Below are 71723 nucleotides of genomic sequence, written 5' to 3'. Positions count from 1 at the left end.
CAACAAGGCCAAGTCTTATGGTCGTGTTCATGCCAACCACGTTGATCTCAACGAAGCTCAAGACCAGCCTGCTACTGTGATGGGTACACTCCTCGTAAATTCAGTACCAGCATCTGTTTTATTTGATACAGGTGCATCGCATTCATTCATGTCAGAAGATTTTGCATACAAGCACGACGTTAAATGTGAGGAGATGAACACCTCGGTATTGGTCAAAACCCCCGTGGGACAGTGTCAAACCTCCCTGGTTGGCATCGACGTCCCCGTGGAAATCGAAGGGCTGGAATTCTATGCCTCTCCCATTATCCTGAAGTCGTCTAACATCGACCTCATTTTGGGGATGGATTGGTTGAAAGCGCATACTGCTTCTATAGTTTGCGCCACTAAGACCGTCCATCTACTTCACCCTTCAGATGAAATAGTTGCTTACCAAGCTCATCTGGTGCAAAATGCCGAGGCCAGGCTCTATGCATTGAATGCCTTGAACGCCGCACCACTCGAGGGCATTGAAAACATTCCCGTCGTGCGTGAATTCCTCGACGTCTTCCCTGAAGAACTTCCAGGGATTCCCCCTGCTAGAGCTGTCGAATTCATCATCGACTTGAAACCAGGCACCACTCCTATAGCCAAGCGACCCTACAAAATGCCGCCGCATGAACTCCTTGAGCTTAAGGAGGAAATCGACAAATCTCTTCGCAAAGGATTCATTCGCCCAAGTTGCTCTCCTTGGGGAGCACCTTCTCTCTTTGTCAAGAAGAAGGATGGGACAAACCGATTAGTTCAAGACTACCGTCCTATAAACCAAGCTACCATTCAGAATAAATACCCTCTTCCTCGGATCAATGATCTATATGATCAACTGGCGGGTTCATCAGTGTTCTCTAAGCTTGACTTGAGGTTGGGTTACCACCAGATCCGTGTTCGCGAAGAGGATATCCCAAAGACTGCCTTCGTGACTCGATATGGTTCATACGAGTACACCGTCATGTCTTTCGGTTTAACCAATGCTCCAGCCACCTTCTCTCGTCTGATGAACTATATATTCATGGATTACCTCGACAAGTTCGTCGTGGTTTATCTGGATGATATCCTGGTATTTTCCAAAAACAAAGAGGAACATGCTGAACATCTTCGTCTTGTGCTGGAAAAGCTACGAGAGCATCAACTATATGCCAAGTTCTCTAAATGTGAATTCTGGCTACCCGAAGTAACCTATCTTGGGCATGTCATCTCTAAGGATGGTATTGCCGTCAACCCTGAACGAGTCCAGGCTATCCTTGATTGGACTCCTCCCAAGAACGTTAAGCAAGTCAGAAGTTTTCTCGGTCTCGCCAGCTATTGCCGTCGATTCGTCGAGAACTTCTCCAAGATCGCCAGGCCTCTGACTAACCTGTTGCATAAGGGCGTCAAGTTCCAATGGACAGACAAATGTCAGGAAAGTTTCCAGGCACTCAAAGACAAGTTGACTTCTGCCCCAGTTCTAGCTCCACCTGATACTAAGAAGGACTTCGTCATTTACTGCGACGCTTCCCGTCAAGGATTAGGCTGTGTCCTAATGCAAGACCGCAAAGTGATTGCTTATGCCTCTCGGCAATTGCGCCCTCACGAAGAGAACTACCCAGTTCACGACCTCGAACTTGCTGCTGTCATTCATGCGCTGAAGCAGTGGCGACATTACCTTCTTGGTAATCGTTGCGAGATCTTCACTGACCACCAAAGTCTGAAGTATCTGTTTACTCAGCCAGACCTGAACCTCCGTCAGCAGAGATGGATGGAGCTTGTTGCAGACTTTGACTTGGGTATTTCCTATACGCCAGGCAAGGCTAATGTAATGGCTGATGCCTTGAGCCGCAAGTCTTACTGCAACCACCTCCAGGTTCACAAAGTTCAGCCCTCCCTTGTTGAAGAATTCAGGAAGCTGAACCTCCATATTGTTCCTCCGGGTGCACTCGCTCCCCCTCCTAAGGAGTTTCGCAAGATGAACCTCCGTGTTGTTCCCCAGGGTTCCCTCAATACCCTGGCCGTCGAACCAGATCTCTTGGACTCCATCAAGAGAATACAGGGATATGACTCTGAAGCCCACAAGATTAAGCGCTACCTTGCAGAAGGAAAGCCCTCATTCTTCACTATTGCTGAAGATGGCACTTTGTACTTCAAGGGCCGCCTAGTGGTGCCATGTGCAGAGAAAAACCTGGATATGACACAGGAAGTTATGAAAGAAGCTCATGATACGCCTCTATGTATCCATCCTGGTAGTACAAAGATGTACCAAGACATCCGTCAGAGATTCTGGTGGTCTAATATGAAGCAAGACATTGCTCGTTATGTTGCTGAGTGTGACGTTTGCCGTCGTATCAAAGCAGAACATCAAAGGCCTGCTGGAACTCTGCAACCTATCTCTATTCCTGAATGGAAATGGGACCATGTTGAGATGGACTTCGTCACTGGATTTCCCAAATCACAGAAAGGTAATGATGCTATTCTTGTCGTCATTGACCGGCTTTCCAAAGTTGCACATTTCCTGGCGGTCAAAGAAACGATCACTGCTAGTCAGCTGGCAACGCTCTATATGTCCAGGATTGTTTCACTCCACGGTATTCCATTGGTTATCAGCTCAGACCGTGGCAGCTTATTCACTTCAAGATTCTGGGCAAGTTTCCAAGAAGCTATGGGAACTCATCTGTCATTCAGTACTGCGTTTCATCCTCAGTCGCAAGGGCAAGTTGAACGCGTCAACCAAGTTCTCGAAGACATGCTTCGAGCTTGTGTTATTTCCTTCGGCAAGAAATGGGAGGAATCTCTCCCGTATGCTGAGTTCTCTTATAATAATAGCTATCAAGCTAGTCTGAAGATGGCCCCCTTCGAAGTGTTATATGGACGAAAGTGCCGAACCCCTCTGAACTGGTCAGAAACTGGGGAACGTCCACTCTTCGGTCCGGATATTATCCAACATGCCGAAGAACAAGTCCGCATTATTCGTGAGAATCTCAAGACTGCTCAGTCACGTCAGAAGAGTCAGTATGACCGTCATCATAAAGACATGGTCTATCAACCTGGCGAAAAGGCCTATCTTCGAGTTACACCAATGAAGGGTGCTCACCGCTTCGGGATCAAGGGCAAGCTAGCTCCTCGCTATATTGGCCCATTCACTATTCTCGAAAGGCGTGGAAAAGTGGCATATCGACTGGAGCTTCCGCCGAACCTTTCTCAGGTTCACGATGTGTTCCACGTCTCACAGCTCCGCCGTTGCTTCAAGGACCCAATCCGAGCAGTGGATCATGAAGTGCTCGAATTGCAGCAGGACCTCTCCTATAAAGAGCATCCGGTCCGCATTCTCGACCAAGCTGAGCGCCGCACCCGTCAGAAGGCTATCAAGTTCCTCAAAGTCCAGTGGTCGCACCATTCTGAAGATGAAGCCACTTGGGAACGCGAGGATCGCCTGCGTGATGAATACCCCGCGTTGTTTCCTTCTACCTCCTAAATCTCGGGACGAGATTTCTTGTAGTGGAGGAGATTTGTAACGCCCGGATAATCATGCTACAGTAATCCCACGCTAATCATGCCACGTCACTTTGGTTACTGTTGTTAACCGTGCGATGATTCAAAACCGTTTCATAATTTAAATTCAATTAATGTCAACAATAAAAGTTTTTCAAAATTTAAAACAAAATGTTCGGGAGGTGCCATATTTTGGATAAGTAAATATGGTGTAATAAACACATTTTTATAAAATGCCTAGATAATTTAAAATAAAATAAAACAGAAAAGAGAAATAAATAAAAGAAATGCAAAACAGAAAACAGAAGAAAAGAAAAGAGAAGCCCCCCCCACTGGGCCAACTGTGGCCCAGCTGGCCAGCCCAACTGGGCAAAGGCCCAGCCGGCCGGCCCACCCCCACTCTCCCCTTATCCACCCCCAGCAAACCCTAGCCCGATCCACCCCCCACTCCCCACCCCCTCTCGCTCTCTCTTCCCCCCACTCCCCCGATCCAATCGGGGCGACGCCGCCCCGACGACCCCGTCGCCCCGCTCGCCCCGCGCCCCACCCCCCGTCGGCCTCGTCCCGACCCCGCCACCTCTCCCCGGCGACCGCGCCGCCCCACTCCTTGACGCCGGCGCCTCGCCTCGTCACCGACCCCGAAGCCGACGGATCGAGCCGCGCCACGCGCCTGGACGCCGTCGCCGGAGCGCTCCCCCGCCGGCCTGCTTCACCACCGTCGCCTGGTCGTCCCCGTCGACCTCCTCAACCCCCGCTGCCCTATCCCTACCGGCCCTGTGAGCACGCACCCCCCCCTCTTCCTCTCCCTGTCCAGAATGCCACGACGCCGTCCTCACCCGCAGCCCCGCCCCCGCGCTCACCACGTCGGCGGCCGCGCGCCAGGCGCCCCTGAACACGCCCATGGCCGCGCCCCCGCGCCCCGTCTCTCCCGCCCACACGCGCACGCACGACCGCGGCCGTTCGCCCGGCGCCCTGCGCCCGTTCCCCTTCGCGCTGCCCGTCGTCCTGCCTCCACCGCCTTGCCGCCGTCGCCCAGCCGCCCCGGTGGCCACGCCCGGGCCAGCGCCCGCACGCCCGCACACTCACGGGGCTCTACCCGCAACGCCCCAACGCCCGTGCGCCCGTTATGCCCTGTTGGGCCTATGACATATGGGCCCCACGCCCAGAACGAAAAAAAAGGAATTAAAAAGAATAATAATATATAAATAATAAATAAAGAAAATAAAATAAAATACAAATACAAATAATTAATTAATTAGTTAATTAACCCTGTTTAGATTAATCTAATTTAATTAATTAGTTTAATTAATAGTTAATTAATTAGTTAATCCTAATTACCCTAATCAGTCTATGACATGTGGGACCCACGTGTCAGATGACTGCTGATGTCAGCATGATGTCATGCTGATGTCATCGCAACACTGTTTCGGATAATGTATATATTAAATAATTAAATAAATTCTAGAAATTAATAAATTCTTTTCAAATCAATATAAAATAAACCGTTGCTCAGATGAAAATACTTTTTACATGAAAGTTGTTCAGAACGACGAGACGAATCCGGATACGCAGCCCGTTCGTCCGCCACACATCCCTAACGTATCAAACTCGCAACTTTCCCCCTCCGTTTCATCTGTCCGAAAATGCGAACATCGGGAATACTTTCCCGGATGTTCCCCCCCTTCGCCGGTACCACCTACTGCCGCGTTAGGGCACACCTAGCACCGCTCATTTTCATATCACGCATCGTCATGCTTATGTTTGCATTGTATTTACTGTTTCTTCCCCCCTCTTCTCTCCGGTAGACTACGAGACCGACGCTGCTGCTGCCCAGTTCGACTACGGAGTTGACGACCCCTCCTACTTGCCAGAGCAACCAGGCAAGCCCCCCCCCCTTGATCACCAGATATCGCCTATTCTTCTCTATACTGCTTGCATTAGAGTAGTGTAGCATGTTACTGCTTTCCGTTAATCCTATCCTGATGCATAGCCTGTCCTTGCTACTACTGTTGTTACCTTTACCTGCAATCCTACATGCTTAGGATAGGATGCTAGTTTTCCATCAGTGGCCCTACATTCTTGTCCGTCTGCTGTGCTATACTATCGGGCCGTGATCACTTGGGCGGTGATCACGGGTATATACTTATATACTATATACATGACACATGTGGTGACTAAAGTCGGGTCGGCTCGTAGGAGTACCCGCAAGTGGATCTTTGTGGCGGAGCGACAGGGCAGGTTGAGACCACCTAGGCGAGAGGTGGACCTGGCCCTGGACGGCGTCCGCAGTTACTTCAAAATAACACGCTTAACGAGTTCTTGGTATTTGATCTGAGTCTGGCCATTTGGTATATATGCACTAACCAGCTACGCGGGAACAGTTATGGGCAGTCGACGTCGTGGTATCAGCCGAAGCTCTTTTTGACGTCAGCGACTGAGTGGCGCACGCCGCATTGGACCGTAAGCTCGCGCTTGTATTAAGGGGGCTAGGTTTGCTTCCGGCCGCGTACGCAACGTGTAGGTGTGCAATGGGCGATGGGCCTAGACCCCTGCGCGCATAGGGTTTAGACCGGCGTGCTGACCTCTCTGTTGAGCCTAGGTGGGGCTGCGACGTGTTGATCTTACGAGGCCGGGCATGACCCAGAAAAGTGTGTCCGGCCTAATGGGATCGAGCGTGTTGGGTTATGTGGTGCACCCCTGCAGGGAAGTTTATCTATTCGAATAGCCGTGTCCCTCGGTAAAAGGACGACCCGGAGTTGTACCTTGACCTTATGACAACTAGAACCGGATACTTAATAAAATACACCCTTCCAAGTGCCAGATACAACCCGGTGATCGCTCTCTAACAGGGCGACGAGGAGGGGATCGCCGGGTAGGATTATGCTATGCGATGTTACTTGGAGGACTTCAATCTACTCTCTTCTACATGCTGCAAGATGGAGATGGCCAGAAGCGTAGTCTTCGACAGGATTAGCTATCCCCCTCTTATTCTGGCATTCTGCAGTTCAGCCCACTGATATGCCCCTTTACACATATACCCATGCATATGTAGTGTAGCTCCTTGCTTGCGAGTACTTTGGATGAGTACTCACGGTTGCCTCTCTCCCTCTTTTCCCCCTTTCCTTTCTACCTGGTTGTCGCAACCAGATGCTGGAGTCCAGGAGCCAGACGCCACCGTCGACGACGACACCTACGGCACTGGAGGTGCCTACTACTACGTGCAGCCCGCTAACGACGACCAGGAGTAGTTAGGAGGATCCCAGGCAGGAGGCCTGCGCCTCCTTCGATCTGTATCCCAGTTTGTGCTAGCCTTCTTAAGGCAAACTTGTTTAACTTATGTCTGTACTCAGATATTGTTGCTTCCGCTGACTCGTCTATGATCGAGCACTTGTATTCGAGCCCTCGAGGCCCCTGGCTTGTATTATGATGCTTGTATGACTTATTTATGTTTTAGAGTTGTGTTGTGATATCTTCCCATGAGTCCCTGATCTTGATCGTACACATTTGCGTGCATGATTAGTGTACGGTCAAATCGGGGGCGTCACAGCGCCCCCTGCCTCGTGGGCCCCCTGTTGGCCCTCCGGTGCCCATCTTCTGCTATATGAAGTCTTTCGTCCGAAGAAAAATCATAAGCAAGCTTTCGGGACGAGACTCCGCCGCCACGAGGCGGAACCAATCTAGGGCTCCGGCAGAGCTGTCCTGCTGGGGACACTTCCCTCCTGGAGGGGGAAATCATCGCCATCATCATCACCAACGCTCCTCTCATCGGGAGAGGGCCAATCTCCATCAACATCTTCACCAGCACCATCTCCTCTCAAACCCTAGTTCATCTCTTGTATCCAATTCTTGTCTCTAAGTCTGGGATTGGTACCTGTAGGTTGCTAGTAGTGTTGATTACTCCTTGTAGTTGATGCTAGTTAGTTTATTTGGTGGAAGATCATATGTTCAGATCCTATATGCATATTAATACTCCTCTGATTATGAACATGAATATGCTTTGTGAGTAGTTACGTTTGTTCCTGAGGACATGGGAGAAGTCTTGCTATTAGTAGTCATGTGAATTTGGTATTCGTTCGATATTTTGATGAGATGTATGTTGTCTCTCCTCTAGTGGTGTTATGTGAACGTCGACTACATGACACTTCACCATTATTTGGGCCTAGAGGAAGGCATTGGGAAGTAATAAGTAGATGATGGGTTGCTAGAGTGACAAAAGCTTAAACCCTAGTTTATGTGTTGCTTCGTAAGGGGCTGATTTGGATCCATATGTTTCATGCTATGGTTAGGTTTACCTTAATACTTCTTTTGTAGTTGCGGATGCTTGCAATAGGGGTTAATCATAAGTGGGATGCTTGTCCAAGTAAGGACAGCACCCAAGCACTGGTCCACCCACATATCAAATTATCAAAGTACCGAACACGAATCATATGAACGTGATGAAAACTAGCTTGACGATAATTCCCATGTGTCCTCGGGAGCGCTTTTCTCTATATAAGAGTTTGTCCAGGCTTGTCCTTTGCCACAAAAAGGATTTTGCCACCTTGCTGCACTTTATTTACTTTCGTTACTTGTTGCTCATTACAAATTATCTTATCACAAAACTATCTGTTACCTACAATTTCAGTGCTTGCAGAGAATACCTTGCTGAAAACCGCTTATCATTTCCTTCTGCTACTCGTTGGGTTCGACACTCTTACTTATCGAAAGGACTATGATAGATCCCCTATACTTGTGGGTCATCAATCTCCAAGAAGATCGAGGAGAACTTGGTATTGAGAATCAAAGAGAGAGAAGAAGCCATCTAGCTAATAACTATGGACCCGAAGGTCTGAGGTAAACTACTCACACATCATCGGAGAGGCTATGGTGTTGATGTACAAGACCTCCGTGATCAATGCCCCCTCCGGCGGAGTGCCGGAAAAGGCCCCAAGATGGGATCTCACGGGTACAGAAGGTTGCGGCGGTGGAAATACGCTTTCGTGTTGCTCCTGGATGTTTTCAGGGTACGTAGGTATATATAGGAGGAAGAAGTAGGTCGGTGGAGCTACGAGGGGCCCACGAGGGTGGGGGCGCGCCTAGGGGGCAGGCGCGCCTCCCTGCCTCGTGGCCTCCTCGCTTCTTTCTTGACGTCCACTCCAAGTCCTCTGGATCACGTTTGTTCCAAAAATAACTCTCCCGAAGGTTTTATTCCGTTTGGACTCCGTTTGATATTCCTTTTCTGCGAAACACTGAAATAGGCAAAAAAACAGCAATCTGGGCTGGGCCTCCGGTTAGTAGGTTAGTCCCAAAAATATAATAAAAGTGTATAGTAAAGCCCATTAAACATCCAAAACAGATAATATAATAGCATGGAACAATCAAAAATTGTAGATACGTTGGAGACGTATCAAGCATCCCCAAGCTTAATTCCTGCTCGTCCTCGAGTAGGTAAATGATAAAAAAACAGAATTTTTGATGTGGAATGCTACCTAGCATATTTCTCAATGTAATTTTATTTATTGTGGCATGAATGTTCATATCTGAAAGATTCAAGATAAAAGTTTAATATTGACATAAAAATAATAATATTTCAAGCATACTAACAAAGCAATCATGTCTTCTCAAAACAACACGGCTAAAGAAAGTTATCCCTACAAAATCATATAGTCTGGCTATGCTCTATCTTCATCACACAAAATATTTAAATCATGCACAACCCCGGTTTCAGCCAAGCAATTGTTTCATACTTTAGTATTTTCAAACTTTTTCAATCTTCACGCAATATATGAGCGTGAGCCATGGACATAGCACTATATGTGGAATAGAATATGGTGGTTGTGGAGAAGAAAAAAAGGAGAAGATAGTCTCACATCAACTAGGCGTATCAACGGGCTATGGAGATGCCCATTAATAGATATCAATGTGAGTGAGTAGGGATTGCCATGCAACGGATGCACTAGAGCTATAAGCTCAACAAAAGAAACTAAGTGGGTGTGCATCCAACTTGCTTGCTCATGAAGACCTAGAGCAATTTGAGGAAGCCCATCATTGGAATATACAAGCCAAGTTCTATAATAAAAATTCCCACTAGTATATGAAAGTGACAAAATAAGAGACTCTCTATCATGAAGATCATGGTGCTACTTTGAAGCACAAGTGTGGTAAAGGGATAGTAACATTGTCCCTTCTCTCTTTTTCTCTCATTTTTTTTCTCTTTTTTTGTATGGCCTTTTTTTATGGCCTCCCCTTTTTTTCGTCCGGAGTCTCATCCCGACTTGTGGGGGAATCATAGTCTCCATCATCCTTTCCTCACTTGGGAGAATGCTCTAATAATGAAGATATCACACTTTTATTTACTAACAACTCAAGAATTACAACTCGATACTTAGAACAAAATATGACTCTATGTGTATGCCTCCGAAGGTGTACCGGGATATGCAATGAATCATGAGTGACATGTATGAAAGAATTATAAAGGTTGCTTTGCCACAAATACGATGTCAACTACATGATCATGCAAAGCAATATGACTATGATGAAGCGTGTCATAATAAATGGAACGGTGGTAAAGTTGCATGCCAATATATCTCGGAATGGCTATGAAAATGCCATAATAGGTAGGTATGGTGGCTGTTTTGAGGAAGGTATATGGTGGGTGTATGATACCGGCGAAAGGTGCGCGGTATTAGAGAGGCTAGCAATATGGTGGAAGGGTGAGAGTGCGTATACTCCATGGACTCAACAGTAGTCATAAAGAACTCACATACTTATTGCAAAAATCTATATGTCACAAAGTACTAAATGCATGCTCCTAGGGGAAGGGTTGGTAGGAGTTAACCATCGCGCGATCCCGACCTCCACACATAAGGAAGACAATCAATAAATAAATCATGCTCCAACTTCATCACATAACGGTTCACCATACATGCATGCTACGGGAATCACAAACTTCAACACAAGTATTTATCAAATTCATAATTACTCAACTAGCATGACTCTAATATTACCATCCTCATATCTCAAAACAATCATCAAGCATCAAACTTCTCATAGTATTCAATGCACTTTATATGATAGTTTTTATTATACCTATCTTGGATGCTCGTCACTTTTAGGACTAAAATTTTAACCAAAGAAAATTACCATGCTGTTCTAAAAGATTCTCAAAATAATTTAAGTTAAGCATGAGAGATCAACAATTTTCTATAGAATAAAACCACCACCATGCTCTAAAAGATATAAGGGAAGCACTAGAGCAAAATTATCTAGCTCAAAAGATATAAGTGAAGCACATAGAGTATTCTAATAAATTCCGATTCATGTGTGTCTCTCTCAAAAGGTGTGTACATCAAGGATGATTGTGGTGAACTAAAAAGCAAAGACTCAAATCATACAAGACGCTCCAAGCAAAACACATATCATGTGGTGAATAAAAATATAGCATCAAGTAAAGTTACCGATGGACGAAGACGAAAGAGGGGATGCCTTCCGGGGCATCCCCAAGCTTAGGATTTTGGTTGTCCTTGAATTTTACCTAGGGGTGCCTTGGGCATCCCCAAGCTTAGGCTCTTGCCACTCCTTATTCCATAATCCATCAAATCTTTACCCAAAAACTTGAAAACTTCACAACACAAAACTCAACAGAAAATCTCATAAGCTCCGTTAGAGAAATAAAACAAACCACCACTTTAAGGTACTGTAATGAACTCATTCTTTATTTATATTGGTGTTAAACCTACTGTATTCCAACTTCTCTATGGTTCATAACCTCCGATACTAGCCATAGATTCATCAAAATAAGCAAACAACACACGAAAAACAGAATATGTCAAAAATAGAACAGTCTGTAGCAATCTGTATCAAACGCAAACTTCTGGAACCTAAAAAATTCTACCAAATTAGGAAGTCCTAGATAATTTGTTTATTAATCTACTTAAAAAATAATCAACTGAAAAGCACGTTTCTGTGAATTATGAAAACTAATCTCGTGCGCGCAAAGTTTCTGTTTTTTACAGCAGGATCAAATAGCTACCACCGTAGGTTATCCTAAAGGTTTTACTTGGCACAAACACTAATTAAAAAACAAAACCACATCTAACCAGAGGCTAGATGAATTTTTATTCAAAAACAGAAAGGAAATATATTGGGCTGTCTCCCAACAAGCGCTTTCGTTTAACACCCCTAGGCTTTGATAATTCTAACGATGCTCACATGAAAGACAAGAATTGAAGAGCATCATGAAACACATGATAAACACATCTAAGTATAACATACTTCCTATGCATAGGCATCTTATAGGCAAACAAATTATCATACCAAGCAAAAACTAGCATATGCAAGGAAGCGGAAAGAAACAATAGCAATCTCAACATAACGAGAGGTAATTTATTATCATGAAAATTTCTACGACCATATTTTCCTCTCTCATAATAATTACAGGTGGGATCATAAGCAAATTCAACAAAATAGCTATCACATAAAATATTTTCAACACGATCCACATGCATGCAAAGTTGACACTCTTCCAAAATAATGGGATTATCATTAACTAAGGTCATGACCTCTCGAAACGCACTTTTATCAAAAAATTGTAAGATTGAACATTCTCCAAATATGTGGGATCTAAAGTCGACACTCTTCCAAACCCACTTTCAATATTAATGCAGATTGGGGCGTTTGATCATTGCAACAAGTACTAGACATAGCAAAACTAGCATCCCCAAGCTTAGGGTTTTGCATATTAATAGCACAATTGACATTAAGAGAATTTATAGTAAAATCATTGCAACCATGCTTTTTATTCAAGGAGCTATCGTGAATCTCTTCATAAATTCCTTCATCACAATTTTCAGATTAACGAAATTCAAGCAAAACTTCATAAAGATAATCTAGTGCACAAAACTCACTAGCAATTGGTTCATCATAATTGGATCTCTTAAAAAGATTAGCAAGCGGATGAGGATCCATAGATCTTGGGTTCTCTGTTTAGCAATAAATAAACAACTATACCAACCAAACGAGCAAACGAGCCAAGTAAGACATCAAAGCAAACGAAAAAGACGAACAGAAGAAGGGCGAATAAAACGGCAAGGGTGAAGTGGGGGAGAGGAAAACGAGAGGCAAATGGAAAATAATGTGATGCGAGGGATAAGAGTTTGTGATGGGTACTTGGTATGTCTTGACTTGTGCGTTGACTCCCCGGCAACGGCGCCAGAAATCCTTCTTGCTACCTCTTGAGCACAGCGTTGGTTTTCCCTTGAAGAGGAAAGGGTGATGCAGCAAAGTAGCGTAAGTATTTCCCTCAGTTTTTGACAACCAATGTATCAATCCAGTAGGAGGCCACACGCCAGTCCCTCGCGCCTACACAAACAAATAAGAACCTTGCAACCAACGCGATAAACGGGTTGTCAATCCCTTCACGGCCACTTGCAAAAGTGAGATCTGATAGAGATAATAAGATAAATATTTTTGGTATTTTCGTTTTATAGATTAGAAACTAAAGATTGCAAAATAAAATAGATTGGAAACTTATATGATGGAAAATAGACCCGGGGGCCATAGGTTTCACTAGTGGCTTCTCTCAAGATAGCATAAGTATTACGGTGGGTGAACAAATTACTGTCGAGCAATTGATAGAAAATTTCATAGTTATGAGAATATCTAGGCATGATCATGTATATAGGCATCACGTCCGCGACAAGTAGACCAAAATGATTCTGCATCTACTACTATTACTCCACACATCGACCGCTATCCAGCATGCATGTAGAGTATTAAGTTAATAAGAACAGAGTAACGCATTAGGCAAGATGACATGATGTAGAGGGATAAACTCAAGCGTATGTATAAACCCCATCTTTTTTATCCTCGATGGCAACAATACAATACGTATCGGTTCCCCTTCTGTCACTGGGATCGAACACCGCAAGATTGAACCCAAAGCTAAGCACTTCTCCCATTGCAAGAAAGATCAATCTAGTAGGCCAAACCAAACTGATAATTCGAAGAGACTTGCAAAGATAAAAAATCATACATAAAAGAATTCAGAGGAGATTCAAATATTGTTCATAGATAATCTTGATCATAAACCCACAATTCATCGGATCTCGACAAACACACCGCAAAAAGAATTACATCGAATAGATCTCCAAGAAGACCGAGGAGAACTTGGTATTGAGAATCAAAGAGATAGAAGAAGCCATCTAGCTAATAACTATGGACCCGAAGGTCTGAGGTAAACTACTCACACATCATCGGAGAGGCTATGGTGTTGATGTAGAAGCCCTCCGTGATCAATGCCCCCTCCGGCGGAGCGCCGGAAAAGGCCCCAAGATGGGATCTCACGGGTACAAAAGGTTGCGACGGTGAAAATAAGGTTCGTGGTGCTCCTGGATGTTTTCGGGGTACGTAGGTATATATATGAGGAACAAGTAGGTCGGTGGAGCTACAAGGGGCCCACGAGGGTGGGGGCACGCCCAGGGGGGCAGGCGCGCCTCCCTGCCTCGTGGCCTCCTCACTTCTTTCTTGACGTCCACTCCAAGTCCTATGGATAACGTTTGTTCCAAAAATAACTCTCCCGAAGGTTTTATTCCGTTTGGACTCCGTTTGATATTCCTTTTCTGCGAAACACTGAAATAGACAAAAAAAACAGCAATCTGGACTGGGCCTCCGGTTAGTAGGTTAGTCCCAAAAATATAATAAAAGTGTATAGTAAAGACCATTAAACATCCAAAATAGATAATATAATAGCATGGAACAATCAAAAATTATAGATACGTTGGAGACGTATCAAACACCTCATGTGCATAGGAGGTGAGCTAGAGCACCACAAAGCGCTCCCCTTGCCGGCCAGAAAAAACAGAGCAGTGTGGAGTGCTCTGCTCCGGCGATGGGGTATATATAGGCAACTCATTGGTCCCGGTTCGTGGCAGGAACCGGGACTAAAGGCCCCCCTTCTGTCCCGGTTCCAGCCACGAACCGGGACCAATGGCTGTGGGCCAGGAGTGAGGACCATTGGTCCCGATTCGTGCATGGAACCGGGACAAATGGGTCCAGACGAACCGGGACAAATGCCCCACGAGGCCCGGCCGGCCCCCTGGGCGCACGAACCGGGACGTATGCCCCACATGGGTCCCGGTTCGTGACTGAACCGGGACTAATGGGCTCGCCAGGCCCCAACCAAAGTCCTATTTTTTACTAGTGTCTTCCTATCCGAGCGTCCATGCATCAGGTTTTCATAGCTAAACTGACTACACAATAAGTAATTGTTCTATAAGGAGAATAAAATGAGGTATTTCACATTCCTACAATTCCCTTTTTTTCACCGGCTCATGTATTTCTATGTGACATGATATGGATTTTGCATAACTCGAAACATGCTAGAGAAATATTTTGCAAGGAATGGGATCCTCTCAGTGCAATGCAGATTAGCATGCATGTTACCTTTCTTTGTTCATCTTCAAGGAGAATTACTTTTTTTGTTCATCTTCAAGGCCAAAATCATATTATTATTTTCATTGTGCTTTCAGGAAAACTGATACTTAGAGCAACTCCAATGGGGCGACCCAAACGGACGGCGATTTCGTCCGCTTTTTGTCCGTTTGGGTCGGCCGCCCGCCCGGCGTCCGCCCTCTTTTAGATTTGGGTCGGCAGCGCGCCCAACGCGTCGACCCATATGTGCCGGCGTGGCCGGCTGGCCGCCCAATATTACACTGATTTGCATTCAAACATATTGTCAAATAACATAGTTTACCGAATAAAATATTATAGTTTTACAAGACGGATACAAATAAAAATGTTTCACATAGTTTTGCAAATGAATAAAAGAAGATACATCTATTGGTTGCCAACATGAGCCCACATATGCTCAACCAAATCATTTTGCAGCTGCACGTGAGTTTCCCAATCACGCATGTCTTCATGAAATTGGGTGAACTGTTCAAACGTTGCCGCTACTCCATGCTCAGGCACAACATTCTCACCCTGAAACTGAAAGCCTTGATCGTACAGACGTTCCGGGCGCTCGTCTTCTACGATCATATTGTGCATGATCACACAAGCAGTCATCACCTCTCATAGTTTCTGCGTGCTCCAGGTATTAGCAGGATACCGAACGATGCCCCATCGAGATTGCAAAACACCAAAGGCACGCTTGACATCCTTCCTAGCACTCTCTTGCTCTTGGGCAAATCTTTTCCTCTTCTCTCCGACAGGGTTGGGTATTGTCTTGACAATAGTGGTCCACTGAGGATAGATACCGTCACCCAGGTAGTATTCTTTGTCGTAGTTGTGTCCCTTGACAGTAAGGTTCACCGGTGGGTTGTTGCCTTCGGCAAGCCTAGCAAACACCGGCGAGCGCTGAAACACGTTGATATCATTGTGTGATCCAGCCATGCCAAAGAAAGTCCAGAGATCTTGAGACGCCACGGCCTCTAGTATGACAGTGCAAGCCCTGACATGTCCCTTATACTGCCCTTGCCAAGCAGAAGGACAGTTCTTCCACTCCCAGTGCATGCAGTCTATGCTTCCAAGCATCCCTGGGAAGCCCCTTCTGGCATTCATCGCCAACAAACAGGTTGTATCTTCAGCTATCGGCTCTCTCAAGTACTCAGGGCCAAACACAGCAATAATAGCCTTGCAAAATTTGTACAGGGACTCTAGGCATGTAGACTCGCTCATACGGACGTACTCGTCAATGAGATCACCGGCACTCCGTATGCAAGCATTCGGATGGCGGCAGTGCATTTCTGATAAGAGGAGAAACCAATCTTGCCGACGGCATCCTCTTTGCACTCGAAATAGTCATCATAGCCGACCACTCCCTCTCTAATACGGTTGAAAACATGCCTACTCATACGGAAACGGCGACGGAATTTTTGATGTTTGAACAACGGGTTTGTTGTATCAAAGTAGTCCTTCCAGAGAAAGAAATGCCCACTCTCTCGGTTGCGATTCAACGCCGGAAGGTGGCCCGGAATGGAGCCACGGAACAACGGCCGTTGGCTGTTTATGTGGTGATGGACCAACACGGCAGCCAATATCTCCTCCTCCTCGTCGGACGACGAATCGTCGGAGTCGCAAAGGAAATTATGGAAGAAGAACTCATTGGCGGAGTCCATTTCGTACCTTGGCAGACTGTCGAACAGCTTGCGGGCGTCGAAGAAGGAGACGTCCGGCGAGGGGAGTCGCGGCGCGCACGGACCAGCTAGCTGCCCTGCCGGCGTCCGACGAGCGTGTCGGTCGGCTTCTTGGTCGCGGGCGGCTGTGCGGTGGGGGGAGCGGCGGTGGAAAGCAGTTTGCTTCCCGGCGGTGGAGGGCGACGGGGGAAGTGGGCGGCGTTGCTGGACGGATGTGAAGGCAGCGGCGGCGGCTGCAGAGTCGCCGGCAAAAATGGGCGGATGTGGAGGCGGCGGCGGCGACGACGAAGGAGGCGGGCGAGGTTTGGTGTTGGCTGGGGGGAGAGGGGAGGCCAATGTGCACCGACCAGCGGGCCCGGGGAGGGCAAAGGGCGAGCGCGCGCGTCCGTCTCGTGTCCGCGCCGACGCAAATCCGGCTAAAAAATGGACCGGGAATGGATCGGCAGGCGGACGAAAGCCGACGCGCGTCCGTTTGGGTCGGCGCGTTGGTTTGTGTCCACGCCGATCCAAACGGACGGCGGCGGACGAAATGGATCGCCCCATTGGGGTTGCTCTTACTTATGCTAATTTGCATATCTTGGTATATGCAAAGGAGCAACTGAACAACTACCCGTGCAAGCTCACATTGATCAATCAAGCTTAGCTTTTCTATAGTATTGATGGTTGAATAGTCATGCAAAGTAGCCTTTTGCAAAGATGGTGAAAGCACCTAATTTTTATTCATCTGGGAATAATTGATGTGTATCATAAATCAAATTATCAGGCTTAAATCATCACTTGCTTACTGGGATAGGAGAGTGAGGTGATTTTTTCTCCCGTTGCAACGTACAAACATATTTAGGTGGCATTTTCGGATGTTATTATTCCATGATGACAGTAGTTTCGATGGACAGTGGGCACAATAATTCCTCTTCCGTTGCAACGCACGGGCATATGTGCAAATATTAGAACAAAGGCTGAACTGTTGTCTGTGTGGCCCATTGTGCACTCGTTGTCTTTTTTCATAAATTTGTAGAGATTATATAAATTATAATCCCAGAAATAAAAATAACTTTCAAATATTCGCGTGTTATAAATATTGTACTTACAAATGAAATAACTTACGCAACCTCAAAACTTGTTCATTTATTATTTAAAATATTCAAATATTTAACATGAAATTTCTGAATTATAAAAGGATACTCACACGCAACCTCATCCGGTCACCCCCCACATACACACTCCCCAATGCATCCCTTGTCAAGTCTTGTCGCCTCTTACAGGCACACCTACTTTTTTTTTTGAAACGACAGGCACAGCTACTAGTAGGCGTCTAGAAGTCGGAGAGGCGCTGGATCCTCTACTTGCCTAGTCTGACGTTTGGCTTTCTCCACTCTTTGGAGCGTTCTCCAGTCTCCCTCCCTCTCTCTCTCTCTCCCTCTGAATCTCCGTAATCACTGGTATGCTTCAACTCTTCTCTCCCTCCCTCTGAAATACTGCAAGCCCTATAAAATAGAGAAGCTCTTTGTTTCCCTGTTAGCTCCAATTTCCTCTATTTTCTGAAATGATTTCTTCAACTTTTAGTTGGTACTTTGCCTAAAAGATTTAGGCACGGTTCGTTTTTGTTGCAGTTCCATTCCGTGGTTAGGAGATGAGCAAGCCACGGAAGAAACGCAAGGATCTGGATGAACATTGCTACTGGAACCACACAGACGAGCAAGATAAGCGTTTCTTCAAGGTTATGATTGGCGACTTCCATGAGAGAATGGTAAGCTATTTTCAGGTCGGCTCTGTTCTACCTCCTAGGGTAATTTTATTTTCAGCTGGATTATGTTCTAGTACCTTTCTGTGGAAACAAAAGAGGAACCTCTAGGAGTGAAATTTGGTCAGATCTGGGCAACTCTCTGTTCTCTCATGTCACTCTGTTTCGCATCTGAAATATAGCAGATGAGCTTTCCTCAGCGTTTTGTTCTGTGTAACAGATTTAGTGTCTCCTGATCTTGTGTGCTTTACCTTGTTTCCTGCAGATCATACCAGATAGGTTTGTCCAACATTTCAGGGGGCAAACAGGACGAACTATTAAGCTAGTATCACGCCATGGTTATACTTTTGATGTTCAGATTACCAAGAATTTGGAGAAACTAGTCCTTGATTCGGGATGGAAGGCGTTTGCTCGTGCCCATAATTTGAGAACGGGGGACTTTCTTGTGTTCAAGTATGATGGCAACTCTGAACTGAAGGTTTTGATCTTTGGTCCGAGCGGTTGCGAGAAAATTCCGGTGTGCAATCTCAAGAAAAATGCTGCTCCTGGTAAAGAATGGTGGGGAAACTCTGCTGGCATTGTAAACACTTGTCACAATCTTCCCATGAAATTTCCACATAGTGGAAGACAAATTAGGCCAAGCAAGGATACCTTAAGGCAGGGGAATGACATCATCAATGTCAGCTCGTCGAGCTCTGCTTCAGATTCAGCAGGTTATGATTCACAATGTCAAACCTGCCATACATTATGCCCCATAAAACTTCATATATGCATCATACTTATATTTTCTTTGTTTAGGAGGTATTTCATCTTCAGAAGATGATCATTCCCTGCCAGGTTGTATCCTCGCAAATGGCACCCTCTCGAATCTAAATCAGGTGCAGAAGAACCAACTTAAAGAAAAAATCAGAGCTATGAATTCCGAAATCCCCATTTATGGGTGTGCCATAAGGAAGAGCAGTATTTACGGAAAAACCCGCACCCTTGTGAGTCAAAATCTCTGTTCTCGAATGGATACTGCATTTTGCAAGCCGGCTGCTATCTCTGCATCTGACTTGCAAAAACCAAATTTTGTCTCACCCAAATGTTGTCGGCTTATTCTGCATATTGATTGAAGTTGTAGTTGAGTCGTGTAACCATTGGATAGAAAATTTTAGTTGGAGCAGATTGAAGTTTGCCTGGACGTGTAGATAGTTCATTACACCATGATGTTTGCTTCGAATTATTGTTACTAAAGATCCTTTCTCCCTTCATCAGGAAATATCAAGAAAATATGCTGAAGTATACCTTCCATTTGAGGAACAAATGCTGACCCTTCAGCATCATGGCAAGAAGTGGGAAGTGAGATGTAGTGTTAAGAAAAGCAAAGGCAAAAGGCTTTTGACAGGCTGGAAGCATTTTGCGTGTGGCAACAACTTGCAGCTGGGAGATGTCTGCCTCTTTGAGCTACTGAGAAACAAAAAGAAGTATGCAATGAATGTCTATATCATTCGCAAATCCCTTTACAAGAGGTGAAGTTTGACATACTTCCTACCATTGGCACCAACTTTTGGTATGGTGAATTACTGCATCAAGCATTGTTGTAACCCAGGAATTGTTTGCCAAAAGATTCTGGGTATCAGAAATTCCCTGTGATAATTTAGGAGTTATGAGCTCAAATCTAATTATGTTTGGGCTGCAGTCCATTGCATCATCTCTCTATCTCACTGTACTCTCTCTCCAGGAAATGAGCATCTGAAGAAAAGCTAGCCACAAGATTCAAGAAACAGAAGTAGCAAAAGGAGTTTTGGGTAAGGCCAGAAGAGTGGAGCCCTGACAATATACTAAAGGAAAGAGCTCAGAGTACATAATAAAGCTCAGGTCCAGTTAGTTTCAGCTGCTTTTTGTGTTATCATGGATGTAATACTTTTAAAACCTTATGTTTACCTTTATGTTTAAGTGGATGAACTGTAGTGTCAGACAGGACAATATTATGTTAGAGGTTATTGCGTGGACGTACTGTGGGTCATGTCAGGACAGAGTTACATTATGGTCAGTTGCTCAGTTTTGCTGTTGGTTGCAGTGCCTAGGGTATACCTGGCTATCGTATTGTGTGTGCTATAGATATTGTCATGAATAGGGACTGGAAAATCCTAAATTCGAATATCAGAAGGATTAATTCTGATAAAAAGCGGGCTGCACTATCTAACAAGATTGAGGAAATAGGATGTGCCGTCCTTTATCTTCAAGAAACAAAAGGAGATTTATTTGATCAGAGATTCTTAAAAAACTTCTGTCTTAGAAGACTAATAAGTTGAATATCTGCCCTGTTTGGGGGACTCGGGAGGATTGCTCATTGTCTAGAATGATAATATATTCATAAGGGGAAAATACTCCAACATAATTTTCCCTGTCTGTTTCATTTTTTACTTCAATCCACAATGGTGATTCCTGGATATTAACCAATGTTTATAGCCTTTGTCAGCAAGAAAAATTCCATTAATTGATTTCAAAGCATTACAATGCCAGATGATCAGAACTGAATCATAGTGGGGGACATTAACTTCATTAGATATCCTGAAAATAGGAACAAAGAAGGGAGGATGGGACACACAAGATATGATGCACTTTAGTGAAGCCACCAGTCATTTGCATCTGGTAGAGATTCCTTATAAAGGAAAAAACTATACATGGAGCTATATGCAAGATATGATGGGACACACAAGCTGTTGTAATGGTTTTTTCCATAGAAGCTTTGACCCTTTCATACCCAAATAATTTGGCTATCTCCCTAGCCAAGACCACTTTTGATCATACTCCATGTGTCATACAAATTGGCAGTTCTATACCCAAGTGAAACTTATTCATATTTCAGCACTATTGGCTTGATCACCCAGATTTTCAACAGCTTGTCAAGAACATTTGGCATCATTCTGTCAATGAAGTGGATAGTGCAAAGGTCATTACTACTAAATTCATAAGGCTAACAAAACGTATAAAATTCTGGGCCAAAAAATTATCAAGTTTATCAGAAGCGATTCAGAATACAAATACTTTTATTCGCTTTTTTCAAAATCACGAACATTTTTTGAATTCGCGAACATTTTTTGACATCGCAAATATTTTGTGAATTCACAAAAAAATTATGAAATCATGGGTTTTTTAATTTGTGAACAATTTTTTAAATTGAAAACATTTTTGAGTTCATGAAAAAATTGGTATTTAATGAACATTATTTAAATTCACAAAATTTTCTCGAATTCGTAAATAATTTTAAAATTATTAAGAAACCAAAATCACGAACATTTTTTTGGAATCTCCAACATTTTTTATGAATTCACGATATTTTGGAAATCATGAAAAAATTTCGAATTCACAAACGTTTCATTGATTCAAAAATATTTTTCGAATTTTTGAACAGTTTTTGTGCTGGCTAACATTTTTTGTATTCACGGACATGTTTTGTATTCGTGATTTTTTTTTTAAATCTTGAACATTTTTTCCCAATTTATGAACATTTTATGAAATATCGGATATTTTTGGAAATTCAGAACATTTTTCAAATAGAAATCCTGCAATAAAATTGAATTTGATATTGTTAAACAGCTCACCAAGTAAAAAAATAGAAAAGAAAAATGAAACACAAAATACAAAAAGATAGAAGAAAAATAAAAAAAGAGGGGCGCCCAGCCCGCATATGGGCCAGCCCAGAATACACGTAGTGGGAGCTCATACCGCCGCGAGCGGCTGTGCGTTTCATCGTTTTTCAGCTCGCAGGTCGCCAAATTAAGAACAGTATAACCGCACCTAAACCGAGCTCCCACAGCGATTTGTGTTTCCGTCCGTCCGTTTTCCCGATCTGGGACTTCTTGGCCGTCCGATTTCATGGGTGTGGTGATCTGTGTTAACTGGCCCGGCTGTCCTGTGGGCTGCTGCTCCACGAGGCGAAACGGAGACCGCTGGTATACTGGGCCGTCGGTCAGCCCATTCCAGCGCTTCGCTAAAGCTGGTCCACTCCTGGGCTTCGCTAAAAGGGGATAGGAGCGACCGCGTCCATCCAGTCCAGTCCCGATGCGACCTGCGAGGCGAAAGAGGAGCGGCGCACAGAGGAGAGGAGCGGCCGGTGTTCGTCGGTCGATTGGATCCACCGGGGTGTGTGAAAGAGATGGGATGGGACGCGTCGGCCGTTCCCAGACCGATCGATCACTGTCGCTCCTGAAAAAAATTCGCTCGAGGGGGGAAGGGGATCCGCCGCCGCACGCGATTCTGATCGACGCCATGGCCGCTCGTTTAAGCGAAAGTGCTCCGGCGAAGTTGTGCCGCCGCCGGCACCGCCACCACAACCACTACCGCTCGAAGTCGGTGGATCTCTGAGACAACCCCATGCTCCGATCTGAACGGGGCGGCCGGACTGCCTGCGTGGCGGTGGACGACGTCGCCCAGGCCAACAACATCATCCAGCGCCTCAACGACTTCCCCTCCATGGCGCACATCTCCGGGATGGGCCTCAAGGTCGTGCCGATGATCGCGGCCTTCTCCAACCTCTGCGCAGTCAACCTCTCCGGCACCGATGATGAAATCATTTCTGCTATCGCTGCATTACTACATCCTCCGCCTGCTCATATCATGCTGTGTAGGATGTTTGCCTTTCTTCATTCCGTGTCTGTGACCTCTAGCCATTTGTCAGACATGTTTTTTTCTTAGTTTCCATTTGCCCGGCATCTTGCTCACTCCCTTATTATCCAGCTGACTTCTTGTTGACTGTTGCTTGTTATAGGAATTGCCCTGCTCGTTTGCTCAAAGGTTCTGTATCCCCAGAATGTATGTATCACTCGGAACTGAGAGTCTGCTCCTGGACAGGTACAGTTGTTTTCTAATACCTACATCTTATATCTATGCACCATCGAGGATCTGAAATCAGTTGTCCAGTTTGTCCCTCAAAGAACGTAGTTAGTCCTTTTCCTATGGTGTAAGGACATTCGTTTCGTATACATGATTTCCCAGCAGCAATTTATACACAAGCTAACTCCAAAGAGATGACTGATCAGGCTAATCGCAAAGCTATTCAGGGAGGAAAGGCGTAGTACTAGAAGAGGAAAAGACGCAGATCTTGTCATCTTGACACCTGACACTTGAACCATCTTGCCAAAATATCTGAAATACGAATTTGTGAAAATGTTCTACCATACTCTATATCCATCTCAGATTAAATTCCAAACATGCAACCCACTTTTAAGACCGTCATGAAAGAGTTGAGATGGTGGTCCTTTTAGGACACCTTTTTTTGTTACTATAAGAAATTGTCTTCGTATTTATTTATGTATGTATATTATGAACAAATTTTCATCCTACAATGTTTTTTGGGTTATTACTTATTACTTACTAACTGGAGCACCTCATGTTTTTAAAAGGGAAACTAACATGAAACAACTTATTTCAGTATGTTTATCTTCCCCTGTTATGTATATTTAGTCAAGTTTAGCCTTTGCGATGGAATTGTATATAACAACATTAGTTGTCCTGTTCACTTTCATCAATGAACAACAAAGATTTAACCGCCAGAAAAAAAAAGATATGGATTAGCATCCCTCTGGACAAATAAGAAAATGCAATCGTTTCAAGGATTTCAGTCATCCCTTGTGGCTTTAGGAACTATATAACAACAATGTCCGTATGTATTTTTATACAGTTTTTTCTTCTATAGTTAAGATTTTCTTGTGCAAAGTATCTAATATCAATCATGTACATTTTTTTGTACATGCTTATACCTTCAAATAATAGAGCCATTTTACTGAACACCTAAAGGCAATAACAAAGGCAATTTTTATCCCTTGTGGCTGAATTTTTTCTGAATCAGTTTAACTGTGTTGGTCGTACAATTTGCTCGGAGCAAGAACAAATTCAACAAGGTTGGTTTAGCTGTGTTGTTTCCCCCCCTTTTTGGTTCGGGCTTGGTTGGTTTAGCTGTGTTATTTCTCCCCCTTTTCAGGCCGAGTATCCCTTGTCTGTCTGCTCCGGGCACCATGTTCACGCCTGTCTGCGTTCGTGTAATGTGTTGTACCCCCCACTGTACTCGTTCTACTTCTTCTATCAATAAAATGATACGCAAACTTTGCGTATTCGCGAAAAAACAAATTCAACAAGGCAATAAAACAAAGCGTGGAATACCTAAAGGACATCCAATACTCTCAGGGAATTCGAGGAGGTACTGCTCTTTTACTGAACAACATGGTCACGCTTTTTTATTGAGAGAAGCATGCTCACCTTGAGGCATCCTGAAGTTTTGTGCGGCCATGTATGACGTTGTGATAGTCATGTGCTGATTTTGTGAGATATCATTGTGTCCTTGACTTTGAACATCAGTTATAAATAAGACGAGAAGTTGTATCGATAGCATCGGTTTTATTCCCTTGCATCAAAATGAAGAATTTCCTCGCTAGATTTTCATAACATAAATATACCACCCGGATCGCTGCCGAGGGTTCTGCACTCGCTGGATATGTCACGGAACAAGATAACAAATGTCGAGGGACTCCGGGAACTAATGAAGCTGCGCGTGCTCAACCTCAGCCACAACTGGATTTCATCCACATCGGCCTGGGTAAGTCGCAGCCTTTTCAGACTTGGGATTCTTGCATTGCGCTGTACATCTTCAGTAAATTCCTTAGATTTCTAAAGTAATTCCACAAATAAGAACTGTCTGATTCATATTTTTCTCGTGCAAAAATGCAGCATACTTAATTCTATGGGTGACATTCATAAATCCGTATGTGTTTGCAACAACATAGAGGGATAATATGCGATTGCTATTTTGTGGATCAGGTACATACTTGGAGATAACATGATGGTAAGAAGGCAAGAAGCAGGTACATGTATAGGTGGGTTTTTGGAGTCTCAGAGGGGCACATATGAAGTATCCACACCAAAGCATGTCGAGTACCTCATGGCTTGTATCAGTGCCCAGCTTGACGGCGAACTATTCTCTGAAAAGCTTGCTAATGAATCTCTGTTCAATTATTAGGTACGTGAAAAAGGTACACTGATTTGGTCTGAGATTTTGGTCTGATCGTGTATTGTTGTGCCAACAGGGGCTACATTCCTTCTAAACTTCTGCGGCGTTATCAACGCGATCTTAAAGTGCAAGGTGTGTGCGCACATATAACACTTACCAGATTATTGTGAATCTTAAGGAAGGAGCACATCTCAAGGCTAAGCATTTTGCGCTCTTATATTGGGTAATATCCGCTCTTTAATACACAAGAAGTTCAATTCTGGAGTAGTTGTCAGGAAAGCAAAGATCTAAGTCAAGTAAGGGCATCTTCAGTTACTATTTTTGCAGCATGTCTGAAGGTAAAAGTAGCAGCCTGATGCCATGTACAACACTACAAAATGAAGTTTTCCAGCATGAGTGGCAGGAGATGCAAATCAAGAAAATTGCATACTGTAAGGTGTGCTCCTTCATGTAGCTACATATATTGTCTTGGTTAAGGAAATTCTAAAATGAATGTTTGCTGAAATTCTCATGTAGATTTAAATATTGGCTTTGAATCATGTTTCAAATACCAGGATATAGGTAGCCTTGAAAGAGATCATGAGAACCTGGAAGGTCATTGTTCAACGTTCTCAATATTACATATCATATAGTTGCGTGATGCCCTTAAATCTTGAGTAACTTTTGCTCAAAGTTGGGGAATTTGTGAGGCCATTTTGGACGCTATGTGTTCATGGTGTATACTTTGTATAGTGATTGGTCTTACTACTGAAGCTGACATATTTACTCTTCTATGTGTTTTTTTATTGTTCTTTTATGAACAAGTATTGGTCAGTGCTATGTTTTCTTAATCGAGAAAGTTCAATTCGTTAAAGTTCTTAAAAGGCAAAAACTTGTTTAGTATTTAATATTTCATATTTCATGCCACTACTTATTAGCAGGAAGTTCTATTGCCATTGTTGTTCTTAGAAGACCAAAAAAGATTAGTATTATATTTTTCATATTTCATACATAGAAGAGTAAATATGTCAGCTTCAGTAGTAAATATGTCAGCAAAATAGACATATTTACTCTTGATACTGGCACATGCAAAATAGACATATCTATGTCAATAAAAACATAATACTTGATATTGGCACATGCAAATGTAAGCAAATTACTTTATATCCCTAACAACTATGAGTCAAAATAGACGGGCGCAGCAACGCGCGCCATTGATGATCTAGTAGCCCTGAAACGCGCCTGTAACGCCAGGCACACTGGGGCAGGCGTTGAAGGTGAAGAGAAGAGGAGACAGAGAAATGAAGCCTAACTGAATGCAGAGGAAAGGGGCTTAGCCCGGCACAGGGACTGGCTTTTTTTTACATCATCACAGGGACTGGCTAGATAGACGCAAGAGTGAATTCTAAAAAAAAAAGAAAAAAAAGACACAAGCGTGTAGCGTGGAAGAGGCATCTCTGAATTGGTTCCTGTAACCTGAACAAGTAAATTGCTCAAAACCACCATATTTATGGCTAGGGTACACTCCTAAACCACCGCTTTTACCGAAAACCACAAAAAACCACCAACTCTACGGCACTAATTCAAAATTAAGCCGCGTCTAACAGTGTTACTGACGGGTGGGACCTGTCTGTCGGGCTGATGTAGCGAAAACTAGTCCTAGTCAATGTGTTGACCTGCTGAGGTGGACAGGGTCCCACCTGCCACCCTCACATCTCTCTTCTCCTTCTTCTTCCTCCTCACGTCTCTCTTCCCCTCTTTGTCTCTCTCCTTCTCCTGGCATTAGGCGAGACAGTGGAGGAGTGGGCAGTGGCATGCTAGGGAGACGATGGCGCCGATTACCTTGTGTAGGCTGCAGAGGCGGAGGTAGAGGAGGTGTGCGCAGCAGAGGGCAACACTGCGGAGGGCGTCGCTGGAGATGCGGTCGAGCGGGTCGAGGCCGATGTGGAGCTTGCTGAGGCCCCGGTGGGGTGATGCGAGGACGAGGAGCGTGACGTTAGTGAGGTCCTGGCAACCGGAGAGGCTGAGCGCGCGGATGAAGGGGGCGCCCTCGACGGTGGCGTGACTGATACGTCCATTTTGAATCATGTTTCCCTACTGTTATTTATAATGTTTTTATTCAATATAACATTTTTTGGAGTAATTCTAATGTATATTCTCTCATAATATGCAAGGTTTACATAAAGAAGGAGAATACCGGCAGCTGAAATTCTGGACCTGAAAAACCTACGTTAGAGATACCTATTCTGCACATCTCCAAATATTTATAGTATGTAAAAAAATTGTAAAAAATCAAGGTAGGATGAGCGCCCACCTCGCCCTACTGAGTCCTCCACCTATGATACTGACCATATCCACACCAACCATCTCATTACATCACACAAACAACGAGATTCTCACATTAGCACTGAAATCAAATTTCAATTCTCTTAGTCCTATAATCAATACTACTTGTCGCTCAAACGGGTGTAACTTAGTACAATGTTGGCTATGTATTTAAAAACTGTTTGATCATGTATTAAAAAATGTTTTATCTTGTATTTGAAAAAATATTAATCAAGCATTTGAAAATGTTAAATGTTACTCCCTCTGTCCCAGAATATAAGAACGTTTTTGACACTATGCTAGTGTTAAAAACGTTCTTATATTTTGGGACGGAGGGAGTAAATGTTTTATCTTGTGTTTGATCATGTATTCTAAAAATGTTAATCTTGTATTTGGAAAATGTTAATCCAGCATTTGAAAATGTTTAACGTGTATGAAACAAATGTTGAACATGTATTAAAAATATGAATCTTGTATTTAAAAAATATTAATCAAGCATTTTGAAAAATGTGAAATAAGTAACAAAAAATGTTAATCAAACATTCATTTTTATTTAAAAATGTATATGGGAAAAATGTTGATCATGTGTTAAAAAAAATCTTGTATTCAAACAATATTGAACGCGTATTAGAAAAAAAATGTATTAGATATATACCAAATGATTTATAATGTGTACTGTAGATAAAAATATATATAAGTTTTCTAAAAATGTTAATCATGTATTCCAAAATCTTTAACATGTATATAAAATGTTTTTAATGTATAAAAAATATTGAATTTGTACTGAAATTTTTTAACATATGTTGAGAAAAATAAAACCAACGAAAATGGACAAAAAGATAAAAGAACCAAAAAGGGAAGACGAAGAAAATAGAAGACCAGGAAGAAAGAAACAAAAAACAAAGTATAATAAACAATGAAAGAAAACGAGTGAAAGTGAAGAAAACTATATTTATAACGAGGAAGAATGAAAATCTGAAGAAAACCGATGAAGAAAAAAATGTCAAAAGCAATAAATAAATGAAAAAAAAAGGTGTGAAACAATAAAACCGGAGAAAACAAAAAAAATTAAAAATTCAAAGAAACCTATTGAAGAAATAAAGAAAACCGGAAGGAAAGAAGGAAAAATGAAGAAAAACAGAAGCCAACACCCTGTCTCGGAATAAAGTAATGTTTTCCCTTTTTCATAAACGGGCGCCGCACACACTTTCCTCCACGCTGGGCCTTTTAAAATTGATGAATTTTTTGAAAATCGATGACCTTTTTTCAAAGTTGATGATTTTTTTAAAAAAATATGAACCTTCTTCAAAATCAATGAACTTTTTCTAAAATTGATGAACTTTTTTCAAAAGAGATGAACTATTTCCCAAAAATGCTGAACTTTTTTTTCAAAATTTGTGAACTTTTTCAATTTTTGTGAATTTATTTTTTGAAAATTGTTGAAAGTTTTCTTAAAAAATGATGAAGTTTTTAAAATTTAAGTTTTTTTCAAATACTTCCAAAATCTAAGTGATATAGTTTATAAATAGCGTATCTACGGTAGTTCTTATATTCTTTGGCGTTGTTTTCAGTCAGTGCAATTGATTAACCTGAGTGGTTAGCAATTTAAGGTAGGGCGAGCGGCCCACCTCGCCCTACCGAGTTCTCCACCTGTGATACTGACCATATCCATACCAACCATCCCACTACACCACACAAACGACGAGGTTCTCACATTACCACTAAAATCAAATTGCAATTCTATTACTTCCTTCCATCCATATTACTTGTCGTTCAAATGAATATATCTTAGAACAAAATCATGTGATTATATTAGCCGGATCACCATAGGACGACACATGCCTTATTTTGGACTTGGCTGAAATGGCCGAAATTTAGAATTTTAGTTGTGTCAGACCGAGTACCAGAACTTAGCATTTATTTTAGTGAAAAAACCGACTCCACTTGCGGTTTTATTAGAGATAAATACACTAGAAGTCTTTTTTTTTGTAGGAAAGGAACTTTTCATTCATCAAAATGCACTAGGAGTCTCAGAAATTACAAACGACGATAAGTTTGATGTACAAATTTATAAAATATGTGATTATGGTCATCAAACTCGCATGGCCGCGAAATACGGTCACATATCCTGTACGTGCATGCGTGGACAGGGTCCACTGTCAGTGACAGTTGGTGCTTGGCCCGACGCGTTTTTACAAAAGTACACCTACTTTCTTTTATTTGCGGAAAAATGCCAACTTTTGGTGTGTTCCGCATGTCAATACAAACCAAAAATTAAGACGAAATAGTGTGGGTACCATATTTCAAACCCACGACCACCTACACATGTTGATGTCTAAAGTGAATAACTACATTTTAATATATTAGAACAAAGGCGCGACCAGAAACGGACAGTGGTCTGTGCGGCCCATTTTGCACTTGTTGGTTTTTTTATAGATCTGTAGAGAGTATTTAAATTATAATCCCAGAAATAAAAATAACTTTCAAATATTCACGTGTTATAAATATTGTATTTTTTGGGAAAAAGAGAAAGACCCCGGCCTCTGCATCTGGACTATGCATGCAGCCATTTTATTAATTATTCACAAAAGCCCTTACAAAGTAATACAGCAGTAAGACTGAAGCCACCGTCTAGGCAACATCTGTCGCTACTCATATCCAGTTGATGAAGGGATGTTGATAGTCTGGGCCTAATTCCAAACAGACCTCACAATTAAACCTAACATATAAGACCCGAGGCCCCAACCAAGCCACTTGCCGGGTATGGGGCACCCACCGGTCCGACGCACACTCAGAGTTCGCCGCCGCCAACTGCCACAAATCCATCTTCAGAGCTGTACTGACGCATCAACCTTGCCCGGCCTAGCTGCCGTCGACGCCACCACGACGCCACCATCATGTGCTCGTCCATCAACACACGCCCATCAGTGAGACCCCGTTGCACCATGCCGCTGGGACCCGCCGTTGTCGACGTGTCAGATGCAACGCCGCACCTCCTTCACGAACACCACATGCTGCCACTGGTCCCATCCCCTCCACATGCATTTCCTCTGCACTCCCAACCGAGCCCCAAGGCCCCTGACGACACCTTCAGGAAGGTCACGCCGTGAAGCGCCGTTGCCGCCAAATCCAAAGAGGATTGTAGGTTTTCACCCGGCATGAGATCGGGGTGGGTAGATTGGGCCCTCAACTGCGCCTTCATGAAGGAAGCGACGCCCATGGACGATGTCGCTGCTGGGCCAGCCAGATCGGCCAAGGTTTCCCCCGGACCCAAGGGCTCACCATCACCGGAGCCTGCAGCCGCAAACCACCAGGACGACGAGAGAGGCAGCAGGAGGGAGGGGAACCACCAGATCTGACGCCGCGACACCAAACCGCCGGAGGATCACCGGCCACCCGATCCGATCCCTGGCAGCCCACCTGCCCCGCCACGCCCGGACGAGAAGGCCAGCCTAGGGGCCGCCGCCCCGGATCCAGCACCCTCCGCCCCAGATCAGGCAGAGCATAGCCAGGCTACCGCCACGGCCGCCCCTAGGAACTGTCCGGCCACCACGCCGCCGTGCACATGAAGACTGCCGTGGGGCAGATCGGCGCCGCTGCCATAGATCGGGACCTCATCCTTTTAGTTTTAGCTCATAAATATTGTACTTACAAATGAAATAACTTACTTTTAAAACTTGTTAATTTATTATTTTAAACATATTCAAAATATTTAAAATAAAATTTCTGAATTATAAAATGACACTCAAATATTCAAATATTGTACTGTAGTAATATTTACTGCTCACAGCCTCACACGCAAGCTCATCAGCCCCCCCCCCCCCCCCCACACACACACACACCCTCCCCAACGCATCCTTTGTAAAGTCTTGTCGCCTCTGACAGGCACACCTACTAATAGGCGCCAAGAAGTTGGAGAGGCGCTGGCTCTTCCACTACTTGCCTAATCTCCATGACGTTTGGCTTTCTCCTCTCTTCAGAACGTTCTCCAGTCCCCCCCCCCCCCCCCCCCCCCCCCCCCGCTCTCTCTCTCTCTCTCTCTCTCTCTCTGAATCTCCGATAATCACTGGTATGCTTCAACTTTTATCTCCCTCCCTCTGAAGCTCTTGTTTTACCTTCTCCCTGTTAGCTCCGATTTCCTCTATTTCCCGAAATGTTTTCTTCAACTTTGAGTTGTTACATTTTTACCTAAAATATTTAGGCACGATTCGTTTTTGTTGTAGATCCATTCCGTGGTTAGGAGATGAGCAAGCCATGGATGAAACACAAGGAGCTGGACGAACATCGCTACCGGAACCACACAGGCGAGCAAGATAAGAATTTCTTCAAGGTTATGATTGGCGACTTCCATGAGAGAATGGTAAGCTATTTTCAGTTCGGCTCTGTTCTAGCCTCCTAGGGTAATTTTATTTTCAGCTGGATTATGTTCTACCTTTCTGTGCAAACAAAGAAAGGAACCTCTTGGGGTGAAACTTCATTACTTAATTCGGTCTGTCCTTCTCCAAAAAAAAAAAGAAACTTAATTCGGTCTGATCTGGGCAACTCTCTGTTCTCTCATGTTACTCTGCTTCGCATCTGAACTATACAGATGAGCTTTCTTCAGCGTTTTCTTCTTTGTAACAAAATTTTAGTGTCTCCTGACCTAGTGTGCTTTACCTTGTTTATTACTACAGATCATACCAGATAAGTTTGCCCAACATTTCAGGGGGCAAATAGGGCGAACTATTAAGCTAGCATCACGCCATGGCTATACTTCTGATGTTCAGATTACCAAGAATTTGGCGAAACTAGTCCTTGATTCTGGATGCAAGGCGTTTGCTCGTGCCCATAACTTGAGAACGGGGGACTTTCTTGTGTTCAAGTATGATGGCAACTCTGAACTGAAGGTTTTGATCTTTGGCCCGAGCGGTTGCGAGAAACTTCCGGTGTGCAATCTCATGAAAAATGCTGCTCCTGGTAAAGACTGGTGGGGGAACACTGATGACATTGTAAACACTTGTCATGATCCTCCCATGAAATTTCCACATTGTGGAAGACAAATTAGGCCAAGTATGGATAGCTCAAGGCAGGGGAATGACATCATCAATGTCAGCTCGTCGAGCTCTGCTTCAGATTCAGCAGGTTATGATTCACAATGTCAAACCTGCCATATATTATGTCCCATAGAACTTCATATATGACTTTTATTTTGTTTGTTTAGGAGGTATTTCATCTTCAGAAGATGATCTTTCCCTGCCAGGTTGTATCCTCGCAAATGGCACCCTCTTGAATCTAAATCAGGTGCAGAAGAAGCAACTTAAAGAAAAAGTCCGAGCTATGAATTCCGAAGTCCCCATTTATGGGTGTGTCATAAGGAAGAGCAGTATTTACGGAGCAACCCGTAGCCTTGTGAGTTAAAACCTCTGTTCTTGAATGGATACTGTATTGTTAATGAGGGTCAATCTGGCTGTTTATCTTTGCATTTTACTTACAGAAACAATGTTTGTCTTACCCAAGTGTTGTTGGCTTATTCTGCATATTGATTGAAGTTGTATTTCAGTCATGTAACCATTGGGATAGAAAATTCTAGTTGGAGCAGATTGAAACTTAAAGAACTTTGCTACTAGACTACAGAATGATAATAGCATGGACGTGCAGATAGTCCACTACACCATGCTGTTTGCTTCGAATTAGCATTACTAAAGAAGATCCTTTCTCCCTTTACCAGGATATATCAAGAAAATATGCTGAAGTATACCTTCCATTTAAGGAACAAATGCTGACCCTTCAGCTCCATGGCAAGAAGTGGGAAGTGCGGTGTCGTGTTAAGAACAACAAAACCAAAAGGCTTATGAGAGGGTGGAAGCATTTTGCGCGTGGCAACAGCTTGTGGCTTGGAGATGTTTGCCTCTTTGAGCTACTGAGAAACAAGAAGAAGTATGTGATGAATCTCCATATCATTCGCAAATCCCTTTACAAGAGGTGAAGTTTGGCATACTTCCTACCATTGGTACCAACTTTTGATATGGCGAATTACTGCATCAAGCATTGTTGTAACCCAAGAATTGTTTGCCAAAAGATTGCAGTCCGTTGAATCATCTCTCTATCTCACTGTACTCTCTCTCCAGGAAATGAGCATCTGAAGAAAAGCTGGCCACAAGATTCAAGAAACAGAAGTAGCAAAAGGAGTTTTGGGTGCCCTGACAATATACTGAAGCAAAGAGCTCAGAGTTCATAATAAAGCTCAAGTCCAGTTAGTTTCAGCTGCCTTTTGTGTTATCATGGATGTAATACTCTTAAGACCTTATGTTTACCTTATGTTTAAGTGGATGAACTGTAATGTCAGATAGGACAATATTATGTTAGAGGTTAATGCGTGGGTGTACTGTGGGTTATGTCAGGACAGAGGTACATTATGGTCAGTTGTTCATATTTGCTGTTGGTTGCAGTGCCTAGGATATACCTGGCTATCGTATTGTGTGTGCTATAGATACTGTCATGAATAGGGACTGGAAAATCCTAAATTCGAATATCAGTAGGATTAATTCTGATAAAAAGCGGACTGCCCTATCTAACAAGATTGAGGAAATAGGATGTGCCGTCCTTTATCTTCAAGAAACAAAAAGAGATTTTTTTTATCAGAGATACTTAAAAAAACTTCTGTCTTAGAAGGCTGATAAGTTTGAATATCTTCCCCCTGTCTAGAATGATAATATATTCATAAGGGGAAAATATTCCAAAATGAATTTTCCCTGTCTATTTCATTTACTCCAGTCCACAGTGGTGATTCCTGGATATTAACCAATGTTTATAGCCACTGTCAGCTAGAAAATTTTCATTGATTGGTTTCAAAGCATTACAATGTCAGATAATCAGAACTGAATCATGGTGGGAGACGCTAACTTCATTAGATATCCTGAAAATAGGAACAAAAAAGGGATGGTCGGACACACAGGTTATGATGCACTATAGTGAAGCCACCAGTCACTTAAAGATTCATTTAAAAGGAAGAAACTATACATAGAGCAATATGCAAGATATTTCTTTTCTTTGGTGTTTGGAATGGATTTGGTAGAGATTTTCAACAGCTTGTCAAGAATATTTGCCATCAACTTGTCAATGAAGTGGATAGTGCAAAGGTTATTACTATTAAATTCATATGGCTAAGAAAATGTGTCAAATTGTGGGCCAAAAATTTGTCAAATCTACCAGAAGCAATTTAGAATGCAAATACATTTATTCGCTTTGTTTAAAATTTGAATTTATGAACATTTTTTATGAATTCACAAACATTTTTTGAAATCATGAATATTTTTTGAATTCACGAGCATTTTTTAAATTGAGAAATTTTTTGAATTCATGAACATCTTTTATATTTCACGAACATTCTTCAAAATCGCAAACATTTTTCAAATTATGAAGTTTTCCAATTTTTTTGACATCATAAACATTTTTGATGAATTCACAATCATTTTATCAATTCACAAACATTTTTCTTATTTGTTAAATTTTTTGTACTGGCGAACATTTTTTGTATTCATGAAATATGTTTGTATTTGTGAACATTTCTTGAATTAGGAACAATTTTTAAAATCCCGAACATATTTTTCAATTCATGAACATTTTACGAAATACTGGACAATTATTGAAATTTTTCAAATTCATGAACAGTTTTTGAAATCCTAAAATAAAATCGAATTCAGGATTTTGAACAGTTCTCAGTGTAAAAAATAGGAAAAAAAAGGAACAAAAAATGAAAAAAATAACAGAAAAACGGACGCCCAGCCCGCAGATGGGCCAGCCCAGAATTCACGCGCTGGAGCTCATACCACCAGCGGTTGTGTGTTTCCGGATACCCTTAAAAAAAGGCTGTGTGTTTCCGGTGTGCAGGTCGCCAAATAGGAGGTCCCGGAGACGTGCTCGTAACAGCAGTGTCGCGACCAGCTACACCGGGGCAGGCGCTAAAAGTGAAGACAAGAGGAGACAGAGAAGAAGAGAAGCATAACTGAAAGCAGAGGAAAGGGGCTCAGCCCAGCACAGGGACTGGCTACATAGACAGAAGAGTGAATTCTGAAAAAAAAAGACACAAGCGTGTAGCGTGGAAGAGGCATCTCTGAATTGGTTCCTGTAACTTGAACCCTACGGGTATTCCTCCCTTGCATGAACTCAGTTCATTCATAGGATTCCATCTTTCTCGGCTCGACGCTCAGGATTGTATCTTGCACTGTACTGAGTTTTATCTCTTATGATCTTATTGGTTCGCAAACAAAAATATATCTGATCGATTCGACTGTTGTGACAACCAGGAAGAAAAAACGATCATAATCGCATCGTGTCTGCTTATCAGGTACGATAGTTCAGTCTAGTCAGGATGATTCAGGAATCCATCGAAAGTTCAAAACTACTTTTTTTATGTTTTCCTTGTGTCATTTTTTAGAACCCAAGGAAGCTTCAAAAGGTAGCATATATAGATCGATCGTTTGCATAAAGTGAAAACGACCTTGGATTCCATCCACGTCGGCTCGGCGAACACGTGCGTATATCCCATATGGAGACGCCTGGCATCGCATCCGGTGGCAAAATTTCGTGTTTTGACCCTTTTGATAAAGAATTTCAGGATCTGACCCTGGTTTGAAATTTTTTCGGGATTTGACCCTTTTTCCTACCGCCAGGGGCTCTGGCGGTAGGGTTAGACAGCCTACCGCCAAGGCCCCTGGCGGTAGGGTACTTATCCACGTCAGCACGCGGAAACGGCCGCCGTCCCCCTCCGTCGCACCCTACCGCCAGGGGACCTGGCGGTAGCCTGTCTAACCCTACCGCCAGAACCCCTGGAGGTAGGGTCCGGGCAGTTATTTGCCCCAAAACCCCCGCGCCCCTGCCCATCTCCCCACCCCTCCCCCTCCCCCCGTCGGCAGTTCCTCATTTCGCCCCCCAAGTCGCCCCTCTCTCCCTCTCTCATCTCCTCCACTCCCCCCCTCGGATCTTCACCGATTCTTCACCGTTTTTGCGGATTGAGATGGCCCCGAAGAGAGAAACGTAAGCTCCTCCAATCCCTCCAATTAGTTTTTGCAAACTTGCTTCCGGTTCGACGCATTATTTGCTTGAAATCCCTCATATTTTTGAACTTAGATTGGATTTTTTCACCTAAGATTGATTGTAGTTGTAGTTCTTAGTTCTTTAGTAACTAGTGGTATTGGATATGAACTCTAATCAATAGTTCATATGTTAGTGTGAAGATGAACCCTAGTTCATAATTTTTTTTGTTAAAAAATTATGATGTAATGTTGATATGACGATGAACCCTAGTTTGATGATGCATGTTGATATGATGATATGATCTAGTGTGAAGATGAACCCTAGTTTGATGATGCATGTTGATATGATGATATGAAGATATTGTTTGGAAAATTTTATTTAAAAATATGAAGATATGATGTATGTTGGAGGTTTTTTTTATATGATGCATGTTGATATGATTTGATCCATCATGTGTAGTAGATGTTGTTGGAGGAATATGCTTAAAATTTTATTTCGATATGATGCATTTTGATATGATTTGAGTTCATTGTTTGTTTATGTATGCTTATGCTTATGGTGCTTTTATTTATGAAACTCTATTAAGGCGGCCACCTCTTGCGGACAACATCGGCCAACGGTACTCCATGCTGGACTGGGCATTCGGCAAGGGTCATCGTGCCCGTTTCATAGAGAACGGAGAGGTAAGTGATATGAATGAAATATTGATCAAAGTTTTCGGATTGATGAAAATGATTTCCTAACTCTTGGCGTTCACTGTTTGACAGATGCTCCAGCCACTGCGCATGAGGGGTCACGGGGTTCATGGGCATATGGACTACGACGAGCGCTACGCGCCGTTCTTCAAGAAAGCCCCTCTGTTGGGTTTCGTGTTGCAGTTCAAGCGTCAGCCGCCGACGCTTGTCCACGCAGCTCTCACAGCTTTGATTGACCGGTGGCGACCCCATTCTTTCCATCTGCCATGCGGGGAGATGACGGTGACCCTAGAGGACTGGGGGATGATTACTGCCATGCCGATCGAGGGTCATGCACTCACCGGTCGAGTGGAGAGGACCAACTGGCAGGAGAGGGTCACCACCCTTATCGGCGACTGCCCCGGTGCCAAGAGTAACCGTACATCCGGTGTGCCGTTGACCTGGCTCTCGGAGCACCGGAAGACATGCCCCCAAGGCGCAGATGAGGCGACTTTGGAGTTGTATGCGAGGGCCTATCTGTGGTATATTCTCTCGAAGGTCGTGTTTCCCGACAGCTCCGGGAACTCTGCCAACTGGGCGTATCCGTTCTTCCTAGCGGACTGGGATGCAGGGTACAGTTGGGGGACCGCATCTCTCGCCTACCTATACCGTTCGGTAAGAGAGTGTCTAATTGCCTACCTACCTACGAAAGTGTGTCCATGACATTTTCTAATATCTGATACTCATTTGATGTTTTGCAGCTTGACGATGCAACGCAGAGGACGGGAGACAAGTCCAATATGGGTGGCTTTGTCTGGGCCTTCTCCATTTGGATGTGGGAGCGGCTGCGGGCCGGTGGGGCGTCCGGAGAAGATGCCAAGACGCCCATGGGAAGACTATAGCGAAGACGGCGACGAGACTCGAAACCCCACCATAGCTTACGAGTGGGACGTTGTCAAACCCTACATGGGCCTAAACAAGACTTCGTACAAGACCTACACCAACGAGTTGGACGCTTTGACGCATACGCAGGTATATGAACTCGCTCAACACCTTTCTCTTTGATTCCACTTTTGACCGAGAGTGGGAACTTACCAATGTATATGTAATAGGTAAACTGGTGGCCGTATCGACAAGACCGAGAGTGGGACTTTGATCTAAACGTGATGTGTGATGCGGACCGTGGTCTCTGGCGGTGCATCGTGCCCATGATCTGTGTGTACGCCGTCGAGTGGCACTTGCCACACCGCGTGGCCACGCAGTTTGGGATTTATCAGCATACCCCACCGGGCCAGCCCACCGATACCGGCGGCCACGCGCTCCACCTGTGAGCGCTTTGTTCTCCGTGCCCATGATTTCATTACGATTATCATGTTTCTTGTTGCTTATGATGATCTTATTGCGCTTATGATGATTCTTGTTGCGTATGCCTTGCAGGATGAGCCGGCAGAAGAATCAGTCGATCACAGACTGGGGAGAGGAGCATAAAACTCATGTGACGGAGTGGAACCGACGGAGGTTCCGTAAAGATGGGGAGAGGAAAGTGACTGATTGGGATGCTTACCTGGGCCGACACATGAGGTGGTATGATGATGGCCAGAAGCACCGTCTTTATCTCAAGCCTCGGTGGACGGTGGAAGACATCGCGGAGCTGGAGAGGGATGACCCCGATGAATAGGCATACCAGACCGGCATCAGAGACATGCACAGTGGATTTAGGGAGTTTGCACCCCTCATCAACAGAGTGGTAAATTTGAACCGACAGTTGTATTTAAAATATTTTATTCGTCATCGTGACTGACTTATGCCGTTGTAGTTCGGTGAGCTGAACAGATGCATCTTTAAAGCCTCAGATGCACTAGGTGATCTCCCCGGGAGCGTACAATCGGAGAACAGAGTGAGGGGGACGATGAAGGTACAATTTCAGCCTCCTCGGAACAGATGCCACTACTAGGAAAAGGCCTACTAGTGGCGCACCAGTTTTGCCTACTAATGGCGCACTACTGGTGCGCCACTAGTACCACGCCACTAGTATTAAATACTAATGGCGCACCACTGGTGCGCCATTAGTATCTGGTATACTAATGGCGCACCACGCAGTGCGCCATTAGTATATCCCACAATGCGCCATTAGTATGCCTCCCAGGGGGCCATATTTACCCATATGCTCTGGCTTATTAATGGCACACTAGTTGATGATGCGCCACTAGTAATGTATTTGAAAAACAAAAAAAATCCAAATTTACAAAAAATGAAATAGAATCATATTTTTTATTATAGTAAGAATATTACAATGTCTTTACAAGTATCCAATAAAAGGAAAATTGCAAGGAAATAAAAGAAAATCCTAAAACTAATCTTCTAGTAATCTTTTCTTCTTTTTCTTCACTTTATCCCTGCAAAATGTAACAAAATAAACAGAAATACAAACAAACTATTTATAACATGTCAATACTGTCATTTTTTATGCAGAATTAGATATGAGCATATATTTCCAGAATTACATGGTGTGAATATTGTATGAGTAAGATTATAATGGAAATGAATTGCAGAGGACATATGAGGTTCAACACTAATCATCAACAACAAAATCGTGCAAGAAATGATTGATCAGTAAATGGACAACCTTCTTAGAGATTGTCATGCGATGTCGTCCATGGATGACTCCTACTCCATCCAAATCAAACAAACAAATGAGAAGGGGCTGAGATACAGAGCTAGCAACCAATTTTTACAGAGAAGTTCTCAAATTTTCTGGGTTCATATATTCAGCATGTTGACAAACAGAGGCAGTGTAGCGCACTAGGCTAGAGCTTAGAGCTATGCATGTACATTGATTGTTATAGCAGTGCAGCGACAACTACTTGTTTAGATGCATATAAATCATCTCCTTGCTTGAAGTAGAAAGAAAGCAGAGTAAAGGGCCCTGAAGATGTTGACTACTCACTTAATTAGAAGGTAGTGAGAGAATCCCTTGCCCAGTTGGGACGAGTTTCAGACTGGCGGTGGAACTTGTTCTTGCCTGTTGAGGATCCTCAATGGACAAGAGAATGAAGGCATCATCAGCTGACACACAAAAAAGGGCTCTCTAAAAACTAAAACGACCATGGGGGTGCTGCTGCTTACCCGAGCTAGGAGCCGTCTTGTCGGAGGGGAGTTTGCCCTCGTACACGGCATGGTCGTTGGCCCAGCTCGGCTGCACCACACCGGAGCAAGCGACCAAGGCACTGGTCTTGCGTCGAGTTGCGTTGACAACGGAAGAAAGTCCGGTCTTACACACAAGTAAAGACTAAATGTTCAGTGGCATGTACGTACATTATAATGGCAGTCCATACAGAATAAAAATGACGCCACTTGTGGCATCAGATAAATTGAACCAAGCGGGCCAATGGATCAATTTGACAGACAAATTAACCCAAAAGCATGGCATGTACGACATCCATCCATCCAACCAGCAAGCATCAATTAAAGTGCTTATTCATTCATTCATTTATTCATTCAGGAGACATGATGAGATGGATAAAGTGAGCAATCTAACCTAACAATCCGTCCATAAACAGCAGGCAATGGAATTAATTAAGCCCGAATCTGGGCATGGAGATGCAAAAGCACAAGAGAGGAGGAAGAGACCGAGAGGTGCATTCAGATTGAAACTGAACTGAACTGCACAATGTTAATCAACACCACCAGAAAGAAGAATTGCAATCAATCAAATTGGCAAGCTAGATAAGATGTGCTCACCATGTCCACCTGCAGTAGGCAGAGGAGGAGGGAGCAGCCATGCGTCGTGCACCTGCAGCAGCAGTAGCAGCTCGTCCGGAGCAGCCTGCCCTGCACATAAAACGAACCAATGAGGGGAGGGGAGGGGAGATGAAGAAGATGGCCTGCAGCCGCACGCACCATGGTCGGGGTCGGAGATCCGTCGCCGGAGATGGCCTGCAGTCGTCGTCCGTCGCCGGAGGTTGAGGCGTCGTACCTCCATGGCTAGGCTAGGCTAGGGTTTCTGGCATCTCCGTCCTGGCTTCTGCCGGCCCTGCATGGATGGCCGCGGCTCAGGTCGACGACGGGACGATGCGCCGTGGATCTGGATCTAGGCGCTCCTCACCTCCCTGGAAGCTCGCCGGAGAAGGCCTTCCCTTCCCTCCCCTCCTCTCCTCTACTGGGAGAGAAGAGGAGATAAGAGAAGAGAAGGTGAGGTGCGGCGGCGCTGCAGGGAGAGGAGGCCGCCATGACCGGGCTCCTCCTGCTGCCATGGTCGCCATGGCATCGGGCTAGGGTCTCGGCCCGACCGGGCAGACAGAGGAGAGGATAGGAAGGTCGCCGGCGCGACGTGTATGGGGAGAGGAGGCCGCCGGAGAGGTGACGCGGAAGAGGAGATCGGCGGTGGCGTTGGGTGAGAGCCGGAGGAGAGGCGGGTGGCTGTGTCAGGAGGAAGGGGAGGGGAGAGAACGTGTACGGGGGGGGGGGGGGGGGGTGTGCGCGCATTCGGTTGAAGTGGTTGCCAACTTACTAATGGCGCACCATGGGACTAGTAATAGTGCGCCATTACTAATTTTGAAAAAATAGAAAAAATATTTTTTTTACTAATGGCGCACCAACACATGGTGCGCCATTACTATTTAGTAATGGCGTACCACATGCATAGTGCGTCATCAGTGTCCATATTGGCTATAGCTGTTTTTGTAGTAGTGTGCATCTTGTTCACTTGCAATCAGTCCATCTGATACTTATTATGACCTTGTTTCATTGTGAGTGCAGAAGTTCGTGCAGCGTTGTCGCAAGCTGGTAGGGCTGCTTGGGTGTGCTAGAGCTGGGTCAGTTGAAGCTTATCAGCCTGTAGCCACACAGGGTCTCATCGGCTCATCGAGCCATGCTCCCTCGTCGTCTAGGTTGGTTGGGGAGGAGGAGGAGGAGGATGAGGAGGCCACACATGAAGAAGGGGAGGAGGAGGAGGATGAGAGCAACGGGGAGGAGGAGTACGATGAAGATTATGGACCTCCACCAACTCAAACATCTCAAGCATCTCAGCTGCCGAAGAAGAGGAATCCGAAGAAGAAGGATTTGCTGAGTCCGGACCCTTTCCAGAAACCGGTTCCTCGCCGGCCCAAGAAGAAGACCGTAGAGACTCGTTCAAAGAGTAACGAGGACCGTACCTCCAAGAGGGGAAGGAGCAACTGATTATGCTCTTCGATACTTGGCTCTTTTAGTTTGGTTGAACTTCGTTTGGTTGAACTTGTCTAGTGGTTGTGAAACTACGTGGAACTATGTGTTTGCTATTTGTGGATCTATGTGTTTGCTACTATGTGGAACTCCGTTGAAGTTCGTTTGAAATGTTATATGCACAAGTTATCTAATGTGGATCTATGTGATGCCCAAGTTTAATTGTTTAAAATCTGTGATATTGCTGTCATATTTGTAAAACTTGCTATGATATTGCTGTCATATTGAATTCGAAAACAAGCAACCAAATAAACTAGAAACAACAAAACAGAGGACCCTACCGCCAGGGGACCTGGCGGTAGGGTCACACAGCCTACCGCCTGCCCCCATGGCGGCAGGGTGAACCTACCGCCAGGTCCATTGCACATTTCGTTACAGAATGTTTGTACGGCAAAACCCTGCCACACCCTACCGCCAGGGGATCTGGCGGTAGGGTTAGACAGCCTACCACCAGGCCCCCTGACGATAGGTACTTATCCACGTCAGCGCAGTCAGACGGCCGCCATCCCCCTCCGTCGGCACCCTACCGCCAGGTGCTTTGGCGGTAGGTTGTCTAACCCTACCGCTGGAGCCCCTGGCGGTAGCAAAAGGGTCAAATCCCGAATTTTTTTGAAACCGGGGTCAGATCCTAAAATTCTTTGTCAAAAGGGTCCAAACACGAAATTTAGCCACAGCGCGCCACACCCACAGTGCATGCGTACGTACGTCTGAATACTGTGGTATGACGCCAATATGTGCACTACATACTACCACTGTCCCTATCTATCCCCCGAAAGTTAAGCAGACACTAATTTTAGGCAAAGGCTGTTTCACGAAACTTCTATTCAAATGCATCACACACTTTTGGATCCGACGATTTTGTGCCAGAAAATCAACAACGAATTTTATCCATCAAACCATGATTTTTTTGTAAATTCCAAGGGCATACAACTGGTGTCAAGTTTCCATGCAGTGACACAAGACACTGTTGTCAAATACTTCTACATGGCAACTGTAGACTTTGTAGTGCTTGGATCACGAGCTTCAGTGTTATCTTTATTTCAAACAGAATATATACTCTAGCTTACTACCTTGTTGATTAAGTAATAAGGCTTATTCCATCGACACTCACATGGTACTATAATGGGACCCTCCATCCCACTTCCTACGGAGCATTGAAAATTCGTTACCTACTTATTCGTGCCGATTTATTCTGACCTCGGAGTGGAAATTCTTGATGATGTTCTGGTGACACGTCAAGAATACAAAGTAGGCAGTTTAAAGAAAAAACATACAAAGTAGGCTGATTAATGAAGGGGTCTTAGGCTTTAGTTTAGAATAGTGTCATCCAAAGAAAACATGATTTCACGATGCCTGATTGAAAAACAATTATCATAAAAGTGAGATTTTTTGTTTGAGAGATGCTGAGATAAGAAAGGAGCAATGCCCTAAGCAAGGCTCGGGAGTGAGCTGACTTTCAAATACTACTCCCGCATCTTAAAATAAGTGTTGCCGATTTAGTACAAAGTTGGGACATATGGAGTATTTTCTAGATTTTTTTTCATTATCTTTTTCTTCGTGTAAGACTTGCAACTTTAATAGAGATCGACCAGGTGGCTCGTTGCTTCAAGAAAATTGGTTAGTCCTATTTCATCAGACTTATATCCCGTGCATAACACACTTTTGAAGGTGGTGATTTTGTCTCACAAAATAAACAATACTCCCTCCGTTCCTAAATATTTGTCTTTTTAGAGATTTCAAATGGACTGCCACATACGGATGTATATATACATATTTTAGAGTGTAGATTCATTTATTTTGCTTCATATGTAGTCACTTGTTGAAATTTCTAGAAAGACAAATATTTAGGAACGGAGGGAGTACATTTTATCAATTAATTCACATTTTTAATGAATATACAATTGGTATCATGGGCACAAGACCCTGCTGCCAAATACATGCAATATTGTGCTGCTTGGCTCGCCAGCTTCAGTATTATCTTCGGTTTAAAGAGAATATAAAATATGCATTCACAAGTTTCTAGATAACTGCCTTCTTGATTAAGCACTTGGTGACGAATTTTTATGATGTAATGTTAAGATAGGTCTAGCGTGTCGTGTACACGTACCTTGTACGTATGTAATTGTATATGCTGATTCTTATATATAAAAAGACGTGGAGAGGCTTTGCCCCACGGAAAACCCTAAACCCTATTCTCAAACTTGGTATTGGAGCCTACCCTAGCCGCCGCCTCTCCTCCTGCCGCCGGTGCCGCCGCCGCAGTTTTCTCGCGGCCGCCGTGATGTCCACCGCCCCGGCAGCCTCGATGACCCCCTCCTCCGCGCTCACGCTCTCCACCCTCTCCGTGCTCGACCCGGTCGCCCCTGTCATCGCCCCACCCGCCGCGTCGGCTCCCACCCCGTCCTTCCGCCCATCACGGTCTCGCTCGACCGCAGTAACTTCATGTTGTGGAGGGCCCTTGCCCTTCCCAACTTCGCCGGAGTTCGCCTCCACGGCTTCCTCGACGGCTCGGCCAGGGCGCCGGCGCCGACCGTGACGACAGGCACCGGCAAGGCCGCCCGCACCGTGTCCAACCCTGAGTACGAGCAGTGGTGGACGCTGGATCAGAAGGTCCTCGGGCATCTCCTCGGTTCGATGAACGTGGAGATCTCTGCGCAGCTCATCGGCTGCAGGACGGCGGCCGTGCACACCATGTTCGACGTCGAGAATAGCGCCGGCGTGCGTAACCTCCGGCGCCAGATCCAGACGCTGAGGAAAGGAGATCGCCTCGCCGGCGAGTATATGCAGAAGGTCAAGGCCCTCGCTGATTCGATGGCCGCCGCTGGCTCTCCTCTTTGCGATGATGAGATCATCGACTACATGCTGACCGGGCTCGGCTCGGCGTTTAACCCCATCGCTGCTTCGATGAACTTCGCAGGCATGCCTATCACGTTTCCCGCGTTCTACTCCAGTGTCCTTCACTATGAGGCCCTTCAGCAGCAGCAATCGGAGCTTGAGGATTGGCAGTCCTCCGCCAATGCCGCGTCCCGGCCGGTCTACCACAACACATCCGGCCGCACGCCCGACTCTGGACGCCCGAGTGGCGGCCGTCCTTCCGCCGGCTCCTTCCCGCCAGGCTCGGGCGGCTACGACCCTAGCCAGGGCAGCGCCCCTAGCCGCAACAACCACTACTAGGGAAAACATTACCAGTAGCGCTGGTTTTTGAGCTACCAGTAGCGCGGGCGCCACTGCTACTGCTAGGGCGCTATAGCTATTTTGTAGCAGTAGTGCTTGTTTAGTCCAGCGCTACTGGTAAGTTCAGGTACTAGTAGCGCGGCACTGAAGAGCGCTACTGGTAAATGAGCGCTGCTAGTAATATTTTGGCCCGCGCCACTGCTCAAATTTATGTTTTTTTAGCATTTTGGCGCTGTACATGTTTAAACAGATATATCTTTTATACAATAACAACTCATCATGAACTAGTCTGTTTAAATAGCATATTCATTACCACTTGTCATCACCACCAAACAATGTTCGTCAATGAGACATCATATAACAAGTTGGTCACTAGTCATAATCACAACTCATCATCATCATCAACTCTAACACATTATAGCACATAATAACACATTCTAGCTACGACCTACTCCTCTCATAGGACCTACTCTACCCTCTCTTAGGTAAAATATCATAAAACAAGATAGGCATTGACTCTCCATTAAGAAAAATTGACTCTCCATAATAAAGAACGGAGATCATCCTGTCTCCAAGTCTTGGCCTACGCACAATGTTGCTTCCAAGTAGCTCTCTACGATGGTTCAAACATTTTTTGAAATCATTTATTATCATGGCTTCCTCGCTTTTAGAAATCCGGTATGGACAGGAGTGATGTGGATACTGCGGCTGACCTGGCCGTGGTGGTCGTAAGCTCATAACATCAACGCGACCTCTCGGCAACATCAGATGAGGCACACAATCCATCGGGATTTTCTGTTCAAAAACATAGTAATAACTTTGTATTAGCAATGTAGTTTAGTTTTAGAAGAAATTATGCAAAAGATGCACGGATGTCGTAATAGTAAAAAATCTTACCATGCTATCTCCATTGATGTTACCGTAGTTCAACACGTGCACTAGTGGCACATATTGACCATAATGTGGAGGAGTTTGATAATAGCTATTGTAATTCTCAAGATTAGTAAAAAAATGCGATAAGACCATCTTTCTCCTTATAAGTTAATTGTGCTTCATCATTGTAGTAGTAGGTTCTGTCTACCATTTTCCGTATATTTTTTGAAAAATGAAAATAAGCTGTCAATATAAATAAGCTGTCAAATATTTTGAAATAAAAAAATATAAATTACTTAATAAATATGTTTGAGAAACTCACACAGCGGTAGAACTGGAAGCGTGTCAACAAGGACCCAAATGGTCATATTATTTTCATCGATGTCAGGATCACCAAGATCGAAGGTGAGAAGCATACCCTCATGAAAATCATACGCCTTACAAAGGGCTTCCCAATTCAGGCAACCAAAATTGGATGAGTTCACATAATTGTATATATTTACAGCAAAATCATAACCATGATGGGTCCTTAGTTGAGTTATCTTTGTCTCCATGCTTTCATGATCTTCAAAACCCATCTTCTCCAAGACATAGCGTCTTGCATGGCATGGGATAAGCTAGTCGAATTGTAAAAGACGGAAATTACACGTTGAAGAAGCAGAGAAGTCGTGCAAAAAATAACAAAAAACACTTGTCGTCGTTGCGTACCGTTTCAACATCGAAGGTCTCTTGGAGCTTGATGCTGAAGCGCCGACCTTCTATCAGGTGAGGCCTGTCGCACAGACCGCGCTCATCTTCGCAGTACTCACACATAGCGAATTCCCTTTCGTCGTCAGACATTTCCTAATAGGTAATTAATAATCCATCATCGAATACATATATAGTAGTTTGTAGCAAAGATCATCATATAACAACTAAAACACCTAAAATTTGTAGTTTGTAGTAGTTTGTAGCAAAGATCATCATCAAACCTAGTTTGTAGCAAAGATCATCGTATAATCCATCATCGAATACATATATAGTAGTTTGTCGCACAAACAGCGCTCATCTTTTGCATTCAATAAGCAAATAACTAATAGGTAATTAATAATCCATCATCGAATACATATATAGTAGTTTGTAGCAAAGATCATCATATAATATCACTAATACATCTCGAATAATAGCTCCTCTAGGTTCAGTGGGCCACGGCGGACACCCAAAGAGAAGGAACCATCACCGGATCATAGCTCCGGTGAGATCCCCAAAGAATCTGCCAGGTATTGGAGAACCGGCCGTTCGCCAACGCAACCATGTAGCGCTGGACGTGCGTGTTCTCCTCCGTGACACAGTGCTGTAGCACCTGCGCGGGGGACTCAAGCCTCTCCGCCGATGCAGGCCCACGTGACCGCCACCAAAGAAGCTCCGGGTCGACGACGGGCTGGCTCCTCACTAAGTTGCGCTCACCAGAAGGTAGCACAACCCAGTACCAGCCCGGCGGAGCCCAGTCCCGGACATGGCCCCTCGGCTCAAGCAGGAGTCCTCCGCCGAGTCGACGACGAGGATGCGGGATAGGCATCGTCGACGTCGAGAACAAAATGCTTAATTATGAAAACAAAATTAATAAACACTTAGCAAAATTCGGCATGACCTTTGCTAAAAGCAGGACATATCGAGCGCCTGAAATTTGCCAGAACGTAAACGAATCGACATTTCTGGCAAAACATATGCCACTCGGAAAAATATGACATGTCCAAAATGTGACATGTTCAAAATATGACATGTCCACTGCAAATTTGCATATAACAGGAAAAATTGCTTTAACTAAAAAAATAACAACAATTGCTTTAACTTAAAAAATACCTAGAATTCTGTTAACTACACCTAAAACAACTAAAACACCTAAAATTCTGTTAACTACACCTAAAACGCCTAAAACTCTTTTAAATACACTTAAAACACCTAAATTCTATTAACTACACCTAATTAAAAACCTAGCTAAATTTCTGTCCTAACTTTAAAACCTAGCTAAATTTAAAAACCAAGGGTTCATACGAATTAACTAGGGTTCATACCTAATCTGTCCTAGCTAGGGTTCGATCATAACCTACATTATTCTAAGAACCTACATTTTTTCAACTACATAGGATTCAAAATAACTACTCTCTAATAACTATAACTAGGGAGGAAGGGAGGAGGAGGAAGGAGGGAGGAGTACCTCTCGGTGGAGGAGGGCCGGCGCGGGGGGGGGGGCGACCGGCAGGGGAGGATGGCCGGTGCGGGGGGCGGCCGACAGGGGACGAGGGCCGGCGCGGGGAAGGGCGACCGACAGGGGAAGAGGGGCCCGCGCGGGGAAGGGCGGCCGGAGTAGGACGCGGGGGCGGCGGCCGGATCGGGGGACGATTGAGGGATTCGATCTGTGAGTGTGAGCGTGTGAGTGTGAGTGAGTGAGAGGGGAGAGGGGCGCGCGGGCCGGCACGGGAGGAAGCAGAGGTGGGCTTAGCGGCAGCGCGGGGGAGGAGGCCCAGCGCTATAGCTAAAGCTGCAACAGGGGGCCGAGAGCGTGGCCCATCAACAGCAGCGCTGGCCGAGAAATCCAGCGCTACTGCTAACGTGCACTTGTAGCGCTGGTGTTGTCCGGCGCTACTGCTAAATAGCAGTAGCGTGGGGTCTCTAACCAACGCTACTGCTAAATGTCTACCTATAAGCATTTTCCTAGTAGTGAACAACCACAACGGCGGAAACAGCCGCAACGGACGAGGCAACGGGGGCGGCCGCAACCGGCGCTGGCGTCCCCGGTGCCAGATATGCAAGAATTGGGGTCACGAGGCGAGCGACTGTTGCAGCCGCTATGATCATGACAACCGCGCTGCCAACTCCGCGTCCACATCCTCCTCCCATGAGCCGCCGCACTGGATCCTGGACACCGGTGCGACGGACCACCTGACAAATGATCTCGATCGTCTACACTTCCATGAGCGCTATGGCGGGAAGGATCAAGTGCAAGTGGCAAATGGTGCAGGTTTGTCTATTTCGTATATTGGTCATTCCAATATACCCGGTTCATCTCTTCGTTTACGCAATATTCTCCGTCTACCGCATATTCATCAACATCTCCTATACGTTTATCGTCTTGTCCTTGACAATGATGTTTTTGTGGAATTTCACCATTTCTTTTTCCTTGTTAAGGACACGGCCACGAAGAAAATCCTTCTTCAGGGTAGATGTCATGGCGGACTCTACCCCATCCCATTTAGTCGCACGTCGTCCTCCTCCAACCGCCAAGCATCTCTCAGCGTCAAGACCACCCGGTCCCAGTGCCACCAGCGTCTCGGTCATCCCTCGAATAATATTGTTCAAAACATTGTTAGGAATAATGATTTAGTGTGTTCTTCTGAATGTCAGACTTCAGTGTGTGATGCTTGTCAGCATGCTAAAAGTCGACAATTGCCTTATAATTTATCTCATCATGTTTCCACTATGCCTCTTGAGTTAATTCATTCTGATGTTTGGGGGCCTGCTATTACCTCTTCCGGAGGTTATAAATATTATGTGAGCTTTGTTGACGATTATTCTCGTTTCTCTTGGATTTATCTCCTCAAGCACAAGTCTGACGTTGAGCAAGTGTTTTATGCTTTTCAGGCTCATGTTGAGCGTCTTCTCCACACTAAAATCATAGCCGTTCAGTCGGACTGGGGTGGTGAGTACCACAGACTGCACCGTTATTTTCAACGCACTGGGATCTCTCATCGTGTGTCTTGCCCGCACACCTCTCAGCAGAACGGGATTGCTGAACGCAAACACCATCATCTTGTAGAAACAGGTCTTGCCTTGCTAGCTCATTCTTCTCTCCCATTGCGTTTTTGGGACGAAGCGTTTCTTACTGCGTGCTACCTCATTAATCGCATGCCCACATCTGTTCTTTAACAAGATACACCCATATATCGTCTCCTTAAGGTGCAACCGGATTACAAGTTTCTTCGCACTTTTGGGTGCGCCTGCTGGCCCAGTTTGTGCAAATATAACGCACACAAGCTTGCCTTCCGTTCCACCATGTCCGTTTTCTTGACATTGACTCAACGGAAGTATGCATTGGATCTTTTGCACCGTGTGAGCATGGAGAATTGTAAGCCTACTTCCACACCGCTGTCTACTTCCGATCAGCTTGCACGAGTGTATGGACAGCCTCTCAGTACCGATGATTCTTTCCGGCATCGCAGTGTTGTTGGTGGACTGCAGTATTTAACACTCACTCGTCCAGATATTTCGTTCGCAGTAAACAAGGTGTGCCAGTTTCTCTCACAGCCCACTGATGTTCATTGGGAAGCTGTTAAGCGGATTTTGCGCTATATAAAAGGAACGTTGCACACAGGGCTGAAGTTTTGCAAGGCTGTCTCTACTAGCATTAGTATCTTCACTGATGCAGCTTGGGCAGGATGTCCTGATGATCGTCGATCCACTGGAGGTTTTGCCATCTTTGTTGGACCGAACCTCATTTCCTGGAGTTCGAAGAAACAACCGACAGTGTCGAGATCCAGTACAGAGGCCGAGTACAAAGCCTTGGCGAATGGAGCTGCTGAAGCCATCTGGGTAGAGTCACTACTCAAAGAGCTTGGAGTGTCTCAGCAGCGAGTTCCTGTTCTATCCTGTGATAACTTAGGGGCCACATATCTGACTGCCAACCCAGTTTTCCATGCGCGTACCAAGCACATCGAGATTGATTTCCACTTTGTGCGCGAGCGTGTTGCTTCTGGAGCTCTTGAGGTCAGGTTCATTTCTTCTAACGATCAGCTGGCTGATGTGTTTACTAAACCAGCCACCCGACAGATGCTAGACCGTTTTAGTACCATTCTAAATCTTGTACAGAGTAGAAGTTCAGATTGAGGAGGAGCGTTAAGATAGGTCTAGCGTGCCGTGTACACGTACCTTGTACATATGTAATTGTATATGCTGATTGTTATATATAGAAAAACGTGGAGAGGCTTTGCCACACGGAAAATCCTAAACCCTATTCTCAAACTTGTAGGACTTATTCTATGGATATTCAAATCGTACAAAGGGACCCTTCATTATTCTTGAGTGCCTGCTGCATAATCGGCGTTGGAAATTCGTTAACTACTTATTGGTGCCGATTTATTCGGACCTCAACGTGGAAATTCCTGATGATGTCGTGATGACACGTCAAGAATATAAAGTAGGTCGATTAATTAAGGTTTTTTAGGCTTTAGTTTAGCGCAGTGTCATCAAGAGAAAACGTGATTCACGATGCCCACTCCAAATGGACACGTATTCTTTGTCACAATGAAATGGCAAAAGGAGGCAATTAGAGCTATGGAACGTTAGTCAACTGAAGCATTGGATCCGATCAATGCTACCATCCATTTTTAATGTACTAGAGAAATAACTAAAGTTCAGTCTATCTCGAATCTTAATTCACCTCCAGTTTTAGTTATTCGATTCCACGTCATTTAAACGTCATAGCACAAAGCTCACAGAGAACACATATTCTGACCGACTCACACTTCTTCGATTTGCCCCATCATCATCTATAAATAGACACCGTTCAGTCACAACCACCATAAACCTCCAAAAGAAACAAACAGCATAGATAGCTAGCTCAAGTGAAGCGAGTTGATCAGATCGTTCGATTTAGGTTCGTAGAGAAAGAGTTAGCAAGTTGAGCAATGGCGGAGAGGGTGAGGCGGCTGGCGTCGCAGCGCGCGGTGGTCATCTTCGGGGCGAGCAACTGCTGCATGTGCCACGCGGTGAAGACGCTCTTCACGGAGATGGGCGTGAGCTGGACGGTGCACGAGCTGGACAAGGACCCCCGCGGGAAGGACGTCGAGAGGGCGCTCGCCGGCATGGTTGGCCAGAACCCGCCTGTGCCGGCCGTCTTCATCGGCGGCGCGCTCGTCGGCCCCACCGACAAGGTCATGTCGCTGCACCTCGGCGGCCAGCTCGTGCCGCTCCTCCGCCAAGCCGGCGCTCTCTGGCTCTGAACTTCCGAAGAATTAACGACAGCGGTTGCTGATGCGTACGTGCGGCTACATCATTTAGGAATGGTCGTCAAAGATATTAACGGTGATGATCTTTCAGTTGTACCTCTTGTTGCCATATATATACAGTACTACTATAACAGAAGGAAAGGAACTTGTCCACCCATGTTCAAGTACTAGACTTGACATGGGTGCTCACACCTTCTTGAATTATACTATTCCCTTCGGAGGGAGAAGATTTGTAGACTCAATCTCTCATATGATGTACGTGTATGCCTTCATAGGAGCGTGTGTGTATGTGTGTGTGTGAGAGAGAGAGAGAGAGACCGAGAGACAGATGTAAGATTATGGAAGCGTTCCTACTCCCTTGTAAGGGAGCCGGAGGTATATATTGATCGAGGCAGGAAATGCCCCGGCCGTGGCATACAAGTCGAACGAACAGATCGCAGGGATTCAGTTCGTGTTATAGAAGGAATAGGAGACAGAGTTGTATACGAGAAGGAGATAGAGATAGACTAGTTTGAGATTACAGAGAGAAAATATCTATTTGTCTAACACCCTCCCTTAATCTCAACTATCCTAGATTAAGATTATTCTTGAATGCTTCAAATGGCTTGACTGGTAATGCTTTGGTAAACCCATCTGCTACTTGATCTTTAGAGGGAATGAATTGTATCTCTAACTTCTTCTCTGCAACCCTTTCTCGTACAAAGTGAAAATGAATTTTAATATGCTTTGTTCTGGCATGAAAAACATGGTTAGCAGATAAGTAGGTAGCACCCAAGTTATCACACCATAGACATGAGATGCGTTGTTGCTTTACTCCCAATTCCTTAAGCAAAGACTCCAACCAGATAACTTCAGTAGTAGCATTGGCCAATGACTTATATTCAGCTTCTATGCTTGATCTTGACACTGTTGCTTGCTTTCTGGCACTCCAAGAAACAAGTTTAGAGCCAAAGAAAACTGCAAAACCTCCAGGTGATTTTCTGTCATCACTGCAGCCTACCCAATCAGCATCAGGAAAAGCACTAACAAGCGTGGAATTAGAACGTCTGAATTGAAGTCCCAAGCTTGCAGTATGTTTGATATACCATACAATCCTTTTTACAGCTGTCCAGTGACTAGAGGTAGGAGAATGCAAATACCGACAGACTTTGTTGACAACAAATGAAATGTCTGGCCGTGTCAAGGTCAAATACTGTAATGCTCCAACAACACTCCTATACCTTGTACTTTTTTCTTCTTTAAGTGTCTCGCCTTCATATGCCGAAAGTTGTTCTGAAGCTGAGAATGGTGTGGGTGAAGGTTTACAATCCTTCATCCCCATACGTGTTAGAAGTTCAGTGACATATTTTTCCTGTTTTAATACTATGCCATCTTGAATCTTCTTAACTTCAATACCTAGGAAGAAATGCAAGTCACCAAGGTCCTTCAAGGCAAATTCTGAGCTTAAATCATGTAGAAGAGCATTAGTAGCATTCTGTGAGGAACTTGCAACTATGATATCATCCACATAAATAAGCACAAAAATGATAGTGTTTGCCTTGTTATAAATAAAGAGAGAAGTGTCAGCTTTTGATGCAGTGAAGCCAAGATGTTTCAACCTTGAGCTCAACCTAGAGTACCATGCTCGAGGCACTTGTTTCAAACCATAGAGAGCCTTGTCAAGTTTGCACACATGATGTAGTTTTTGCTTGTTTTCATACCCTGGTGGTTGCCTCATATAAACCTCATCATCCAGAACACCATGCAAGAACGCGTTCTGTACATCTAGTTGTCTTAGACTCCATCCCCTTGATACAACAATAGCTAGGACAAGTCGTATGGTCGCAGCTTTAACGACAAGACTAAAGGTGTCCTCATAATCGATGCCATAATGTTGTTTAAAGCCTTTTGCAACTAGACGTGCCTTGTATCTATCAATAGAGCCATCTGCCTTCTTCTTGAATATACCCATTTGCAATCAATAATATTTTTACCTCTCTGATTTGGCACTAGATGCCATGTCTTGTTCTTCATCAGTGCAATATATTCTTCATCCATCGCCTTTTTCCATTTTGAGTCTCCAAGTGCATCACCCAAGTTTGTTGGTTCTCTTGAAATACATAACATGCCATACCGTATAGTTCCATCAGTTCTTATTTTTGGATTTTTAATACCTTTTTGTAGCTTGGTCATAACCCTTGAGGTAGTGGTAGTATTCAGTTGCACAGGAGATTGCATGACCTGACTGGTTGCAGAAGATCCTGGAGATCCATCCAAAAACACATTCTGAGTAGACACAGCAGATCCGGACGTAGCAGATCCTATAGTCACCTGTGTGGCTGCTCCAGAACCGGGACTACCGCGGGCCGCAGAGATAACTGCTGCAGAGGATCCTGCGCCCCCCCTGGTTGGCCGCATCTGGGCGGACCGCGCGACCCCGCGTGAGGACGCGACAACGGCAGACTGGCTCGCGAGGCCCTGGGCGCTGTCCACTGCCGGACTGCTGGCGCTAGCATTGGCGCTTTCAGGCGCCCAATCCAAGGCGGATCTTTGCGCGTGATCCAAGGATGACTGCGCGCAGGTGTGGTAGGGGCCGCCAAATCATCCCCGTGCTCCACGCTTGCTGCTCCTTCTTCATGCACATGAAATAATGCTTCATTTTGTGCTGGATTTTCATGATTTTGATCATTTTGACCTCCGTTTTCTTCAGGCACCTGCACATGTATATCAACAGGAGAAGAACTAACAGGAGTATTAGCACATTGGTCAGCACAATTGTTATCGCCTCCTTGATCAAAATTCGGAAGAAGAAGAATTTCTTTACGGAGAAGGGCACCGGCATTTGGATGGAGTGACTTGAAAGGGAAAACTGACTCGTCAAAGACAACATCTCTGGATATATAGACCCTTCTAGTGGAAACATCAAGGCATTTAACCCCTTTGTGCATATGACTATAGCCTAAGAAGACACACTGCTTGGAACGAAAGGCAAGTTTACGTGTGTTGTAAGGTCTAAGATTTGGCCAACATGCACAACCAAAGATGCGAAGAGATGTGTAATCTGGATTGACACCAAAAAGTTGTGTGATGGGATTCTCAAATTTTATTACTTTGCTAGGACGAATATTGATAAGATATGTAGCGGTAAGAAAAGCTTCATCTAGAATTTGAGAGGCATTGATGCATGAGCTAGCAATGCTAGTCCTACTTCAACAACATGACGATGTTTTCGTTCAACAGACCCATTTTTTTGGTGAGCATTAGGGCAGGAGATATGATGTGAAATTCCAATCTTTTGGAAGAATGAATTAAGTTTCTCATACTCACCACCCCAGTCTGTTTGCATGGCAAGAATTTTAGAGTAGTTGGCGTTCAACAAGATTCTGAAAATTGCTAAAGACTTGAAACACATCAGATCATTTCTTTAGCAAATAAATCCAATAAAACTTGTTATAATCATCAATGAAGCTCACATAGTACGAAAATCTACCAACTGAAGTGGGGGTTGGCCCCCACACATCTGAAAAGATAAGTTGCAAGGGAGCGGTAGATACACTGGTAGAGATGGGATATGGCAATTGATGACTTTTAGCTTGTTGACGCGCATCACAAACTGACTCAACACTAGACTCATAAGGGAGTTTATTTCTACTAAGAACATGTTGAACTATAACTGAAGATGGATGACCCAAGCGTCGATGCCACTTCGCAGAAGATGGTTTGGTGACACTCCAGACTTGTTTATTTGACCATGATGAAGATGATGATACGAGTGGATAGAGACCTCCTTCAAACTTTCCTCTAAAGATGACTCTCCTCGTTGCCAAGTCCTTAATCACAAAAGAATAGGGATAAAAGATGATGAGAACATTATTGTCAAGAGTGAATCTATGAACATACATAAGATTTTTTGATGCATGGGGAACATGTAGAACATCTTTTAGATGCAAGTTTCTAATGGGGTTTTTAACAATTGAGTTTCCAATATGAGTAATATCCATACCAGTTCCACTTGACGTGTGCACTTGGTTGCCTCCGTGATACCTTTCTCGCATCGTTAGCTTGTTGAGTTCCCCCGTGATGTGTTTGGTGGCGCCAGAATCTGCATACCAGTTTGTGTCAATCCCGTAGGAGTTGGTGACGAGGTTGGCCTTTTTTTTCTTCATGATCCTCCTCATAGCAATGTCAACAGGCCCTTGCGCCCCCGGCATGGTACTTGTAACATATTTGGCACTCGGGATAGTCTCCCTCATGCTGTTGTTGCTGCTGTTGTGGTGGTTGTCGCTGACGCTGTTGATAGCCGCCACCACCATTGCCGCGAGCAGGAGAGGAAGAGGGGCGATCACCACGACCATGCCCCCTGTTCCCTCGCCCACGACCTCCTCTGTTGTTGCGACCTTGCCCACACCCTCTGTAGACAACGTTGGCAGGAGAGCGAAAGCCAGTTGGCTCATCGCCTAGTGCTACCTCTTGAGCATGCGTTGGTTTTCCCTTAAAGAGGAAAGGGTGATGCAGCAAAGTAGCGTAAGTATTTCCCTCAATTTTTGAGAACCAAGGTATCAATCCAGTAGGAGACTACACGCAAGTCGCCTAGTACTTGCACAAACAATCAAGAACCTTGCAACCAACGTGAAAAAGGGGTTGTCAATCCCTTCACGGCCACTTGCAAAAGTGAGATCTGATAAAGATAATAAGATAAATATTTTTGGTATTTTTGTTGTATAGATTGGAAAATAAAGATTGCAAAATAATTAGTAAACTAGAATTATAGATCGGAAACTTAGTGGCTTCTCTCAAGATAGCATATATTACGGTGGGTGAACAAATTACTGCCGATCAATTGATAGAAAAGCGCATAGTTATGAGAATATCTAGGCATGATCATGAACATAGGCATCACGTCCGTGTCAAGTAGACCGAAACAATTCTGCACCTACTACTATTACTCCACACATCGACCGCTATCCAGCATGCATCTAGAGGATTAAGTTCATAAGAACAGAGTAATACATTAAGCAAGATGCCATGATGTAGAGGGATAAACTCAAGCAATATGATATAAACCCGTCTTTTTATCCTCGATGCAAACAATACAATACGTGTCGGTTCCCTTTCTGTCACTGGGATCGAGCACCGCAAGATTGAACCCAAAGTTAAGCACTTCTCCCATTGCAAGAAAGATCAATCTAGTAGGCCAAACCAAACTGATAATTCAAAGAGACTTGCAAAGATATTAAATCATGCATATAAGAATTCAGAGAAGAATCAAATATTGTTCATAGATAATCTTGATCATAAACCCACAATTCATCGGATCTCGGCAAACACACCGCAAAAAGAATTACATCGAATAGATCTCCAAGAACATCGAGGAGAACTTTGTATTGAGAACCAAAGAGAGAGAAGAAGCCATCTAGCTAATAACTATGGACCCGAAGGTCTGTGGTAAACTACTCACACATCATCGGAGAGGCTATGGTGTTGATGTAGAAGCCCTCCGTGATCGAATCCCCCTCCGGCAGATCGCCGGAAAAGGCCCCAAGATGGGATCTCACGGGTACAGAAGGTTGCGGCGGTGGAAAAGTGGTTTCGTGGCTCCCTTGGATGTTTTCAGGGTATAAGAGTATATATATAGGCGAAAGAAGTAGGTCGGTGGAGCTACGAGGGGCCGACGAGGGTGGGGGGCGCGCCTACCCCCTGGGTGCGCCATCCTGCCTCGTGGTCGCCTCGTTGCGTCTCTCACTTCCACTCCAAGTCTCCTGGATTGCATTTGTTCCAAGAAAGGTCCTCGCGAAGGTTTCGTTCCGTTTGGATTCCGTTTGATATTCCTTTTCTGCAGAACACTGAAACAGGCAAAAAAACAGCAATTTGCACTGTGCCTTCGGTTAATAGGTTAGTCCCAAAAATAATATAAAAAGTATATTAAAGCCCATTAAACATCCAAAACAGATAATATAATAGCATGGAACAATCAAAAATTATAGTTCCAACGTATCAAGCATCCCCAAGCTTAATTCCTGCTCGTCCTTGGGTAGATAAATGATAAAAACAGATTTTTGATGTGGAATGCTACCTAACATAATTTTCAATATAATTCTCTTTATTGCGGCATGAATGTTCGGATCCAAAAGATTCTAGACAAAAGTTTAATATTGACATAAAAATAGTAATACTTCAAGCATGGTAACCAAGCAATTATATCTTATCAAAATAACATAGCCAAAGAAAGCTTATCCCTACAAAATCATATAGTTTGGCCATGCTTCATTTTCGTCACACAAAATGCTCCCATCATGCACAACCCTGATGACAAGCCAAGCAATTGTTTCATACTTAGCCTTTTCAAACTCTTTCAACTTTTACGCAATATATGAGCGCGAGCCATGGACATAGCACTATGGGTGGAATTAAGGATGGCAATTTTATCCACGGACATGGATACCCGCGGATATCCGACCCGAATGGACAGGGTTTGGATACAATTTTATACCCATGGACAACGTCCAAACCCGACCCGACTAATTGTGGATAGGGCATGGGTATAACTTTATACCCATGGATATACCCAAACCCGACCCGTAAGTATATACCCTTTCAGCTTCTCTTTATTATAATAAAAAACAAAGGAAATTTCCCTAATCCGCACTGAGGAATTACTCCACCGCTCCTTCCCATTCTTATCTCCTCGGTAAATGACTTGTGAATCATCATTAAATATCTTCTCCTCTCCTCTGTTAAAACTAATTCTGTAATTAGGGGAAAATCTCCCCTTGCCCAAACCGTCGTTTCCGCAACCGACGCCTCCCTTCGGTCTCCTGGAACCGACGCCCCCTCGAGGGATCGTCGTGTCTCTTCGGGACATATAAAAGGGGGCCTGCAACCATCGATCAATGGATTCGATCATTCTGATTCAAAACACATTATCACGCACGTAGAACAGCCAGCGAGAGCAAAAGAAACATCAGAGAAAGGAGAAGAGAGGGAGCACTCGCCGCCGTTTTCTACGGGGACAATCCGATGGAAGAGGAATTATGCCTTATGGACAGTGGTGCCACAAACTCCATACTGAGGGAGATGAAATATTTCAAAACTCTGAAAAAGACGAATGGAGATATTCTAACTATCCTGGACGCGATACTGTGATTGTTGGTACTGGACGTGCCATATTCACCCTTCCAAGTGGTACATATGTGACCATTGAGGATGCTTTACTGTATCCCGATTCTGCATGTACCCTGATCAGTTATCGAGATATCCGTAAAAATGGTTTTCATATTGAAACCCATGAAGACAACAAAGAGGAGTATCTAGTCTTTACTAAAGATGACGGATATGGCAAAAAGGTACATGAGAAAATTCCTTCTCTATCGTCTGGTTTGTACTATACGTACATCAAACCCGTGGAACATGTTGCATACAAAGTAATTTTTCAGAATGTTAACACATTCCAAACCTGGCATGATCGCCTAGGCCATCCTGGAATAGGGATGATGAGAAAAATTACTAGCAATTCCATTGGTCATAATTTGCTTGAGTCAAAATTTCCTCAATCTTCTGATTTTGTGTGCACATCTTGTGCCACAGGAAAGCTAATTTTGAGGCCCTCACACCTCAAAATACAAGCTGAACCACTTCAGTTCCTTGAACGTATTCAAGGAGACATTTGTGGTCCCATTCAGCCATTATCTGGACCTTTCCGGTATTTCATGGTTCTGATTGACGCATCTACACGATGGTCACATGTGTGTCTTCTATCCACACGAAACCATGCATTTGCCAAGATAATGAGGCAAGTCATTAAGTTGCAAGCCCATTATCCTGAAAGTCGAATTAAATCAATTCGAATGGACAATGCTGCAGAATTCTCCTCACGTGCTTTCAATGATTATTGCATGGCTTTGGGGATTGAAGTTCAGCACTCTGTTCCATATGTCCATACACAAAATGGTTTGGCTAAAGCATTGATTAAGAGGATCAAACTCATTGCAAGACCTTTGTTGACGAATTGCAACTTGCCAACCTCTTGTTGGGGTCACGCTGTTTTACACGCTGCTGACTTGATACAATTGAGGCCAACTGCATATCACAGTTCTTCCCCTCTGGAATTGGTACGTGGAAATCCTCCAAGCATTTCCCATCTGCGTAAGTTCGGATGTGCTGCATACATCCCGATCTCACCACCACAGCGGACATCTATGGGCCCACACAGGAAGTTGGGGATCTATGTGGGGTACAAATCGCCGTCGATTATCAAGTACCTGGAACCCCTGACTGGGGATCTGTTCACAGCCCGTCACGCTGATTGCATATTTAATGAGGAACATTTTCCGGCATTAGGGGGAGATTTCAAGTACCAGAAAGAATGCCCGGAAATTGATTGGAATGCTCATGCCATTTCATCCTCTGATCCACGTACCCAAGAGACCGAACTTCAAGTTCAGAAGATCATTAATTTGCAACATCTTGCAAATAATCTGCCAGATTCATTTACTGATTTGAAAGGTGTTACAAAATCCTTAAACCCGGCCAGAAACGCGCCAGAAAGAGTGGAGGTACCAATAAAAACCACTCAACTCCCTATTCCTAAAAAGAGGGGGAGTAGTACGGCCTCTGACCCGGAGCATGCTTCTAGCAAGCAGCAAAGGAAATCGAGGAGAAAAACCTCAGAGTCAGTAAATGCAGGTCAACTCAACGTTGACAAACACCTGATGGGTAGTATACACCCAGTGGAAGGGCAACCTCCACAACCCAGTTCCAGTATGCACAAACTGACTGGGACATCGGAACACCCAGACTCGATCGTATTGGGAAATCACGAAGAGTCACTAGGGTGCAGGAAATTTCCATCAACTATGTTGATTCTGGAGAATCATTTGACCGTAAGACTACGACTGTCGACATATATTTTGCTGAAAAGATTGCAGATACCCTTCTCACTGATCATGATCCAAGGTCTATCGTTGAGTGCCAAAAGCGCTCCGACTGGCCTAAATGGAAGGATGCAATCCAAGCAGAAATTGCCTCGCTTAACAAAGAAAGGTATTCACTGAAGCAATACCTACACCTTCCAGTGTTTTCCCTGTGGGATTCAAATGGGTTTCCGGAGAAGGTGGTGAGATATAAAGCAAGGCTCGTAGCACAAGGTTTCACGCAAAAACCCGGCATTGATTTCACTGAAACATATTCTCCAGTAATGAGTGCAACCACTTTCGATATCTTATATCCTTGGCAGTGCAAAATCGTCTATCTATGCAGTTGATGGACGTCGTGACCGCATACCTTTACGGGTCACTAGATTCGGACATATATATGAAGGTTCCTGATGGAATCTCTGTCCCGAATAAAAATGCAGAACGCAACATGTATTGTGTAAAGCTGAATAAGTCATTATATGGCTTAAGGCAGTCGGGACGGATGTGGTACAACCGACTCAGTGAGTTCCTTCTTCAGAAAGGTTACTCCAATAGTGCTGATTGCCCATGTGTTTCATCAAGAAGTCCTCTACAGGATTTTGCATCATTTCTGTGTATGTTGATGATCTCAACATCATCGGCAGCACACCAGATATTGATGAAGCACGCAATCACCTAAAGATGGAATTTGAGATGAAGGATTTGGGTAAAACCAAATTTTGCTTAGGTATTCAACTTGAGCATCTTCCCTCAGAAATCATGGTACACCAATCTGCCTATATCCAGAAAATATTGGAGAAATTCAATATGGACAAGTCCTATCCATCTAAAACTCCCATGGTGGTTCGATCTCTAGACATAGAGAAAGATCCGTTCAGACCAAGGGATGATGGAGAAGGGGTGTTGGGACCTGAAGTTTCATACCTTAGTGCTGTTGGAGCGCTTATGTATCTTGCAAATTGCACAAGACCTGATATTGCATTTGCAGTGAATCTACTTGCTAGACATAGCGCAGCTCCCACCAAACGTCATTGGTCTGGAGTGAAGAATATCTTTCGATATCTCCAAGGCACAAAGGATCTTGGCCTATTTTTCCAGTTCCAGAAAAATCAGGACTGATATGATTGGATATGCAGATGCCGGTTATTTGTCTGATCCCCATAATGCCAGATCTCAGACCGGCTTCGTGTTCCTACATGGTGGCACTGCTATATCATGGAAGTCTTCGAAACAGACTCTGGTGGCAACATCTACCAATCATTCTGAAATAATTTCATTATTTGAAGCAACATGCGAATGTGTATGGCTTCGCAGAATGATAAACCACATACAACAGTCATGTGGAATGGGTTCGATAAAATCACCTACCATTATCTATGAAGATAATGCGGCCTGTGTTGCGCAGATGCAAACAGGATACATCAAGAGTAATATCACCAAGCATATTTCTCCTAAATGGTTTTTCTCCCATAATCTTCAGAAAAGCGGGGAAATAAGCATTCTGCAAGTCAAATCATGCGACAACCTTCCTGATTTATTTACCAAGTCTCTACCAAATTCTACATTCCAGAAATGTGTTCATGGAATTGGTATGCGAAGACTTAGGGACTTGCAGGTGTCAGGGGGAGTCTCTTCTTGAGATATCCTCATTTTAATGACATCACATTATGCTATCTTTCTTTGTGAGTATATGTTTCAGGATTTCATCAAAGATTTTATGAAGAACTTTTGAAGGAGAATCTTTTGAGATGATAGAGCTTCCCGGACAATCGTGAAGATGATCTACATGGTCAAGCGTAGATTAGGGGGAGTGTTAAAACTAATTCTGTAATTAGGGGAAAATCTCCCCTTGCCCAAACCGTCGTTTCCGCAACCGACGCCTCCCTTCGATCTCCTGGAACCGACGCCCCCTCGAGGGATCGTCGTGTCTGGGACATATAAAAGGGGGCCTGTAACCATCGATCAATGGATTCGATCATTCTGATTCAAAACATCCTCGACTCTTACTCCTGCGGACCTAGATATAGCCTGCGTCGCCGTCCACATGTGGTGCCGCACTGCAGCTACCCACTCATCGGGAAGGTGGCTGGCCAAGTCCATCTCCATAGACCCGCCCCACATCTCCATCTCCATAGATCCGCCACACTCCTCCATCTAAGCGTTTCCAAGCACGCAAGATACCACCAGTCCACATGTGCGGCAACGAGGTGGAGCACGACGATGCAGCGAGCGGCGGTGCACACGGCCAGGAGTACGGCGGCGTCACCGAGGTGCAGCGAGGCCGACGCAGAGGGCGACGAGGAGCAGGACCGCGTCGTGGAGGTGACAACCACACCAAACAACCAACCATCAGGGCAAGTTTTTTGTCTCTGCTCGTGTACATCTAGTGCTCTTGTGCATGGATGTGCATGACGTACGTGCTTGTGCATGACTTTGTATTATTAGTAATTGGAGTAGAGACCAAGAGATTCGCAGTGGTCAATTTATGTTTGTTAGTTGGTGGCAGTAAAAAATGGACTTTACAGCATGACCTGATCTGTATTCTGTCGTAGTCAATTTCAGTCAGATTTGACTACAAATCTGACTAAAAAATTATATCTGACTGCAAATCAGAGAACAAGAGATTGTAGTGGTCAATTTCAGTTGGTTATACTTTTCTACACATGACCTGATCTATATATATGCATTCTAATTAGTAATTCTTGTTTACCAAATCAGTCAGTTCGTTTTCGAATTTCAATCAAGTGGGTTATGAAAGATCGCACAGTCCCTTGCTTTAGCTATTTCTTAATTGAGATTTCTTCTTAATTTGGTTGTAAAAATTGCATTTTAGGTACAGAATTTGTACGGTTCATACATTACATACGTAGTTCCATTTAACTGAAACGGAAGATTTTCTTCATTGTATAGGGCAATGGCTTCTCACGATGCAGCACAAGGCGATGCCTGGGCTATCGTTGGGAATTTGTTACTGAGTGTTCCTTCATCACCTAAATGTTGCATAAAGTGATAGCAACTCCCCTCTCTTTGCGGCATTTCAGAGTGTTCTTGATGATGATGAAGAAACTATGGTGACATATTCCACTCATTATAGTTGATTTTTACATGATACAATATTTGTTTTTTTTTCTTCTTCATGTTTTTAATTATTGTTCTTATGATCTGTTCACATCAAGGATGCGTCCGAGTCTATCATAACTGAAGATTAGTCCGCCATGCGCTGAAGAAAGAAGATGATGCCTAAAATAATACCTTTTTTCATTCATAATGAGAACTATGATGTACATATGTCTCCTGGTTGTACTTGTCATTATTTAATGTTGGACTATTCATATGTCATTTTGTAAGAAACTAAGACTGAGAAATTATGCTGTGAGCATTTGAAAACTTATTTAATGTTGTGCTGTTGTGCAATGCCATTTTAAGAGAATCTGAGTCTTCATTCGAATGTTGTGCCATGGTATGTAATTTTTCAAGGTATTATGTATATGTGTTTATAGGACCCGATGGATATCCATTGGTTATGGATATCCATCGGGTTTGGACTTGGACATAATTTTTTGCCCACGGAGTTTCTCATGGATGGGCAAAGAATATCCTCGTGGATTCGGATATGGATTTGATATTGTTCAACCCAGGCCGAACCCGATCCATTGCCATCCTTACACCAGTGTATGCGCGCGTGTAGGCACAACACGGCCACGCCGGGAGCGTGCGTGTCCGCAGGCCACGCACCGCGGGACGGCCGGCGCCGGCCAGCAGCGTACAGGGCGCGAGAGCAGACGCCCGCTGCATGCGTGAAGCTGGGACGCGCGATGGGGCGCCGTTGTACAACAACCGGTCTGGATGTCGAAGCAGAGGTGATGGACGACACAAACAGATCTTAGATCAAAGAACCAAAAAAGAAATACCGATCAATCAATCGGCTAGAGAAAAAGTCCTGATCAAAGGATCGGAAAGAAAGACTCTCTAGGCAGTCGGTCATCACGACCGGCGAACGAACCCTAGGTACGAGTTGTGCGGTCTCCGGTGGCAATCATGGAGATCGACCGCCCCGGGAGCGACGTGATGCGGAAGCGGTGGTTACGGATAGGGTTTTAGATCGAGGTTAGGCTGATACCATATCAGAAGGGATAGAGAGGGATTGGTGGAAATTATGTTTATTGCTTGAGCCTCATGGGCATATATATAAGAGTACATGATCTTCTTAGAATGCAAGACAATGAGGAGAGACCGCAGATAGGAGCCCGCCCCCACGCGTCGCCTCTGGCGCACGGGGGAAACCCTAACCGCGCCGCCAGCCGCCCCTCCCCATTCCTCCCCCGCTTCGCCGCCGCCGGAGGGGACACTGGCGAAGCCCGCGCGGTCCCCAGGGAAGGTGGCGGCGGGGCGTCCTTGCCGTTTCGCCATTGCCTCGTGCAGATCTCGCGGCGGCCGGTGGCGCGCGGCGGGTTTCCGCCGATGGCTGGCGCCTGCTGCCCGTGGGGCGGCGTCCCTCACGGCGGCGGGGCTGCCCCTGAACGGCGCTTGGTGGTGACCACTTGGCGGCGCGTGGGTGGGCCGGATCTGGGCTTCGGGTCTGCGTCCCCGTCGTGGCAGTGCTTGCCGTTGTCCTCGGCCATGGGGCGTGGTCCCGGACGGGCCTAGCGCCGGTGGTGATGGCCAGGACACACGCTGGCAGCGCCCTACTTCATCTCGCGTCGTCTCGCTGGCCGGCAGTGGTGGTCATCTTCTTCGTCAGAGATGGCCGGCCAGAGGCTTGGTGATCGGATCTCGAGATCCATCATCTAGTCCCGACTGCGAGTAGGGGAGACATGGTTGCCAGTGAAAACCGTGCCAACGGCAGGCGATGGCGGCATTCTACGTCGTTACCTTGGATGGAGGCATCGTCGTGTAACTACTGTCGACCCACTCGTGCTGCTCCGGGGGAAACCCTAGGATCTGGTGTTCCAGATCGGACGATGGCGGCACTGCGGTGCCGTTTCTCTTTTGGGAGAATCGTTTGTGGAGCAGCGCTGGAAGTCAGAGGCAGGAGGTGGAGCGGCTTCGTCTTGCATGGAGCTTCAGTGGAGATGTCAAGTCATGCCTGACCGACAGGTGCTACGCTTTGTCATGCCTGGTCGGCAGGTGCTACGCACGACATATCTTCCAAGGACTTCAAGCTGTGTCGGCTGGTGGTACTTGGCAGCATGGCGCTGAGGTGTATCAGTGGCGACCGCGACGTGCTCAGCTGTTTGCGCGCAGGGAGGAGGTGCCGTTGGGCGCCATGGTGGCGTCGACGATAGTTAGACCGAGCAAGGTTGATGCATCAGTACAGTTCTGAAGCTGGAGCGGTGGCAGTTGGCGGCGACGGCCTCTGAGAGCACGCCGGACCAGTGTGTGCCCCAGACCCGGCAAGTGGCTAGGTTGGGGTCTCAGGTCTTAGATGTTAGGCTTGACTGCGAGGTCTGTGGTATTAGGCCCGGACTATCAGCATCCCTTCATCAACTGGATAGGAGTAGCGACAGATGTTGACTAGGCGGTGGCTTCAAACTTACTGTTGTATCTCTTTATAAGGACTTTTATGAATAATTAATAAAATGGTTGCATGCATCGTCCAGATGCAGAGGCCGGAGATCTTCCTCCAGCCTTTAAAAAAAAGAATACAAGACAAACCAGAATATTTTCCTACTCTATCCTATGTTTTCAATCTAATCATTATACTCAACATTAACCATCTCCCATCTTGGTGGATTCAAACTCTAGCCCCCGCGCATGTTTGTGCAAACTCTCTTCACAGATTATGAATAATTAGGATCCTTTTCATATTGGGCTTTTGGTATCTTTATAAATTCAGTATTCCAATAAAGTCTTCTATAGAGTATTTCAAATGGTGATCCATCTTCATGCTCCTCTTCTTCATATACTTGCATAGCTTGGGTGGAGCTCTTCGTCTTGATTTACTCAACGGGGTTGGGATCCGGCTTCCCTGCAACTTGGGTGAAAGGAGAGCTTGACTCTCAATGATACTTACGATGTAGATTTCAATGTTATTTATCCCTTTTCTAAAACATTTCCACATCGGAAGTAAGAGTTCCTAAATTACTAGCCATTTGGCCTAAACAAAAGTCACACACCATATTTTTTAGTGAAAGTATTATTCCACTTCATCTAAGGATTGATTAATTGCTTTGGTGCGTCTTGCACACTGGCGATTTGCAGTGTTACTGTTATAGACGTTTAAAGTATATGCGTGCATGGACAACATACAACTTTCCGATTTGCCACCATAAGAATTAGAGTTCTTTTACCATCGTTAAAATTACTGCTACATATAAAATTAACATCATTAGCGGCTACCCGCAAAAAAAATATCATTAGCGACAGATTAGTCCTAAAATATCTATGCTTATCAAATTTTAATGATAGTTCACTATTACTCCTTCGCCTTCGATAACATTTTTTCGTATTGTCATGGGCGTTGGTGCCTTCTCAACATGCCATTGAATATGGTTCTTAGTTAGGGATGGCACCCGCAGGGTATGGGTACGGGTGGAGCTACCCCATACCCTTACCCGTCCGTCCTGAGTTTACCCATCACCCATACCCATACCCATCAAGGATACAATTTTTTTCCCATATCCGTCACCCGACAGGGTATATGGGTACCCGCGGGTAAAAATACCCGCGTTTACAACACATCAATTGAGTAGAAAATAGTTGTAAAAATCAACACATATAATCATAAATTATTAATAGCAACACATTTTAAACAACAATGTACAACAACATATTGTAACAACAACATATTCGCATAAACAAAAATATTTGCTTATAAAGTGACATATAAAAATGTTAAACAACAACACATAATCATAAATAACAACACATATGCATACACTTTAAGTTCACGAAATCATGATAAATTATTTGAATACACATTAGAGTTTTTACCTAGCGTGATTAGGAGGGGAAATGAATACATTGGGATATTAACGGAAACCCACCTGTCAACATTTTAGACGATGGGTACATGGGTACGCGGGCATGAGTTATACGATCCCATACCCGTACCCTCTCTACCCGATGAGTATGATATTTTCCCATTTAAGTATCCATGAGTAATTTTTTGTCCCATGCCCTTACCTTAATAGGGTTTTTACCCACAGGGTACGCGGGTAATGGGTACCCATTGCCATCCCTATTCTTAGTCGTGACATTTCTACAACTTGATAGCTTCCACTCGCATATTTACCCCTAAATGCTACACATATGGTAGTTCCAAGCATATTTTCAGAAATAGAGTGCAAGGCATGGTAAAAAAAAGAAAGTGAAGAATGAGCCAGTCTTACATCCCACAATCTAGGCAATTTTAGGTGGCTTCCTCCATTCTTTTGCTGAGCGGTGGCAAAGATTCGTGGTTATTTCAACAAACAATGTAATGTTAACACAGCTACATAATTTAGTAAGCTAATTGGGATGCTAAGTTAGTAAAAGAGAGCAGCCGATGTCATGCCATATAAAACGAGATCAAAATCAAATTAACCCGTGCGAGTGTTAATTTCAAAAGGTTATATTAATGGCGTACTTTTGGCCGCTAATGGCTTTATTAATTTATAAAGCCGCACTCTTCTTGAGTTTTTTGATAGAAGAAAAAAAGAGTGTAACTGTGACCCATATGATAAATTTGGGACACTGATAAGTGTCACACGCGTGGCACAAGCACATGACAATTTGGAATGGTTTTATAGCAAGTTTAGTGACGCAACGATGATAATTTTAGTTGTCAACTATGACAATTTTCTTTTCGATGACAAATTTCAGTTTTTTCAATTTGTATTTTTTACAACCTTAGTGGTAAAAACATCATACCGGAGTGCTTCGCATGTGTGGCATTTATCATTTGGATAAATTTGTTCCAAAAAAAAATAGACCCTGATCCCAAATAAACCCCTCCGAAGCCCAAACCCCTCTCCGTCCTCTCCCCTCCTGAAAAATCCCCCAAATCTGAGCGGCCAAAACATGGACGGCGATGGACCGCCGCCGGCGGCCCCGGCCCCATCGGTGGCGTCGGTGCTCGGCGACGACGACCTCTTCCGCGAAATCCTCCTCTTCCTCGGCTTCCCCAACCTCCTCGTCCGCGCCGCCCTCGTCTCCAAGCGGTGGCTCCTCCACGCCTCCGATCCGGTCTTCCTCCGCCGCTTCCGCGAGCGCAACCCGCCCCGCCTGCTCGGATTCTACGCCGGCTACCCCGGCCGGTATCAGTTCGTGCCGCTCCCGCAGCCCCGGGAGCTGGTCGCCCTCTCGCGCCGCCCGGCCTCCCCCTGCGACGGCGCCTTCGCCCGCGGAGCCGAGCGACTCATCCACTGCCGGAACGGCCGCCTCCTCACCGCGTTCCGCAGCCGCTGGCGCCAGCTACGCGGCGGCAGATTCAAGCACTATCTCCTGGCGCCGCTGCTCGCCGGGGAGGCCCCAACCGTCCTCCCACCGGCACCGCCGCCCACCCATGAGCGCGCTCAAGCGAGATTCACCCAGATGTTCCTTCCAGAGGATGGGGCCCGCGACGGCATCACCTTGGTGCATCTCTTGATGGTCAGCCGAAAAGTCTATGCCGAAATATACGCCCTGGGATCCGGCGGATGGGGCGTCCCTGGCACCGCGGTGATAGAGGTAGAGCACCCGCATGGCACAACCTTCCTGGAAGAATTGCTGCCGCCCGTTCATGGCAAGGTCTTCATGGTGAGAACCTCTGGGTACATCCTGGGTCTTGATTTGGCCACGTCAACCTTCTTCACCCTCGAGCTCCCAGTTGGAGTGCGGCGCAGTTACCTGCTGTCATGTGCGGATGATTCCGGGCTTTATCTCGTCAGTGCAGCCGGATTTCAGCTCAGTGTGTGGCTGAATGGGATGACCGGTGCCGGCCATGGCGCAGCTGGTTGGTTGCTGGTGGACACATTCAGTATCCGTGAGGGATGCACACGTTTTGCTGATCAAAATCAGACTTTGATGCCACAAGATGGTGATTTTCTTCGTGTTGCTGCAGTCGGGGACAATGCCGAGTTTGTATTCTTGGATTATGCAACATATGGTGTTGTCCTTTATGTTCATCTGAGGAGCAGGGTGGTTGAGAAGGTGTATGAGCAGGCACCATATGACCATGGTAATGTTCATATAGGCCGCATACATATCTCTCCCTTTATGATGATGTGGCCACCTGTTTTCCCTGCACTGAACAGAGGACATGATAAAGAGCAATTATCTCAGCATGTTTGATCTTTGTTATATGTCGCTGGGTACAACTTCTATAATAGCAAGCTATGTTTCTCTGATGAGGTACTGAAATGGATGACCTTTATTTATTCAGATGGTTTTGACTGCATCTCGTCTAACTAATGTATACCATGTTACTGTGTTTAACTCCTTTAGTATTTCTCATTACTCTGCAATCAACTTGGGTAGTTCCTTCTGCTATTTGGCCAATAAGTATGAGTAATGGACATTCGTGCCACGTCATATAACACTGTGTTGTGCTTGGTTCTGAGTTTGTTAACAAATATTAAGATTAACATTGCAAATGTGTAGACATTCATGCCACGTCATATAACACTGTATGTTGTAGTCATTTAAGCTGGATCTTAAGAACTTGAAGTTTGCAGAAGTGCATTGCAAGTTATCCAGCAGAACTACACTGTCTCTAGAGTCTTCTGACATTGACCACAGTGTGTATAAGATATTACTTATATGACCACTCAGTCATTAATAACGATTCTTTGGCAATGGTTTCTTGATTAGTGCACGGATGGCCCAACGCAACTGGAAGAGAAATAACTGAAAGCACAGCCTGTGGCACAAGTGCTCATATAGGTTCCCGGCTGCAGCTAACTGTATGCTTTTTGGTCTCTCCCAAAAGCTAATACTTGGTCTCCCCGATTTGCCACACCTCACAGTGATTCCCTTACACGTCAATTAAGCCTGAAATACTGCACCTAACACTTTCTCCTCAACTTATAGTTTTCTATAAATGCTGGGCCATCTGCCTCACAAAGCTCAAGAAATAACAGCATATTACTAGCTCAAATGAAGTAAGCTGATCAGAGTTTGGATCTGAAGAGAGTATGATTCATGGACTTGTTAGGAACATGAAGTATTGACAATGTTTGGCAAGTTCCTTAGCTCTACATGATTGTTGTAACTAATCCCCCTTGAGCTGTTGACACTCCAATGCTAATGCCTCTTCTCAGAAACAAATCCAGGAAGGAAAAAC

At 44.7% G+C, this 71723-nt stretch overlaps 4 protein-coding genes, 1 long non-coding RNA gene and 1 pseudogene across 10 annotated transcripts; 5 read left to right on the top strand and 1 right to left on the bottom strand.

The window, feature by feature from the left end:
• Positions 1–17835: 17835 nt before the first annotated feature.
• On the top strand, positions 17836–20389 carry LOC123075464 (putative B3 domain-containing protein Os03g0621600). 4 transcript variants are annotated; one of them, XM_044498061.1, is made up of 6 exons: positions 17836–18052; positions 18224–18360; positions 18620–19067; positions 19153–19340; positions 19612–19865; positions 20078–20389. In XM_044498061.1, the coding sequence occupies exons 2-6, from the start codon at positions 18244–18246 to the stop codon at positions 20082–20084; spliced, it is 1014 nt and encodes a 337-aa protein (XP_044353996.1). In that variant the 5' UTR covers positions 17836–18052; positions 18224–18243; the 3' UTR covers positions 20085–20389. The 4 variants fall into 4 exon arrangements, with proteins under 4 accessions (XP_044353996.1, XP_044353995.1, XP_044353997.1 ...); XM_044498060.1 differs by having other exon boundaries at positions 18224–18375; XM_044498062.1 differs by lacking the exon at positions 17836–18052 and adding an exon at positions 18061–18127.
• Positions 20390–22408: 2019 nt separating this feature from the next.
• On the top strand, positions 22409–26110 carry LOC123075463 (uncharacterized). Of its 3 annotated transcripts, none has more exons than XR_006436144.1 (5): positions 22409–22966; positions 23111–24242; positions 24323–24934; positions 25156–25354; positions 25422–26110. It is a non-coding gene; the product is annotated as an uncharacterized lncRNA (long non-coding RNA). The 3 variants fall into 3 exon arrangements; XR_006436145.1 differs by having other exon boundaries at positions 23111–24934; positions 25422–25568; positions 25658–26110; XR_006436143.1 differs by having other exon boundaries at positions 23111–24934.
• Positions 26111–30594: 4484 nt separating this feature from the next.
• Positions 30595–33614, top strand: LOC123075462 (putative B3 domain-containing protein Os03g0621600). The gene is made up of 5 exons (XM_044498058.1): positions 30595–30747; positions 31890–32009; positions 32323–32770; positions 32850–33037; positions 33357–33614. The coding sequence occupies exons 1-5, from the start codon at positions 30595–30597 to the stop codon at positions 33612–33614; spliced, it is 1167 nt and encodes a 388-aa protein (XP_044353993.1).
• Positions 33615–52268: 18654 nt separating this feature from the next.
• On the top strand, positions 52269–52583 carry LOC123075460 (putative glutaredoxin-C2). The gene has a single exon (XM_044498057.1). It carries the CDS (start codon positions 52269–52271, stop codon positions 52581–52583), a length of 315 nt encoding a protein of 104 aa, XP_044353992.1.
• A 16833-nt stretch (positions 52584–69416) lies between these two features.
• On the top strand, positions 69417–70822 carry LOC123080512 (uncharacterized). The gene has a single exon (XM_044503445.1). The coding sequence runs from the start codon at positions 69482–69484 to the stop codon at positions 70730–70732; it is 1251 nt and encodes a 416-aa protein (XP_044359380.1). The 5' UTR covers positions 69417–69481; the 3' UTR covers positions 70733–70822.
• Positions 70823–71215: 393 nt separating this feature from the next.
• The window catches only part of LOC123076515 (uncharacterized), a 4227-nt pseudogene continuing 3719 nt past the window's right edge, over positions 71216–71723 (bottom strand).

Source organism: Triticum aestivum, chromosome 3D (genome assembly GCF_018294505.1).
Source record: "Triticum aestivum cultivar Chinese Spring chromosome 3D, IWGSC CS RefSeq v2.1, whole genome shotgun sequence".
NCBI classification, from domain to species: Eukaryota; Viridiplantae; Streptophyta; class Magnoliopsida; order Poales; family Poaceae; genus Triticum; species Triticum aestivum.
The sequence above is the reverse complement of the archived record's forward strand: the minus strand, read 5'-3'. Positions and strand labels throughout refer to the sequence as shown.

Bases quoted from the DNA above. Each gene is read 5' to 3' on its own strand.
- LOC123075464 (XM_044498060.1), top strand. From the start codon at position 18,244: ATGAGCAAGCCACGGAAGAAACGCAAGGATCTGGATGAACATTGCTAC. The intron at 19,068-19,152 runs GTTATGATTCAC...TTCTTTGTTTAG, and splicing joins CTCTGCTTCAGATTCAGCAG to GAGGTATTTCATCTTCAGAA. The intron at 19,341-19,611 runs GTGAGTCAAAAT...TCCCTTCATCAG, and splicing joins ACGGAAAAACCCGCACCCTT to GAAATATCAAGAAAATATGC.
- LOC123075462 (XM_044498058.1), top strand. From the start codon at position 30,595: ATGCCGCTGGGACCCGCCGTTGTCGACGTGTCAGATGCAACGCCGCAC. The intron at 32,010-32,322 runs GTAAGCTATTTT...TTATTACTACAG, and splicing joins GCGACTTCCATGAGAGAATG to ATCATACCAGATAAGTTTGC. The intron at 33,038-33,356 runs GTGAGTTAAAAC...TCCCTTTACCAG, and splicing joins ACGGAGCAACCCGTAGCCTT to GATATATCAAGAAAATATGC.
- LOC123075460 (XM_044498057.1), top strand. From the start codon at position 52,269: ATGGCGGAGAGGGTGAGGCGGCTGGCGTCGCAGCGCGCGGTGGTCATC.
- LOC123080512 (XM_044503445.1), top strand. From the start codon at position 69,482: ATGGACGGCGATGGACCGCCGCCGGCGGCCCCGGCCCCATCGGTGGCG.